This window comes from Osmerus mordax, chromosome 3 (assembly GCF_038355195.1).
Source record: "Osmerus mordax isolate fOsmMor3 chromosome 3, fOsmMor3.pri, whole genome shotgun sequence".
NCBI lineage: Eukaryota > Metazoa > Chordata > Actinopteri > Osmeriformes > Osmeridae > Osmerus > Osmerus mordax.
Window position 1 is genome coordinate 8,541,996 of NC_090052.1, and position 72,089 is coordinate 8,614,084.

Sequence of the window (72,089 nt, forward strand, 5' to 3'; positions counted from 1 at the left end):
CCTTTGTAAAAAGTAATAGAAAGGAGAGTAGACTATAATAGTAGAAAGGAGGGTAGTAGACTGCAGTCTATGTTGGTAGGCCTAGACTATGTAGTCTGCTGGAATCACACACAAGGAAGCAAACCCACTGTAGCCAAGCCTTGACACTGTTCAGTCTGTCTGCATCTGTCTATGTCTTTGCATGTGGGACATTCTTGAACGGGCAACTATGCCAGGAAATATGAAGGGTATACCTTGCTTCAAAGCAGTACCTGAATATTATCATCAGTTTTTCAGGTAATCTTGAAACACAAAGAATCAAGGAGGAATTTGTATTCAATTGTATAAAGTATTTTCATTGTTTAAAGTAGCCTATATGTTGACAAGCCTGTATATTACCTCTCCTCTGGCTTCCACAATATTATAGGTGCAATATACTGTCCCCATGGGTATATCCAGGCCCATTGGAAGACTCAGGGGGTGACTGCCTGGTGCCCCCATGGTTGAAAGTGTTTCTAAAATGCCCAGAGTGGCAAAAATTAGACCAAGTGCCCTACTGTCTGCCATTCACATTGTGAAATATGCTTGAGTGCACAGGATGCCCCATGCAATAAATGACAGTGTGCCCTCTATAAATGTAAAAAGAGTTCCTTTATAGTATAGAAAATGTGATGCAGTACCCTATAAGGTGCCCTTACAATGGCCTAACTTGGACTGTTCCCATGCCCTTACTTCCAATGGAAAAAGGTGCTGTTATGAAGTGCCCTTTATGCTGCCCCTACATGACAGTGTCCCAAATGTTGCCCTTTCCAAAGAAGACAATTAGATTCTGTGCCCAACAGTCTCCCCTAATGTTCCCAGTAGGGCATGCTTTCCCAAAGTGAGGCTGTGACAACACTTGGCACAGCCACAGTCTGTCACTGTCCAAGCCCCCTCTGGATCTGTGGAGGCAGACTATGTTAATTGGAAATACTCGTAATATAATAATGATAGTCATGCTGAGCAATTTTAAATGACTGTTCTGCCAAACAAAGTGTGCAGTTTGGGTCACCTTCTGATCTAAAAAGTCAGTGCTGGATCTGTGCAATACTAGTCATTTCAGTGAATCCCCATTTAAGTCATGGTTATCTTTCCCTTTTATCTTAAAGCTCAGCATTTAGCCTATCAGTTAATAAATGTGTGTGGCAAAGTTATTTTGAAGTAAATTTTGATTTTGTTCAAGATGTGAAGACAAAAACATTATTAGCCCACATCAAGTGCAATTAACCATGGCCTTCTTCAGTGTTTTGAATTTTATCCTACAATTTTCAATTGCTGCCACGTTCTTTTTTGGGCTATTATTCTCAATCTCCTGTTGAGAATATCGACCATAGGCTAGCCTGCCAGAACGGTTTCAGACAGCTCATCAAATTACGCTAATTATCAGTAGGCCTAAATGCATATATATATATATATATATATATATATATATATGTTAAGTAGATTTGGTAGGTCTACAATTTACGCATTTTAACGGTCGTAATGGTTTGACAAGTGGTCTCCCTTGCCATGTTAATTGCGGCAACATTGCCCTTTTAAGGAACAAAAAAACTAAAAAAATCAATTTACACTGCTGAAACAACACACCTCTGCTGCTTTACGCTATACCTTTTGCGACATAACTCCTCTTTTCGACGATCGCCTGATCTGGGCTGCACAGTCTAAGCTTATTGAGGTCTAGCTTGAATTAGCGTTGCCTGTTAGTGGAACGGGACGTTAGTGGAACGGCTTGAGGCTTAAGTCTAAGTTGACGTTTACCCAAGTGAGACTTATTCGTGTTAGCGCGACTTGCGTTAGCGACGTTGATGGAACACCCCCCAGGTCTCTCCCCCGCTCCGAAAGCCGGAGGACCATCTTTTATAGGGCACAAGAATGTAAACATAGATTGTGACAGTTAGACAGGAATGACGTTACAACAGTCTCAGAGAAAAGGATTCACTGCTCCCAACACATAACAGCTCTCACACTAGAGAGTTCATAGTTGGAGCTCTCCTTGTAGTCATGACAAGGACCGTTTAGCCAGTACTTTCTCCTGACCCCGAACATCTATTAACCTGACACATAGACACAATATACTGTTATTAATAGCAAGCTGACATGATAAACGTACTAACTAGTATCCAATGACTAGTTCTATTGATTAGTGATTAATGTAAGCACACAGGAAATCCCAATTTCTTCCACAGTTCCCAAGAGCGCTGACGCTGATTATCTAGCTGTGCTCCGACTGCGTGATATGACGAGATGCTAGTGGCGCGCTGAGGTCTCAGAGTCTCCTGCCCGAGTTCAAGTTCTGCCCGATTAGCAAGCTATTTTTACTAATGTTTTGTTAGCAATTGAATGGTAATGCAAGCTAGCTAAAAACAATGTTAGTTAGCTTGGCTAAACTGGTTTTCATAGCAACAGAAATCAACAAATCAGATCAGTCGAACTTTATTCAGAAATGGGGGGATGGCGGGAACATTAAAGGTGTAGGTACAGTAAAAGTGAAATGGAACGCGTTTTTCTGCCTTGAAGCTGCGTGCGCATCAACAAGACCCCATCTATAGACAAGTTTACGCGCCAAATCCCAGGGGGCCGCCATAACTCTACACAAATGCATTTCATTTCCGCCGGAAGTGGTTTGCAAAGCGTCTGCCGGTGTAAACACAGCGATGTTGATGCTAGCTTGGGATCACGGTTCTACTACTTTGACATACTTGTCGTTTGACATTTACTACGGGATAAGTTGCCAACGTCGTCGCCATACTTTTAAGTACATTTTAGAGTAGATTTATAGTTATAAAGCTTTTGCCAGTCCATCATTTTGTAGCTTTTAACGTGGAGAAAAGGCAATGTCAGAAGATGACTTTAGTCGGTGATTCATTAGAACATTTGTTGTGTAGCTCTTCAATCTCTCAGCAAAATGTAGGCTAATTATTTGGCTAAAGGATGCCACACGTATCAGACAGAAGTTGTTCTATAAATTCGTAGCCCGGCATTAAAAACATTTATAGTCGGTTGACTGATCGCGTTGTTGTACCCAGTCAAAGGAATAAACACACAGGAACATCATGAACATTCAATGGTCTTGCCAGTTATCCTGGCAAAACATGTAGCATAATGTTCTTTATTTATTGCCAGGACACGGTCCAAGTAGCCTAGGTATACATAACATTGAAAGCTAATTCGTTTGGAATTTCTAGGCTATTGATGTTACATGTTGATGTTCAGCCTATTAACAACTTCAGAAGGACAAGACAGGCAGTACACTGTTATCCTTATTTAAGTGGCTTGTCACTGCCTGAAGTGCCTACTTATCTATCTATTCTTCCTATGAACCCGGTTATGACTGCTTTAAACAAGCACCGGTTGGCTACACACCTCATGCCGGGCTTTTACAGATGTGTGTATTGGCACTTTGAAAGGTTTGAATTATTATATCCACATATCAATGTATAATTATTAAATCCACTACAAAGGAACACCAACAAAATGTGAATAGCCTACAAACAATAACCATACTACTGTAGTATAACTGTAACAGGCTAGAGGCGATTCTAGGTTTTAAAACTGGTGGTCGTAGCACTCTATCTAACCACTCGTTCAGGGGCTTTCTCGAGTGTTTGCAAACAACTACCGCACACGTCGTTCCCGAACCACTTTTCTTCATGTTGTAAATTGTATATCCTCTTTGTCACTGCGATATCAGTGCTTTGTCGGCACAACGGAGCTAGCTAGCAAAACAAACCCAGCTCGCCAGAACGGAGGTGAATTGCATCGAAGGGAGGAGTTTAGGAAGTAGAGCGGAAACGGCTCATAAACTTGTCTATATGTAAAGATAACATCCAAGCTAACAATTTCGCCAAATCTGACTGCAGCTTTGTATACCATATGTACCGTGTTATGGTTGTTTGAGTTAAACAACTCGCTAAATGAATTAAATGTCTGTTAAATGTCAAATCCAACTATAAATGTATAAAAGAGAGAGTTCCAATCAAATCTGAATTTGTTTTAAACCTAGAGGTTTAAAAGGCTACCTTTGCCTAAACTGACATGCACCAACTCAGAGAACTGAGTTTCAACAGCTATTTACACATTTAGTCTCTATTTGTTACTCTACTCTTAAGGCATGTTTAACTTAATGTCTGCACCTCTCTGTCACCAACTGTCTCTGGAGTGGGGGGTGGGGGCTTCACAGGGTGTCTACAGGTATAAACAAGTTAAATGTAAGACCTTTTAATACCACTTCCAAATGAAATTAAAGACCAAACTTACGATGGAAATACAAATCAAAAGTGGAAATATACAGTCATCTTTCCAAGTAAACACTGATGTCTGTTCAATATGAACAGTATGGTAAAATGACAATAATCGGTTGAGTTTAAGAACATTGACTAAATGTGTGTAATGCGAAAGGATAACACAAAAATGTAATTGCTGTCCTAAATTATACTTATTATTACACTAGGGTGGAAATGGTGGAGCAGAAACTAACAATTCCATGAATCCCATGGAAACAAAGGCAAATGTGTGAGATGTACTGATGTGGAGCACAAATGATCCAAGAAGCAGTACTTCCCTTGAGTGGTTTCTATTCAGATGAATAATCATTGGATTCAGGTCAAAAGTCTATCACTTGAACTAGTTTCATCACTTAAGACACAAAGTCAGCAGCTTGGCATACTGGCACATGGAAAGGATTAAACATTTAGACTTTCATCAAAGTAATGCTGGCTTGTCCTTTTTCATCAATGTCCTCAAAAAAGCAGGCTGCAGAGCTACTGTGTCTGTGGGGTGACTGTCTCTGGAGGGCTGGCAGGCAGGGGCAAGCAGGGCCTGCAGGCAGGCAGGCCAGCTGGATGAAGCTGTCCTGGGGTCAGGGCTGAAGAGAAGCTGTCCAGCTAGAGAGGGGTAGTCCAGCAAGGGGTCTGTGTGGATCTCACCATCCTCGAGTCTGTTGCATCCTCTGTTGAACTCTGTTGAGCAGGCCTCTGCATGACCCTCCAGACCTGTCAAAGTGAAGAAAGGGTCCATGTCAGTTGTGAAAAATGAAGCTTTTCCCATCTACACTTGATACAGACTTCAGTTTTGACTGTGAAATGCAGTGTCATTACTTGAACTTGAATCCAAATGTGTTGACCTCATGGAGACCCATGCAGTCACTCAAAACACGGGTTCGATTCCAGGCTCTTGCAGGGGTATTTACCTCTAAACTGGTCAATATATACACATCTGACAAAAGACCAGCTCGACCTTTGCTTGTAAACAGTGATTCTGACTGTCAGAGACCTTTAAATAGCCTGACTTACCGAAATTGGCAAAACTAGCCTGGCTAACGTAGGTCGCTTTCTCAGGGCATATGACGAATGAAACAGGCTCGCCTTGAAAAATCAGATATACTGACTATCTTTAGCAGGCCCTTGTCTACAAAAAGCAGTCCTCCCTGACGTTTTTGGAGTAGAATTGAGTGAAATACAAAATTGTTTACACACTGCCAGTGGGCGAGCCAAGCCTGACTCTGAGGCTAACGTCTATGCGGTCTCCCTGCCGCATAGGCTTATTACAAAGACTTTCACACCCCAAATCACAATTATGAGCCGACAGGTCTGTGGGGAATTGCTTTTTCTCCTAAAGGCTGCTCTCCTCGATCTTTTTGATGAACAATTCGCCGAGATGAAAAATGACTCACTAATTAAAAACAGAGAGGAAAAAAGCTAGAGCTACAGTAGCTACTTTTCGAGTTCGGTTTTCCGTCACTTCAGAATCACGATCTAAAAGGTCTAAAAGTGCTAAACCTTCACCATAATTCAAGAGTAGTGTACTTTCACAAACCCAATCATTAATTCTAGCTTAAAATGTGTAAAAACAGGACTTACCGAAAGTGGCTGCCTCCAACACGGCTATTACGGGACTCCAGTTGAAAACAACAATGGCCACCGAAAAAGAATTGATATTCGTAACGGCGAGCTGCGATTGGAAGCGAAATGAAACAGGGGCTAAAAAACGAGGGTGGGGGCTTGGTCAGCACACAATTTCAAGAAAGCATGTGTGTGTCAAGGGAAGGCTGAGTGTGTGAGAATTTGGAGCAGGCGAGGGGAGCAATTAGCCAAGCATGCATGTTTCAAATATTCACTAAAAATCGACTTTTCATCTTACAGTCAACTTTTTCTCAGATTTGTATACTAAACATTCTCAAGAGTCTTCATATGAACTTGTGATTGGATCAGAGTATACGTTTTTGGCCGGCGGATGTGTAATGCATTATTTTAGCGTTAGCGATAAATTCGATTTGCTTTATATCAATCATTTTTAGAGGTATGAAGTTGCCTTTGCACATGGTAACATGTTGTAGTGTCTTCCACGTGACATACCAAGTTTGGTGTTGATATCTCAAAGATTTGCTTAGATTTGACCAAACGTCCTGTTTGGTTGCTTTGTTGCAGATTTTGATTGGCTCTACCGGACAAACGGTTTTGAAAATCAGAAATCCCTACGATAAATTTTGTGAGGCTCAGTCTGGAGATCATCTATGGCAATTTTGAAGAAAATTCGACCAGAAATGTAGGAGGAGTAGCGTAAAAACGTGTTTCCTTAATCTTTATTGTACAGAAAAATCCAATATGGCGGCCGTTATAGCTTCCAGAGGCTTTTTTGTTCCTCATGAGAAATAAGGCATATGTAATGAATTTCAGAATTTTGGGACTTATGGCCTGCAAATGGCATCAGTTTGAAAATTGACATATTGGGGCGTGGCCTGTAGCGCCACCTATTGTCTCACATGGCCCATGTTTGGTATGGTAGTTAGTAATGGTCTGCAGCTTCAACATGCCAAATTTCACAACTTTTTACGGTACTGGTCTAGGGGCTGCCATTGACTCCCATGGGTAAGACATAATAATAATAATAATACCACCAATAACAATAGGTTTCCTCCTACCGGAGGAACCCTAATAAAACTAACAATAACAATAGGTTTCCTCCTTACGGAGGAATCCTAAATATAACTGCAAGCAGCAATGGCGGATTCCTCCAAACATTGCAAACCACTGAAAAATGTATATTCTTTACAAATTGTCACTGTAAAATTCCATGCTGCAGACTTACCAATGGGATACCAAATCTGAAATGCAATACCATCAAGATCCACAAGGGCTTTTATTTCAAGCCAAGGAGTGAAGGGAGGGGGCTTGGTGAGCCTACCCATTCCAGAAAGCCTTGTATCTTTGTGTATCAGTGCGTGGCCTGTAGCGTCACTTATGGGTGATATTGGGCCATTTGTGGTGTGGTAGTTACTCTTGGCCTATACTATCAATGTTTCAGGACTTTGAGAACTTTTTACCATTGCATACAAAATCGGAAATGCAATACCATCAAGATCCACATGGGCCTTTGCTAAAGACCAAGCAATGAGTGGGGGCTTGGTCAGCCCACAATTGCCTGAAATGTTGTGTATGCGTCTCGTCAAGCTTGCGCGTGTGTCAAGGGAAAGGCTGAGTGTGTGAGAATGAGGGTCAGGGGAGACATTTCATTGGAAATTTCCTTAACAATTAGCCAAGCATGCATTTTTCAAATATTCACCAAAAATCAACTTTTCATCTTAGAGTCAACTTTTTCTGAGATTTGTGTACTAAACATTCTCAAGAGTCTTCATGAACTTGTGATTGAATTAGAGTATCAGTTTTTGACTGGCGGATGTGTAAAGCATTATTTTAGCATTAGAAATAAATTAGATTTCCTTTATTTCAATCATTTTTTAAGATATTAATTTGCCTTCTCACATAGGAACATGATGTAGTGTCTTTCACCTGACACACCAAGTTTGGTGTTGATAGTTCAAAGATTTGCTGAGATTTGATCCAACTTCCTGTTTGGTTGCTTTGTTGACGATTTTGATTGGCTGTACCGGACAAACGGTTTTGAAATTCAAAAATCTGTTGAAGAATTCAGTGAGGGTTGCTCTGACGATGATACTTGCCAATTCTGGGGAAGATTGGACAAAAATTGTAAGAGAAGTAGCGAAGAAACGTGTTTCCTAAATCTTTATTGTACAAAAAAATCCAATATGGCGGCCGTTATAGGTTATTGAGGCTTTTTCGTTCCTCATGAGAAATAAGGCATATCTAATGAATTTCAGAATTTTGGGACAAATGGGATGCGAATGGCTTCACTTTGTAAATGGACAATTGGGGCTTGGCCGTAGCGCCACCTATGGATAATGGTGCGTCATTTGTGGTGTGGTAGTTACTCCTGGCCTATACTATCAATGTTTCAGGATTTTGAGAACTTTTTCTAAAATGCATTACCATCAAGATCCACAAGGGCCTTCACTTCAAGCCAAGGAATGAGTGGGGGCTTGGTCAGCCCACAATTGCCTGAAATGTTGTGTATGCGTCTCGCCAAGCTCACGCGTGTCAAGGGAAAGGCTGTGTGTGTGAGAATGTGGAGCACGCGTGCGCTGAGGAGCAGAGGGAGACATTACATTGGAAATGTCATTAGCATTTAGCCAAGCAGGCATGTTTCAAATATTCACCACAAATCTACTTTTCATCTCACAGTCAACTTTTCCTCAGATTTTTGTACTAAACATTCTCAAGAGTCTTCATATGAACTTGTGATTGAATCAAAGCATCAGTTTTGGACCGGCGGATGTGTAAAGCATTATTTTAGCGTGAGCGATAAATTCGATTTGCTTTATATCAACCATTTTTGGAGATATGAAATAGCCTTTGCACATGGTAACATGTTGTAGTGTCTTCCTTGTGACATACCAAGTTACGTGCTGATATCTCAAAGATTTGCTGAGATTTGACCCAACTTCCTGTTTGGTTGCTTTTTTGCTGATTTTGATTGGCTGTGCCGGACAAACGGTTTAGAAAATCAAAACGCCATGGGATAAATTTTGTGAGGCTTGGTCTGAAGATCATCTCTGGTCATTTTGAAGAAGATATGACAAACATTGTAGGAGGAGTAGGCTTTCAAAGGTTTTTGATAAAACCGGAAATGGCGTAAAATCTATATAACCGGAAATGGACGTCATTGAACTCGTCTTGATCCAGGGAATCCAATCGTCGCTTTTGAAAATCAGTCATACGGTTCAAAAGTTGTGTGTGTAAACACAAGTCCAACTTTGACCCATTGGTGGCGCTAGAGTGGTCTAATGGGATACATGAAACTTTCACAAATTGTCGAGTAGAGAAAAATCCATGCTGTTGACATTATGGGTTCTTGAGACTTTTTTCTTCCCCATGAGCAATAAGGCATGCGTACCAACTTTCAGACATGTTGGTCTGACAGGGTCAAAATGCCACCAAGTGTGTTCTGTGCTCTGGTCAGGCACACCATGCAGAGATCCATCCTTTAAAAGCTTTGACTACAACAATAACTTAATGAAAGTGAGGATACACTTTACAAAAAACATACCACACGCGGCAATACGGTTTTCAAAGTTCCCTGGGACTGGTTTGAAAACCATGGATATTGGAACTCATCCTGAATTGACCTCTCTCTAGAATCTCAGTTAAACACAACTGACAAGAGTCATGCGGGCAACTGGACCACGGTAGAGCTAATGTCTATCTATATGTAAAGATAACATCAACTCTGGAGTTGGGGGTGGGGGCTTCTTATCCAACAAATTACACCCCTGAACATATTAATGGCCTTCTACAATTGTAAATATCCTTTGGACCTCTTTTGCAATTGGGCCTTGATACAATCTAATGTAAAATCTAATATTTTCTGGCCATTCTGCAGTTTGTGGGGACTTTCCACACCAGCACACTTTTCCCATTTCCTGTATTCTGTATTATTACACTTTTTCTTTGAAACTTTCATGTAGGCCCATACTATAGCAGTTACGGATATACATAGAGGAAACTCAGGAGAGTGAATTTGAGATAATGGTAGTGGGAGGATGTTGTACCTTTGTGCTTCTCTTTTTCGCCAGTCCTATGAAACATATCTGGGCACCACTGCTTTTGCCTGTTAGTGTTTGCAATGCTGGGAAGAAAACTACAGTTTTTGTTTGATTATAAGTTGCCCTGGAATAAACGCTGCACCAAAAATGAACATTGTGTAATAAATGGCACCCCCGATTAAACGCCTCCCCCCAAAAATCAGAAAACGGTTATTTAATTGGTTTAAATTAAAACACAGTATTTATTACACAAGTAATTCACATGTGTAGCATACTATAATTCCCATGAAGCACTGGCAGGCACAAGTGTCTTACTTGCTACAGGTTTATTTGAAGCTTCTTCTCCAAATCCAACGTTAAAACTAAACTCACGCTGTAATGAGAAAATAAAGACCACGTTAGCTTAATATGAACATACAATGACATGTGCAGCATGTAAATAACGTTCACCAAAGTAAAATACAGACACAAAACAACATACTTTGTTTGCTGGATGCTGTAGTGTACACAAGGGAATAGAGGTTTCCTTAGATTGCTAACAACCTCTATAACAACCTTAAACTTATCACTTAAGAGTGAATGTGCATAAAGCTCCAGGAACTGACAACATCCCTGGCTGTGTTCTCAAGGCCTGTGCTCCTGATCTGGCAGGGGTGTTCACTGACATCTTTAACCTCTCCCTGTCGCAGTATGTCGTCCCCAATAGCTTCAAGGGGGCCACCATCATCCCAGTCCCTAAGAAACCATCAGTGAGCTGTCTCAATGATTACCGCCCTGTTGTACTCACTTCTGTTGTTATGAAATGCTTTGAGAGGTTAGTCAAAGACCACATTACATCCTGCCTGTCACCTGCATTAGACCTACTCCAGTTTGCATATAGGCCGAACAGGTCTACAGATGATGCTGTAGCTTTGGCCTTAAACACTGCTCTCTTTCACCTGGATCAGAACAACATATACGTGCGGATGCTCTTCATCGACTTCAGCTCCGCCTTCAACACCATAGTACCATCCAGGCTCATCATGAAACTACAGGACCTGAACATCAGTCCTTCCATGCGCAGCTGGATATTGAACTTCCTGACAGACAGACAGACAGACAGACAGGCCACAGGCAGTACGGCTAGGTAACATCACCTCAACCAGTCTAACACTAGTCTAGCACTGGTGCCCCACAGGGTTGTGTGTTAAGCCCACTGTTGTACTCTCTGTTCACCTATGATTGTGCAGCCACCAACAGCTCCAACACCATCATTAAGTTTGCTGATGACACCACCATTATCGGCTGCATCAAGAATGGTGATGAGTCTGCCTACAGAGCAGAGGTGGCAACAATGACATCCTGGTGTCAGCATAACAGCCTGTTGCTTAATGTAGCAAAAACCAAGGAGTTGATCGTGGACTACAGGCGGCTGCAGGGAGAACATGCACCCATTCACATCGAGGGCACAGCTGTAGAGAGTCAAAAGTTTCGGATTTTTTGGTATCAACTTCAGCGAGGATCTGAGCTGGACCACCATATTGGTGTGGTTACAAGGACAGCGAAACAGAGGCTCTTTTTTCTGCGGTGACAGCGGAAATTTGGCACGGACTGCACTATACTGACCAATTTTTACCGCCGGACCATTGAGAGCATACTGACTGGTGGCATTACAACATGGTTTTGCAACAGCACTGCCCAGGACAGGAAGACACTACAAGAGTGGTCAAATCTGCACAGCGTATTACAAGGACTGCATTCAGGACCTTTACAGCCAGCACTGCAGGAGAAAGGCCAAATGAATCATTTTTTGACCCTAGTCATCCCTGCCACTCCCTCCTGCCTTCTGGAAGGCGATAGAAGAGCATAAATACTTGTACCAGCAGATACAGGGATCGTTTTTACCCACATGCCATCTGAATGCTGAACTGTCCTTGAAATATCTTTTTGCGCTACAATTTTTCTTATTTTTTCTACCCTTTTTCTCCATTCTCCAGTATTTATTAATTTTTTATTCTCTAAGTTGAACGGACATTGAGCACAAAGAATTTCATTACTTATAAATGATGTTTATGAGTATATGATAATAAACTTGAACTTGAAACTTTTATCAGAGCATTAAATTGTCTGTGCTTCGCTTGCTGTTAGGTTGTCGACTCTCTCACTCATGAGCGTCCCAAAAGGCCTTCAAAATAAAGTCACGTAATAATACTGAATACAATGATATAATTCAAAATTAAGACATTACTTGAAAAAAAAATCTACATTATTGTAATGCAATTGCGACAATTGCTTTCAGGCCTATAGATATAGTTAAACATATTGTGTACAATATAGCGAGGTAGCTGACTTAACCATTCCTGAATGTGCATTTCATCAACACCAAGTTTGCGTGCTACAGATCTGTTGCTGGTGGTGAGTGCTTTCTGCACAGCTTTCTGTTTAAAAGCTAAAGTGTAAGAATGTTTCGGCATGCTGCATCAGATGTGTACACAAAGTAGACACACGCATACATTTTACACTGGGCTTTTGTTGGACCTCCTTGTCTATTCTGTGTTTGTCTATGGCCGCACTGCAGCTACAATTCACTGAATCTCTCTTACTAATTAAACGTGCCCTTGAATAAACGCCACCCTCGAATAAACGCTGAACCACAAATGATCATTGCGTAATAAACACTGCAGCGTTTAATCAAAGGAACATGGTATATGACAATAATAATGTTTAATGTAACTGGCCTTTCTAACATTACAAGTGGCCCCAGAATTGCCCCTTATGGTCTAGGTGCATTGCAAATGAAGACAAGAGCCTTTTCTTGAGGTTGTCAAATGTCCCATGCAAAGTCACTCAAAACACGGGTTCGATTCCAGGCTCTGGAAAGAGTATTTACCTCTAAACTGGTCAATATATACACATCTGACAAAAGACCAGCTCGACCTTTGCCTGTAAACAGTGATTCTGACTGTCAGAGACCTTTATATAGCCTGACTTACTGAAATTGGCAAAACTAGCCTGGCTAACGTAGGTCGCTTTCTCAGGGCATATGACGAATGAAACAGGCTCGCCTTGAAAAATCAGATGTACTGGCTATCTTTAGCAGGCCCTTGTCTACAAAAAGCAGTCCTCCCTGACGTTTTTGGAGTAGAATTGAGTGAAATACAAAATTGTTTACACACTGCCAGTGGGCGAGCAGATCCTGACTCTGAGGCTAACGTCAAAACAATGTACCCCAGGGACGCAGTATAACTCCAATTGCAAGTCCACAAATCACAAAAATAATCGGAGCATCTGGCTAAAAGCACAATTCCCACATCTCCTAAAGGCTTCCCTCCTCGACCTTTTTCGTGTTGACGTAACTGTAAAAATGTTGAATTTATGAACATGACGCGCCCAAGGAATGGCTGCCGCCTAAGCGCCTATGCGGTCTCCCTGCCGCATAGGCTTATTACAAAGACTTTCACGCCCCAAATCAAAATTATGAGCCGACAGGTCTGTGGGGAATTGCTTTTTCTCCTAAAGGCTGCTCTCCTCGACGTTTTTGATGAACAATTCGCCGAGATTCAAAATGACTCTCTAATTAAAAACACAGAGGAAAAAAGCTAGAGCTACAGTAGCTACTTTTCGAGTTCGGTTTTCCGTCACTTCAGAATCACGATCTAAAAGGTATAAAAGTGCTAAAACGTTCACCATAATTCATGAGTAGTGTACTTTCACAAACCCAATCATTAATTCTAGCTTAAAATGTGTATAAATAGGACTTACCGAAAGTGGCTGCCTCTAACAGGGCTATCACCTGATTCCAGTTGAAAACAACAATGGCCGCCGAAAAAGAATTTATATTCGTAACGGCGAGCTGCGATTGGAAGCGAAATGAAACAGGGGTTAAAAAACGAGGGTGGGGGCTTGGTCAGCACACATTTTCAAGAAAGCATGTGTGTGTCAAGGGAAGGCTGAGCCTGAGTGTGTGAGAATTTGGGGCACGCGTGGGGAGCAATTAGCCAAGCATGCATGTTTCAAATATTCACTAAAAATCGACTTTTCATCTTACAGTCAACTTTTTCTCAGATTTGTATACTAAACATTCTCAAGAGTCTTCATATGAACTTGTGATTGGATCAGAGTATCAGTTTTTGGCCGGCGGATGTGTAAAGCATTATTTTAGCGTGAGCGATAAATTCGATTTGCTTTATATCAATCATTTTTTGAAATATGAAGTTGCCTTTGCACATGGTAACATGTTGTAGTGTCGTCCACCGATATACCAAGTTTGGTGTTGATATCTCAAAGATTTGCTGATATTTGACCCAACTTCCTGTTTGGTTGCTTTTTTGCTGATTTTGATTGGCTGTGCCGGACAAACGGTTTAGAAAATCAAAACGCCATGGGATAACTTTTGAGAGGCTTGGTCTGAAGATCATCTCTGGTCATTTTGAAGAAGATATGACAAAAATTGTAGGAGGAGTAGGCTTTCAAAGGTTTTTGATATAACCGGAAATTGACGTCATTGAACTCGTCTTGATCCAGGGAATCCAATGGTACCTCATGTTTGAAAATCAGTCATACGGTTCAAAAGTTTAGTTCCTAATGGACTAAAAATGTCTTATGCAGTTAGGTCCATAATTAATTGGACACTGACACAAGTTTCGTTATTTTGGCTGTTTACCAAAACATATTCAAGTTACAGTTAAATAATAAATATGGGTTAAAGTACAGTCTCTCAGCTTCAATCTGAGGCAATCCAAATTGCAGGGAGAGTTTAGGGACTACAGCTCTATAATATGTAGCCCACTTTTTTTCAAGGGACCAAAGGTTATTGGACAATTGACTCAAAAGCTGTTTCATGGACACGTGTGGGCTATTTGTTATTTCTTCATCATTAAGCAGGTAAAAGGTCTGGAGATGGTTCCAGATGTGGCATTTGCATGTGGAAGCTGTTTCTGTGAAGTCGAAACATTCAGTCGAAGGAACTGTCAATGCATCTTTTTAAAAGATTCCCCAGTGATTGTCTGGTTGATAATGGGCAACGTAGGTTAGAGCTCCGCATCCACGTTTACCGATAAAAGTGAAATCAACCTCGAATCTCTTGCCACTCACTCACTTGTTCTCGAAGTTATTGTATATCGGTCTTTTGTGGAGGGCTTTTGACGAATAGTAAAGTGTAGCATTGGTGTTTAATGTTAGACCCTGGAATTTCATTCTTCTGTTTCAATTGTAATCTTTGTTTGTTTTCATAGAAGATACACAGGTTAAAGACGTTAACAGTAGTCTTTTAGCTTTGTTAGCCATCGATTGTTCTTTGCGTGCGTGTTTGTACCTACAAAGAAAAACCTTTTATCATGCATCCATTTCTGATTCCCAAACCATCTACTACTGCCCATGCGACAAGGGATATTAAACTCATACTCCAGAGCAGGCAGAGCATGCTGGTTCTAGTGGAAGCACTTCCCTGTCTCTCGGTACCAACATTACCGCTGCTGTGTGTGAAGGCGAGCATGGTTTGAATGACAGCAATCCAATGCAGCCTGTTCTGCAAACGTACCCCATGCGCATTTTCAGCCAAGGTCCTAGGCATCGCTCTCAAACTTGGTTAGAGAACTCAGCCAAGCTACATGCATGTTTCTGCTTCCCCTGTCGACAATTTGGAGCCAGAAATGATAAAGCCATCACCTTCATAGACAAGGTTTTTACCAATTGGAAAACGGCGGCGGTTTATTTTACATAGAGCTCAAAAAACTATTTTGCGCTCAATGTTTTTTTGTCTTTTCTGTGAGTTTCAAGATGGCGCCGATGAAGGCTGCCTCAGTCGTTAGGTGTGCTCTTTTTTGTATTGTTTTGTCTGTTAATTCAGTGTTCTGCCAAGATTTCCGAGGTTCTCTAACAAGAGAAGTACTTCTAAACATCAGGACTACAACTCCTGTGGATTTATTTCCCACTTTTATGCTTCCAGCGGCAGAATTAGTGGGAATTATAGTCAAAGCCACCCTCGGCTTTGTCCTAGCAGCGAAGTGAACGCACGTCTCCAACGTGCGTTCACTGAGCAACAAACTGGATGAACTTCAGCTTCTGGTGTGGAAAAACAGAGACTTTCATTCATCTTCCGTTTTGTGCTTTACGGAGACATGGCTGAGTGAACTGATCCCAGACTCTGCGCTACAGCTAGCAGGTTTCAAACTGCTGAGAGCGGATCGTGACCCTGTGCTCTCTGGCAAAACGAAAGGCGGTGGTATTTGTTTTTACATTAACAGTGGCTGGTGTGAAGATGTGACAGTGATTCTGCAGCACTGTTCTCCTGATCTGGAGTCATTTTTTATTAACTGTAGATCTTTTTACTCGCCACGAGAGTTTGCATCATTCATTCTGGTTGGCGTCTACATGCCTCCGCAGGCTAGCGTCAACGAGGCTCAACGTGTGCTCGCCAGCCAGATACTGAGTGTGGAGCATGAAAATCCGGATTCCTTGGTTATTGTGCTAGGCGACTTTAACAAAGGCAATCTCACTCAAGAACTCCCAAAATATAGACAATTCATCAAATGCCCTACCAGAGAAGGAAACACCTTGGATCACTGCTACTCTACAATCAGCAAAGTATACCATGCGGTCCCCCGAGCAGCACTGGTCACTCTGACCACGCCATGGTCCACCTGATTCCTGCATACAGGCAGAAGCTAAAGCGCTGTAAGCCTGCTGTGAGGACATCAAAACAGTGGACCAGTGAAGCTATGGAGGATCTGCGGGCGTGCTTGGACTGCACTGACTGGGACATGTTCACGACTGCTACCAATAGTCTGGATGAGCTCACAGAGGCTGTGACATCATACATCAGCTTATGTGAGGACTGCTGTATACCAACACGCACCAGGGTGAGCTACAACAACGACAAACCCTGGTTTACAGCTAAACTCAGAAGGTTGAGGTCAGCGAAAGAGGCCGCGTTCAGGAGTGGGGACAAAGACAGTTTCAAGGAGTCGAAGAACAGGTTTAGCAAGGCGGTGAGGGAGGCTAAACGACTGTACTCGGAGAGACTAAAGGCCGATTTATACTTCTCCGTTTTTATGGAGACGGACACAGGGAACGCCCTCTCCGACGAGGAATTCCCTCTCCGTGCCCTCTCCGAGCCCCTCAGAGAGCTCTACGTGCACCTCCTGATTTTCCTGACTATCCGTCTGTCCGTCCGTCATTTTACGGATACCCCTTGGCTATGATTGGTCCGTATTAAGAACCGCTTGCGTCAGGGGCGGGGTTGCCGTGATAAACAGGACGAACAGAATCCTTTGACCGCCATTGCTGTAAGTTTTTACAATTAATATTTCAGCTAAACAGTACATGTAAATCAGCATCTGAATTAAAATGTGACGAGAAATGGGCAGTGTAGTTGCTGAAAATGGGCGTATTTTATTGATGAAATGGCTCATTTGTACATTTGCTCCGACTTCTCGATAACCTAGGTAAATAAACACTCGACGACGACTTACAAAAAACCGTTGCGCCACCTACTCTTCTGGCGGTGAATTGTTTTCAGCACCCACAGCCTTCGGAGTACTATAAATTCAACCAATCCGTCCGACTCTGTCCGTCCGTAACGGAGTCGGAGAAGTATAATTCGGCCTTTAAACACCAATTCTCTGCTAACGACTCTGCTTCTGTCTGGAGAGGGCTCAGGCAGATTACCAACTACAACGACTAACGACTCCCGCCTGGCCAACGACCTGAATGAGTTCAACTGCAGATTTGAAAGAGAATTGGACAGTCCTGAACTACCCCTTCCCACCCAGGAGGCCTCCCACATCCCCCCCTCTACAGTGACGACTCTCTCCATTCAGGAGGGTGAAGTTAACAGAATTTTCAAGAGGCAGAATTCCCGCAAAGCAGCTGGGCCGGACTCTGTCTCTCCAGCCACCCTCAAGCACTGCGCTGACCAGCTGTCTCCGGTGTTTACCTACATCTTTAACACCTCCCTTGAGACATGCCATGTGCCAGCCTGTCTCAAGTCCTCCACCATCATCCCTGTGCCCAAAAAGCCAAGGCCAACAGGACATAATGACTACAGACCCGTCGCCCTGACCTCTGTGGTAATGAAGTCTTTCCAGCGCCTGGTGCTGGCACACCTTAAATCTATCACAGACCCTCTACTGGATCCCCTGCAGTTTGCCTACAGAGCCAACAGGTCTGTGGACGATGCAGTTAACATGGCCCTCCACTTCACCCTACAGCACCTGGACTCCCCAGCATCCTATGCCAGGATCCTGTTTGTGGACTTCAGCTCTGCCTTCAATACCATCATCCCCGCCCTGCTTCAGGACAAGCTCTCCCAGCTGAACGTGCCTGATTCCACCTGCAGGTGGATCACAGACTTCCTGTCTGACAGGAAGCAGCGCGTTAAGCTGGGAACACAAGTCTCTGAATCCCGGTCCATCAGCATCGGATCACCTCAGGGCTGCGTCCTTTCTCCTCTGCTCTTCTCCCTGTACACCAACAGCTGCACCTCCAGTCATCCGTCCGTCAAACTCCTGAAGTTTGTGGACGACACCACCCTTATTGGGCTCATCTCTGGTGGAGACAAGTCTGATTATAGGTGGGAAGCGGCCAACCTGGTGACCTGGTGCAGCCAGAACAACTTAGAGCTCAACGCTCTTAAGACAGTGGAGATGGTTGTGGACTTCAGGAGGAACATTGTAATATTTGCATTTTTATATTGTAAATTACAGCAACTTATATTTTATTTTATTGTATATTTTATTTAATTCTAATTCCACTTAGTACTGCTAATTTATGTACCCTTAGTATAGATAGTCCACATATTTAAATTTTAGGTCCCTATATGTTTATTGTATGCACCTTCCTTCCAAAGCAAATTCCTTGTCTGTGCAAACTTTCATGGCGAATAAATCCCATTCTGATTCTGATGAATGCCCAAAAATTTCGCTCGCGCGCTCGCACTGTGGAGGATCCTATCCAGCATCACATCAAACCCAGGATATGTCATGGGTTTGGGTTAAGCCCCGAATGTGTATAACGGCTGGCTCTGTGCCTGATTAACACTCGGATCGTTAAGCACACTCAAAAATTATAACATAATGGTTATATAAAAAATGATACGACCCCGTCCGTAATCATGATGCCCCCCCAGAAATATTCACTGCCCCCCCAGTCAAAGCAGGCTGCATCCGGCCCTGGATAGCCTACTGTAGCAGACCTTTCTATGTGACAACGGACATGGGTGTGTTGTCCCTCGGGAGTAGCCGTAGGCTTGATGCTGAAAGCATTACGTGAAATCAGTGAGGGCTGTTCGAATGGCGATGTCAAGAAGAGCAGTGGTAAAGTACAAGTTATGAAAAGAGACTGTGTCTTATTGTCCACACGATCATATACAATTATATCTAAAACGAAATTACAAAGAGCTTGGTTACACTACCAAAGTTGAATTAGTAATGTTGTTAGCGATGCTAGCGTTATTTTGCTAGCTAGCCTATAACATTTCACTGGGTCTTGCAGCTGTTTGATTAACGAAATTATTAAGAAATGTAATGTTCTACTAGCCGTAAATAATTCCTCTTTCAAGTAATTAGCCCCCGTTCAAGTGTTGAGCATGAAATTAGCTGTACGGTCTGTAGAGATCTTGAGACGGTGACGAAGCCACTTTTTTGTTCTAAAACCGGACTATAAGCCGCTTCGAAATATAAGACGCACAAGAAACTGTAAAAAAGCCGAAGTACAAGCCGCAGCTTATTTTCCTTAAATACGGTAGTTGGTGTTGAAGTGGCTGTTTGTCTGCTGCTGCTAGCAATAGCTAAACTTGGCCCAGCAGCACTTGAAATATTATCAGAAATGTCTTCATCTTCCACGGACGCATTCTTTGATTGGAAAAACGGCGTTAGTTTAGGTAATTTCTCCCTTAACTTCTCCCTCCTTTTCTTATTTCTTTTTTCACTGCCACTTTGAAATCGTCTCATGTTTCCGCGATCATACACACTCCACCCAAGCCCTCGCCCCTCGGCTTGAAGCAACATGAAGTGGATGTAGGTGGTATTGCATTTCTTGTTAGACTTCCGGCTCTTCCGGTCGTTTTTATTCTATTAACTCCAGTCAACATTTACAAAACTATCTCCCCCAATATTTTTTGTTTGATTCTCGAACCTGGCTCATACTACTAGCTTTTTCATATAATAATTTTTCCTGATTTTTGCTAAGTTTGAAACCAATCCGAAATGGGTAAACTAGCACCCCATGTATTTGCTTACTTCAATAAAAGTTGCCTGCAAATGTGCTCACGGATACTAACAGGGCACGAGCACAAAAGTTCACATTGGCCGATAGCCGATTTACCTGGAGCTGAAAGAAATGGCTTGAGTTGCCTGCCCTGTTGTAGGGTCCGTGTACCTTGTGGCCATTGGTTTTTCTATTTTGCAACCCGTGTTGTTAAACGCAAAATAGGGCCGTAATATCGTTTTGTCACTTTAGTAAGTCGAACACACATTTAAGTATAACGGCTTGTTTTTGGTTGTTTCGTTTTTTTTGGAATGATGAAATAACCATATAACACAAATGGTATAACGAGCCATTAATCGTTGTTTTGATTATTCCATATCCTTTATGCTGATATCTGCAAAAGATGAAAAATAGGCTCGTAATATCGATTTGTCCATTTCGGAAGTCAGAACCAGATGATGGGGAAATGCGTGGTATCCGTTGTTTTGTTTTATTTTGGAATAACGAAATAACCATATAACACAAATGGTATTACGAGCCATTTACTCGTTTGTTTGATTATTCCATATCCTTTATGCTGGTATCTGCAAAAAATGAAAAATAGCCTCGTAATATCGTTTTGTCCATTTTGGATGTCAGAACCAGATTATGTGGAAAGGCTTGGTTTCCGTTGTTTTGTTTCATTTTGGAATTACGGAATATCCATAAAACACAAACGGTATAAGGAGCCATTTACTCATTTGTTTGATCGGCCGTATTATGCATACTGGCACAAGTGAAAAAGAGAGAGAGGGGGAAAAATGTGAAACTATTGGGGGTGTTATAAAAAAAATGTTCCTGTGATCTGCAGGCCTACAATCTTGACGACATGGCAGCAGGTTCTTTAGTAGAAGACACACACACCAAACTGAAGGCACATGTTGACCACGTTTGCTAGTTGCTACTTAGTTAATAAATCTTTGATGAACCCAAGTTTCTTTAATATATATTAAGTTTCTTTAATATATATTAGAAACATTACAAGACGGGGCTCCAGTGTGTGTTCAAACAAGGCCAAAAGTGCCAGACGGTATCAATCACACCCGTGCGAGTAACACTCCACGCCCCAACCCTCCCTCCCCCCACCTAAATGACGCTTTCAGTTCTGTTGTACGTCTTAATGAAGTGCATTGAGGCAATCATAGTGAGCAAGTTGAGGTCATGTGGGCTACCTTTGCAGTTTACATAGACACACAACTGACACTGTTGTGGATACTTTTCTGTTCTGATCATATTCTATGTCCAAATTCAACTTCTTAAAAATCCAAAAACAGCTTAATAAAGAACTTTAATGAAGTGCATCGAGGCAATCATTGAGCAAATCTTCCCTTTTTATTTATAAAAAAACATAATTTTCTCATGTAACTTTTATTCAGTTTGGATTAAATGTAGAGTTAACTTGACCCAAAACATTACATTTAAATCTATTCAGTTTTGCAAAAGGCCATTGTAGGGACAATACAATTGTCCTTACATCCATCAATGTACAACACGTTTTAGCCTACATCAATGCATTCATACCCTGTGACACACAATTTAAAAATGTCCTTTGAAAGAAATTTTCTGTTCTGCTTGTGATGATTTGTATATCAGCCTACACTTCTGTGCTTAAAGTTAGTATACTAGCTTTAGGGGGGGAGGGGGGGGGCAGCAGTTACATTGGGGCCAGAGGTTCTGTTAGAGGGGCCAGTTACATTAAACATTATTGTTGTCATATAGTTTTCTTCACTGCAGTGCAGGCATTAACAGGCAAATGCAGTGGCACCCCCAGAAATGTTTTATAGGAGTGGCCAGATGGGGCCACTGAAATCCTGGGGTGGCTTTCCAAAATCACAAGTCATAACTGAATTTCAGCAATTGTATTATGCTGTTGTAGTATTTAGGTTAGTTGAAAACAGCAGCGGACTGGGGAACGGTGACAGGATCTGAGTGTGGAGATACGTGGATTTATATGCCGGAATGTTTTATATACAGTACACAGTGATCTTTTGTGCAGGATACAGAGAGAATAGAGTATAGAGACTTGTTTAAACAATTGGAAAGCATGAGAAGGTAAAGAAGTGAGTGGAGAAAAGAGAAGCAGAAAAGTGCAACACCCTCCCATTACCATTATCTCTAATTCACTCTCCTGAGTCTCATCTGTGTTGTATGTCTGCAAACTGCTATAGTATGGGCCTACACGAAAGTTATTACGTCATTGGACTTGTGTGGGGAGGGTTTGACAAATGTGATGACTGTATTCCTCCACAGATACCATGGGCTTGGACATGGAGTTGGACCAGTTACTTTTCACTTTGACTTGATGGGTGTGACCTGTGAAGAATGAATGGCACCATGCAATGGTGAAGGGCTATAACCCAGGGTTGATTGCAACTGGTGTTGGAAAACACATGTAGTAGGGCAGAATAGAGGAACTGGGCACAAGGTACTGGTTTGGTCCCTGGTTAGTCCCCAAAAACGTGGCAGAAACAGCAGAAACTATTCGATGGCATTGCATCAAGACCCAATTGGAGCAGAAGTCATAGGATATTTACAATTGTAGTAGGCCAATAGATCTGTTTTAAAAGTTCAGGGGTGTAATTAGTTGGATATAAAAGGTGAAGCACAGACAAAAGGGAAATCAGATTTTCCTGGGAACCCTCTCGTTGCTGCTCCGTGCTGTTGTTGGACTTTGAAGAAGTTGAATCTGGAATATGATCAGAACTTTGAAAAAAGTATCCACAACAGTGCCTCTGTCAGTTGTGTGTCTATGTAAACTGCAAAGGTAGCCCACATGACCTCAACTTGCTTACTATGATTGCCTCAATGCACTTCATTAAGACGTACAACAGAACTGAAAGCGTCATTTAGGTGGGGGGAGGGAGGGTTGGGGCGTGGAGTGTTACTTGCACGGGTGTGATTGATACCGTCTGGCACTTTTGGCCTTGTTTGAACACACACTGGAGCCCCGTCTTGTAATGTTTCTAATATATATTAAAGAAACTTAATATATATTAAAGAAACTTGGGTTCATCAAAATTGTATTAACTAAGTAGCAACTAGCAAACGCGGTCAACATGTGCCTTCAGTTTGGTGTGTGTGTCTTCTACTAAAGAACATGCTGCCATGTCGTCAAGATTGTAGGCCTGCAGATCACAGGAACATTTTTTTTAAAGCTAGTCGTTGCTGCCCTCTGGTGTTCTTAAGTAATAACACCCCCAATAGTTTCAAATTTTTCCCCCTCTCTCTCTTTTTCACTTGTGCCAGTATGCATAATACGGCCGATCAAACAAATGAGTAAATGGCTCCTTATACCGTTTGTGTTTTATGGATATTCCGTAATTCCAAAATGAAACAAAACAACGGAAACCAAGCCTTTCCCCATAATCTGGTTCTGACATCCAAAATGGACAAAACGATATTACGAGGCTATTTTTCATTTTTTGCAGATACCAGCATAAAGGATATGGAATAATCAAACAAACGAGTAAATGGCTCGTAATACCATTTGTGTTATATGGTTATTTCGTTATTCCAAAATAAAACAAAACAACGGATACCACGCATTTCCCCATCATCTGGTTCTGACTTCCGAAATGGACAAATCGATATTACGAGCCTATTTTTCATCTTTTGCAGATATCAGCATAAAGGATATGGAATAATCAAAACAACGATTAATGGCTCGTTATACCATTTGTGTTATATGGTTATTTCATCATTCCAAAAAAAACGAAACAACCAAAAACAAGCCGTTATACTTAAATGTGTGGTTCGATTTACTAAAGTGACAAAACGATATTACGGCCCTATTTTGCGTTTGTCAACACGGGTTGCAAATTAGAAAAACCAATGGCCACAAGGTACACGGACCTTGTAGCAAGTTTAGCAAATGGTTGTCACACATACATGAAATGTTGTTCATATAGTTTATTCCCATTATTTTAAAACAGATTTGATTTTTCGTAAAAACGTTCATGACATGATGGCAAATATTATATTATGTTAAGCGTGAGCATAGGTTGTTGACATGTCTATCTGGAGCAAAGACGAAGATTAATACTTTAACTGATAACCACAATAGGAAATGATATATATTTAAATAATATTAGTCTTGCCTTCAGAAGCTTTTGTTAAACACACTCATTATTCTTTTTTTGATCGTGTCATCAAGCCAGACTGCTATTGTGGGACAATGAAGGTCCTCAGTGACTGTTTCACCCCCACTTATATCTGATGTAAACGTCTTGTATATAGTTCTGTTAATATGCCCCTTTCAAAGGCACATGTTCAATAAAGTAGACTATATTTTAGACACACTTCTAAATTTCTTACATTATTACCAAGTCTTGTTAGATCACGTTATATCCATTAATAGGCGTTTTGTTTTGTAGGTTGAACATATAAACACAGGCCACATTTCTACACTGATGTTAAATTGAAGGCAGTGTGAATTTCGTGGCATTTCGTTGGAATATAAAGTTGACAGTAAGCTATGGTAAGTCTGCATTATGGAAGATTTCTGTTACAAAAATAACTATTAAGATTTCTTTGCCTGGCGAGAACAACAACGGAGCTAAGTGTTCATGTTAACAGTTTATTTAATCCGATACAATGCGTTGGAAATCATACTCATATCACAAAGAAAAAAAGCAACATATGTCATGAGTTCCATCTAGAATAGCCCTATAGCCTATTTAGCCCTAGCCTATTTCTAAAAACCAAGTGAAAGGAATACTATACAGTGACAGCATACATTTCCGTAAAGTTTGCATCATGTCTCTGATTCTTATCGGACTTGTACCCCATTCTGCCACTGCAATGCCTTAGCTCACACGCTCGCAACCATATAAATCTATGCCAGCGACTGGTTGTCGCAAAGTATACGTGTACAGCCTAGAGTTAATCAGAGCCTGTTTAAGGAGAGCCTGGCCACTCCCTATTAAGCCCCATTGTACCGAATTTTGTTGCAGTTCCACCAGAGTTCCACTGGGAGTGATCGTGGTCGAGTGCAGAATGAATGGGAGTCTATGGAGTTAAACGGCTAAATTAGTCTCTTTCACCCGATTGTCGTTGAGAAATCTCAGATTTGATTGTAGTTTTTGCATGTTCAACATGGATTACATGTCGAAAGTTGAATGAACGAGTACTTATGTCCTGGGTACTTGACCAGCTCACGAGAATTAGGTGCTTGGTACTTTTGTCAGAAACTGTAGTGGCTGAGCCTTGACGCAAGACAGTAATACCCCTTTAAAATGGAGCAACTTAGCTAACTAAGTAACGTTATTTTGAAACTAATATTTGGCTAAATGTATGTATTACCTAAAACTATTGTCAACCATCACGAATTTCAGGAACCGAGTGTGTGAAGTCACTGAATGAATCAATCCTAATTGACAGTAAATTTACAATATAGCCTACAAAGATATTTTTAATTTCTAAAACCTGCTAAATGTTATTCATCCCTCAGTGTATGCGAGCACACGTGACAGGCTACGGTTTATTCCAACCCACACAGACATACACTTGGCTTGTAGAAGTCTGATTTTCAATTCCATTTCTCGAAGTGGCAAGACTCCCATATCGATGATCGAATTTCGTTAAAAGATGAATTTTGTTACTGCGACTAGGTTTTTCGCAGTATTTGCTATTCTTTCAGTCACTGTGTCGCATGAAGAGGTCATTGATGACATCCTCAGCAATCTAGCCAAGGGCGCATTGTTCCTGGAGATTGAGCACCAAAATATAAATCTCGACGGAGTGGTTGGTTATTTGATATTACAGGGTAAGTTAAATATTGTTGAGAAGGTATATTTCAATGCTTACTCAATCGTATTATAACATACGCCTATCTCTCTCATTTCATTATGGGATTGCTTGACTATTGTTGGCTCTGCGCTAGCCAACGACGCATATTTGCTTGTATCCTGTCCGATTTACAGATGTTTACCTTAATGGCTATGTTAATTAATTAGAAGGAACAGTTTTGTTTATTTTAATGTTGCGTCAACTTGTCCGCATAAAAAAAATGCAGAAAAAAAAAATTAAGGGTAATATTAAATAATTTGTATGATATACATTATATCAATATAGTCTATATGCCCTATTATTATATGAATTTCGCAGTCTATTTTTAACAGTGTTGCATATTTTGGTAATACTCCCTTCTCTTTTACGGTAAATCCATGTTGTCTTGTCCCGCTGTAGCTGAATTTAAGGAGGCAATCCGGACATGGCCGCACACAGACCCGGTCAGCTGGGCTCAGCGCACCTCAGCGGTAGCACTGGTTAGGCGGCTGGATCAGAGTCTCGAGAAGGCAGTCTCGGCACTAGCAGAAAACGATCCAAAATACTACCGAGGTAATAATAGGCCTACACATGACAACCTTCTTCTTCGATTATGCTGAAATAGGTTTTGACTTTTACATTAGGGAGCTGGAACTGTTTTTGTCAATCTCTTAAAATAACTTTTCAGATAAATGTATCATAAACTACGTAATTTCTCTCACACTGAATATTCAATAGTTATTTCATTTGGCTAGGAGTGTTTCTCAAAAGTGGGTCCTGAGGTTAGACCAGTTGAGAAACACTGGGCTAGGTTATAGTTGTCCATTCTCTTGGTTCCCTATGCAGAGTTTCAGCCCTTGCTGACCTGGACCTTCTGGGGAGTGCCACATGAGTGGAGCTCCACAGACGCCTCCTTGGCCTACTACTCCACCAGGGCCATGGAGTGTTATGATGAGCAGCTCAGCGACAAATGCATGACACTGCTCCTTGGCACATGGTAAACACACACACAGCACTCCCATATATGTCTTGCACTTCTCTTTTACATTTAAACACTTCTCTCCTACACATTTACAAACACACTTACACACACAAGCCTGTACACACATAGCATCAACTGACTAAGTTCGACATGTTGCTTCATGCCAAGAACATTGTACAAATGGAGCTTCAGACAGCTATATGTCATCAAATGCCATCCACTTTCACAAGGGCCAAGAAAGAGTGGAACATTATCCCAAGAAGACTTATCTCAGACTGATTTGCATCTTGTTTTTTGTGGACAGGAAAAACAACGGGACTCCCTGCATTGTGACAAAGTCTTGCCGAGATACAATGACACGCTTTGGTTGCCCTCACTACTCCCTCTCCCACCAGCTCCTCTATTTCATGATTGGGTCCATGGTGAGATGCACACACTAGAATCTTGAATCTACTAGAATCTTGCAAACTTTAGAATTTGTTCCAAATTATAATTTCCCACACAGTAGAATGTCAGACAGACTGTGTGGTTGAGATTCATGATGATGTGTTAAGATGATACATTTTTCCCAGCCCATATCAAGTTATTCAGCTTCAGTAGTCCTGCTGAAGGACTTGTTCCAGCTACATGTTTTATTTGAACTCACAGTCCTCTCGCTCCCTCAGAAAGGCTGCTCAAACATGTTGAAGGGAGATATGCGAGCGTCACGTGCCAACCTGACAGAGCAAGACTACCAGAGGATCTTCTGCTCCAACATGATGAAGAGCAATCAGGACATTATCAAGAATGGCTTCACCGGCCAAAGCCAGGACATCTTTATCGAAAACAGTGAGTGTTTTGAAAATGCTAAAAAGGGAAGAGAATAGTTTGTGTTTAAATGCCAACACTGCAAAAAAGGTCTGCTAAAATACAAGAAATTAACACTAAATTTGAAGAGGAGGTCAGGAGTCAGATGGCTGAGCGGTTAGGGTTTCGGGCTGGTAATCAGAAGGACGTGTCTTTGGGCAAGGCACTTCACCCTACTTGCCTTAGGGGGAATGTCCCTGTACTTACTGTAAGTCGCTCTGGATAAGAGTGTCTGCTAAATGACTAAATGTAAGAGAAAATGACTTAATACTAGTGAAATTATCTTGCTGCATGGACAGATCATTTTAATCGACAAGATATCTTAAAATAAGTTGGTTCCAGTCTAGAAATAAGTAGGCTTAAGAATATACCACAAATTAAAAGATGGAAAACTAGTAAATAATTTTTTTAACAAAATGATAAATATTATATTTCCAGAACTAAGATTTTAAATCTTGGCAAGCAGAACAATTTGCAGCGAAGGAAAAACTGTGGTTCTACTTCTTTTCAGGAAGATAACCTATTCTGCGGAAATAGTTGTGTTGCATGTGTATTTCCCATGCTTAAAAGTGTGTTATCTTTTATCTTTATTCCCAGTACTTCTGTGTGGATTGGCTGGCTTCTCTGACTTCTACAAACCTGATTGGCTGAAGCATATTTTGAGTTTCCAAGACCAGGAAATGGGATGCTTTGGGAAAGATGGTAAATGCAGCTTGACAAATGTGAAATTTAATTGTAATTTTTAGGACATACGTTAGTATGTTAGTTCGGCTTTGTATAGATTTGACTGATGTATTTAGCACAATATTGTACGTAGACTTTAGCTTGCCTTCTGATTGGGTTAGGGCAGTGGTTCTCAAACCTTTCAGCCCACGACCCCTAAAATAATGGTGCCAGTGACTTTACTATCAAACTCCTGAACTAGCATCACATCAAGCATTGCATGCATTAACAGGTTAGCTGTGGTGGTGGCGTATATGGTGGGCCGGTCTGGATCAGATCCAGGGCCCACCATATATGCCACCACCACAGCTAACCTGAAACAGGTTAGCTGTTTTTCAATTGGTAAAACCTTATCTAGTGAAAGTGGTGTATTTTTGTGTCTTAATTTTTCAGCCCCACCCTTTCTTAGCCTGGTTTTCCATCGTTATTCTTCTCCCGGTGCTCCCGATGGCCAGTCCGCTACTGCAGGGCTGTGCCGTGGTGGTGGATTTTCAAGTCATATTATTTTAAATTCTCGTGCTATCAAGGGGTGCTGCAGTACCCTCATCGCCCCTAGTTCCCACGGCCATGGGTATTCCCTCTCCACTGAAATCCAAAACTCAGCCAGTGTCTTGGCTGAGAACGCTGTCTTTAACGTTCGGTCGCTTGACAGTTCAACTAATGTGTCCTCCTGCTTGGATGTCAGATGGTTTGCTGTACTTACAGTGAATGGAAAATCAAAAGGCTGATGGCTTTTTTATTTGCATGCATTAATTTAACTACTGTTTTTAACTTGTAAAAATTTTGGCTAAAACATGCTATTTCCAATTGTTTTACGATGTTCCTTGATTTCTGGACATCATCTCGCGACCCCCCCCTTGTTGTCTCGCGACCCCCCGGGGGACCCACACTTTGAGAACCACTGGGTTAGGGGACCATATTGCCTTCATAATTAACAGCCATCAACAGTCCTTGTGCCATAGTATCATATTAGTGCGTGTGGTAGGGGAAATGTGTCAAAAGCCATATATATACTTTTACATAATATCCAACAGACATCTTAAATAACAGTGTTCAAGCAAAATACAAATATTGCATAGGTTTCAGATGTGTGTGTGTTTTATTAAGTGTTCCTCTGGATTTATCTCCAGAAAGAGTGACCTCCCAGATAATTGAAGAGGAGTTGCTGGTGGCATTGCAACCACAACTAAGAGTGAAGAGGAGAGAGAAAACACTGAGAGGTGCGTGTTGAATGAAGATCTTAAAACTTTCACATAAAAACTACTGATAAATAAAGTGTTTTGTCCATCTCTTTATTAACGGAGTGACAAAGTTCAGTTGAGTTCTGGATGTTTATAATTATTATCAATCTGCAGATTTGGAGATAAAACAGACCTCTGACAATAAATGGCAACACAACAACAGGCTTAGGTGTCAATCATGTCTCTCTCTGCTCTAAAGGCCGGAGGACCATCTATTATAGGGCACAAGAAAGTAAACATAGATAGTGACAGTCAGGCAGTAATGGTGTTACAAGAGTCACAGAGAAAGAGTTTCACAGCTCCCAGCCCATGACCACTCAGAGCAGAAAGAAATCATAGGTGGAGCTCTCCCCGTTGTCATCACAAGAGACGTTTACCCAGTACTTTCTTCTGACCCTGAACATCTATTCAACCTGACAAATATATACAATCTACTCTTATCAATAGAAAACTCACATGAGAACATAGTAACTAGTATCCAATGACTAGTTCGATTGATTACTGAAATTCATGAATGCACAGGAAATCCCAGTTACCTCCACACTACTACTTATCAGTATTCAGAGTAACAGTTATTTGAGGCCTCCTCTATCCCCCTGCAGACGGCTGCTCGAGTCACATGACTGGCGTGGCGGTGGGTGCACTGGGAGGGTACCTCAACTTCTACCTGACGGAGCAGGACATCACGAAGAGACCACTCAGTTGAACTTCAGACGCCACACCACACCTGGCCAAAGTAGAGTTTAAATGAGCTTGACAACTTCACTGATTTAGTTGTCATGCCTGGGCAATGGAAAGCAATACAAAATCCAGATAAAAGTCATTGTGTGATTGTTACTTTGCCCAGGTGTGATGAGCTGAGCGCAGGGTATATAGAAGGGTAAACAGTAGACTGTTGCAGATGAAATGTATAGAGGTAACAAAGACGACCCGAATGCTGATCAATACACTGCACGTCTTAGAAACAAGACTGTTCTACTCAACATGTCGTTGTTGGAAATGTTAATTAGCGTAAAATTAACTACCGGTAGTTATTTTCTAGTTGAAAGGTTGATAATCAGAAAATGTTCAGCAAAAAAAGGTTACAGAATTTGTCATGTAGCATGTGTTGTTTTCACATTTGCACCTACTGCAACCCTCTCACATTTCAGTAACTTGGAGAAATTTAGAATGGAACATTATATTCTGAAAATACTGGTGCTAGCATTCCTTGCCAGCAGAGAACCCTCTCCCCACATGACCTATAGATGACACTAGGCTTACGTAAACAAACTGACCTAGGTTGACCATTATCATACTAGAGGTGCAATAAACCTTATCTGTGTTGAGTGAATCATATGGTCAAGCCTAGGGTCGGAGAACTCTGTAAGTTTCCACATGCACGCGCACTCTGTCTCTGGGATCGATCATATTGACAGCTGATATGCAGGGGAGGAGACTTCTCACCAATAAATGGTCTTACCTGAAGACTTGTGAACCAGACAAACTTTGTAGCACAATGGCGTGTGATGTTTTTGTCTCCTTGTGGGCCGGCCACAAGCAATAAAGCTTTCTTAAACTTGTTCACCGACTGACTGTGCAATGCTTGATAGATTAATATTTCTGACAACTTGAGAGTAGATTTTAAAACTCGTCTCTGTAAGGTTGAACCCCAGTCTCTCCTCGATTGTGAGTGTGTCTGCTTTGGCGATGACTGGTACAATGCTCACTATCTTTCCCAACCTCTTCATGAACTCCACGTCTATGGGGCGTAACCTAGACAAACAGATAATAACATTTATTATTATTATAATATAAAATGTATGTAGTTTCACCTGCTGGTGAAAGGGTGTTACATAACTAAACCTTCCATCATAAACCTTTTCACAAGCATAATGCTACATAATGCATTATTTCTTGTGTGTGTGTGTGTGTGGGGGTAACAATTCTTCCTCCCTCAGGTGTCATCAACCAGACTGCACCGGGGTCCAGAGTTCAATGGCTGAGATGTTGGTACTAACTAGTTGGTACTATACTATCAGATTTGATTCAGATGTCAGTCTAGATATCTGACATCGTATATACGTTCCGGTCGGTATCCACTCTGGTCACAGTTCAGTTATAGACAGTATTTGTCCATTTTACAGCTGTTAAAGTGTGTTTCTGTGTGTAGCACCAAGTGCCTGTGCGGCATGACATTTTATTACTCTGTATAGATGTATTGTACTTTATACAGCTATATGACAGAAATAAAAATAAAACAACAACAAAGGTACGGATTATTACCAGTTTGAACATGTTTTAAATAACTGTTTGCCAAAACTATCCCAATTAAACTAACAAGTAGGCCTACCTAAACTATACAAGTGCATGAGAGAAGTGAAAGCAACTATCAGAACCTCCCTAGACATTTACTGATATGGACTGTGTTGTAGAAAACATCCGTCCGTAGAAGGTAGTAGAAAAAGGTAGTCAAAGGCAAAATATCTTTCAACGGCTCAAGGCAGCTTGATGGTTTATTTCGGCAAGGCAGATGTGTGTTCACAAAGACATACAGGAAAAGACCACTCTTGCTGCCCCAACATTCATGTTTTATAGACTAAATGAGAATAATCCCCCCGCCCTGTACAATATAATGACGGCATCATATCGGAAAGTTGTATTCTGTCCCTTAACCTGACTTCCTCACACTCCACCCTGCGTGCACATTGTATTGGCTGATAAGGTTGTTGATGAACTTCTCTACAGCTGAAAAGCCCATCTTCTACTTACTCCCCCTCCGATGTCCTGGGCTAATGTCCTTGGAGCTCAACATAACAGGACTTTCCTTCTCTCTTATCACTCTTAATTATGGCCTTGATCAGCAACAACCTATCACTATTGGTACAATGACTATAATCCCTTAAGACTGAGTTCATAGATGATTTGATCCCACCTGCAACCTGTCTCACCCCCCCCCCCCCCCTTCCTTTCTGACAGGGCCTATCCAATTGATTGAGTCTACCATACACTGTTGAGCAACAACAGATTCCACTCAGGATACAAATTCCTTTCCTATACTTAGTTTGCCAAACCAATTCCCTCACCACACTTTCTCATATTCTGGGGAAAACCAGTTTGGAGTGGAGTTTATCAACTGCGCATGGTTTCCTAACTACGCAGATAGAATTCCCAAAACCTGACCTGGTGTAACCTTCCCTGGTTTGCCTCGCTGTCCCATAATCAATTTCCCACGACATACCCTCCTCTGGGGGTTTACCAACCCCCACACAACCACAGGGAATGATAATGTGCAAAGATAAACATAATACAAATACAAAAATGTATTATAAGAAAAATATAGTTGAATATAGAAAATAAAAACCCCTTAACTAAAACGTACCTTTAAAGAAGTACCAAAGAAAATGGTGATATAGAAAAATAGTACTGAAATATAGCCAGTACTAGACACTTAATATACTGTGTCGTGCTTTTTAACAAATAAAATGTTGCGTGTGTGAATAACCCTAACTTGGTTGGTCCAAATATGTGTAGTGTAACAGCGCATCATTGTTTGAAACAATGCTCAGGTGCTAACTAAGAGCCAAATAAGAGCAAAATAAAAGCAAAATAACTTTCTGAAAATCCCTTCGGATGTAATACAATCAGACAATTTCCAAGTTCCCAGGTTCAGTCGTATCTTACTGACAGAACCTTAAACAAAACAGTTAATGAATAAGGTAAGTCAACTAAGGTCATCATGCACATAATACTCCAATAGCATCACATACACGATCAACACAGATTGACTTAAACCCACAGTTCTTGATGAACTGAACATATCTTGCACAAGATTTCTGGACTAAAACCCCATGGATTCAAACCACTTTGTTTGGGCAAAACCGTGAAATCCTGTCACATTCTACGAGAAGGGCAGTCCTTCTCGTACACTTCATGTACACTACAAATGAATATAATCAAATGTAGCAGAAATCAAAACACATGAATGTAGTGAGGTGCATCAGAAATCAAAGAAATAATAAAACAATCAAAACAGGACATCATGCATAACCTGACTCTCGCAACGTCGGTGGACGAAGCCTCACCCCCCTCAGGGGCTTGATGCAGTTCTTCAGCCTAAGACCTGACCCTCCCCTGCTTTACTCCATTCGCCATGCTGGGGAGGTCATAGAAACTCAGATACAACTGGGCGTCCAGGTCTGCGAGAAAGTCAGAGTTAGTTTTGTAATTCTATGGCGTGGATCACAGCTATGGTGGAGGGGGTTGTGAGACCACCAGGGTTCGGAATATAGGAATGCAATAACTTGAACAGAATTATCATTATCAGTATACCTAAACAGATCAACACAGCTACCCCAATTCTGGAAAACTGAAATCCAAATTTTCCCCAATTTTTCTCCAGCCTGGAAGAAACAATGTTTCCCATGGCTGGCATTCTCTTTAACCCTTGTGTTATCTTCGGGTCATTCTGACCCATCAGTCATTGTGACCCACCGTCGTATTGCGACAACTTTACCGCATACAAAAACAAAGTGAAGCATTTTCTTTTAACTGTTGGGCTGTCTCAGACCCCCAACATTGCGAAGGTTAAAAGAAAATAATTTTTATTTGTTTTTGTATTGGGTAAAATTGGGTAAACACAACGATGGTTCGTTATGAACCTTTGGGTCACATGACAAATAAACAAACAAATTATGACAAATAAACAAATAAAAATAATTTTCTTTTAACCATTCCAATGTGGGGGGTCTGAGACAGCCCGACAGTTAGAATAAAATGCTTCACTTTGTTTTTGTATGAGGTAAATTTGTCGCAATACGACGGTGGGTCACAATGACTGATGGGTCAGAATGAGCCGAAGATAACACAAGGGTTAACCTCCTGTCCTAATGACTTCAGTTTGATCATGGCCAGTGTGAAACTTTCACCTGGGGCAGTGTGATCAGGTATATAGGTGCAGCGTACTCCCCGAGTGCCAGTAGTGTATTCATCTGTGTAGGGTATAACCCTCTACTGTATAACCCTCTACTGGTTGTAGTAGATGTAGTTAACCCTTTCAGCGTTCTTTGTTTATGACGATCCATGGAAGAATGGATTCCCAACCTAATGCTATCTCATTAGCTTAAACTCTTCAGGGTTCCCTCAGGGCTGGCTTATTGCATCAGTCACTATGCCCGACATGTTAGGCTTGTTTTAAAGGCCATATGGCAGGTTTATTTTTCCAACGAATTTGCGTTAGCAAAGCTAGCATGATGTCTTCTTTCTAGATCTAGATAAGTTTACCGGTAGTACTAGTCTACTTATTTGAACTACAGCTAACGACATGATTGTCCGGGACAAGTGGATTTTTTTGTAGGGCAGAGAAATGTACCTGCCCCACTGGACAAGTTTAAACTCAAACAAAATAAAATACCATGTTACTGTACTTGCACTAGCCAGCTTGCAAATACTGAGGATAGCCTACCGAAGTTGAGTTAGCCAATGTCGTTAGCAATGCTAGCTAACGTTAGTTTGCTAGCTGTATATAAAATTTCACTGGGTCTTGCAGCTGTTTGATTGACTGAAATGATTATGAAATGTTATGTTCTACTAGAATCCGTGTATCATTCGTTCTTTCATTTTTCAATTGATAAACCAAAAAACAAAAAAAAAATGTTTTTCCGTTATTCAATTGAGAAACCAAAAACGAGAAACCAAAAACGATTGTTTTTCTTGTTATTCAATTGAGAAACCAAAATCCAAAAACCAAATCCAAAAACGGGGCACTGACCGAAAATGATTTCGAATTTTTTTTTGGGTGACCCGGAAGTTGTGACCCAAATGACTTCTTCGTGTATTCCACTAATGTCTCTTAATCTAGATAGCCTACTCAAACAATCATGGAGAGTTTTATATTGTTTAGAGGAAGAAAACGTGCGCCCATGGTGTCGACACCACTGTTACTCAAAGTGGCTCTTATCGCAGCGCTGGGTTTATAGGCAAAATAGATAGGCTAACCTGGAAGGTCCTGCCGATTTTTTCGGTTGTCATCAGGGTTGTAAATTAACTTTTTTGATCACCAGCCAATGTGGCTATGTTAACAATCAGAATTTCCACTAACCACATTTTTTCGGTGAAAATAAGAGAAATTATGAGTGCCACTGAATGCATTTGATCATTTTATTAACATTGTTGGCATGAAAAACACAAGTACAATACATTCAACAAAATATACACTGAAAGTGCAAACATTCCATTTCAAGTTTGGGATCTATCTACATTCTTCCTTGTGTTTTCAAGTGGGCGCTCGTTTCCATGGTTTCTCGCGCTGGTTACACTGCAAACTGCGTGCAGCCAATGGGCGTATACAACTTCCGGGTCACCAAAAACACAATTTCTAAATCATTTTCGGTCAGTGCCCCGTTTTTGGATTTGGTTTTTGGTTTCTCAATTGAATAACAAGAAAAACTAGAGAGGGTACAATTTCTGGGGAAATTGTAGGGTGTGCTTGCTTGCGTCGGTTGCACAGGGGTCCGTTTTTGAATGACAATTTTAAAACTGATATTTCTGTATATTTTATATAAAAATGCATACTTATTATTTATAAAGATTACATAGATTTAAAAGCATTTTTTTTTTGCTGCTCATTTACAACTGAAAATACGAGTGAAGTGTAGAATGAAATAGATCTTCTCATTTCCCCTGCAAAAGGCATCCTCATCGTTGAATCAAAACGAATAAATTTGCCAGACCGGTGTAAAAATTGACCTAATCTCTATGACGTAAACGTCCTTTTAAGTTTTTCCCTTCTCGTGATATTTTAAGGCATTTAGCCTACTCATATTGCATTCATTCATGAATAAAGAACCCCCTTTGAAGATTATTCTACAACGTTACCGGCAGTAGAAGATTGAATCGCGATTCAAACAGTACCATCTGCTAACTGAAAATATGCCCCCAAAAACGTAAATAAGCTTGACATTTATTTAGTGGAAAATCGCTTTCATAAAAAGCTCACTGGTAGCGATCATTAAGTAACAACAGTAACAACGCAACGTGCGCTATCCCTGTGTGGAGAAGCTGCCCCGGTAAATTGTACTACTACAGTACAGTACTAGTAGACTACTGCTGTGTTCGTCTTGGTAGCGATTGCGTTGGTTGAATTGGATTTAACGTTCCGTTGTACGGTTTAGGCTGAAATTAATTATTTTCATGAACAGATTGACACAAAGTTTAGGCTGTGGCAATGAAGTTCAGGTTAGTAGTCAGATAGTTTCACCTATTGAAAGACTTTTGATTTAAGTATGGGGTTTGCCGAACATGTTCTGTCGCCGTTTGTTTCCTAAACAGCTGTGAAGATGTTTTGTAGTGTGTCTCGCGTAGGCTACAGCGTTGCAGTGAGCAACACTGGTTTGTAACCACAGGTAATGATAATTTCACCAACAAATCGTTTACTTGTAATGTAATGTCATAATAAATCCTACAACGAAAAGGTATTTGTGAGGAATGTTTATTTTAACGATTGAACAGATGCATCATAGACCACTGTAGTATGTGTTGCCCGGGCAACAGACGCTAATGTCATGATGCTAATACTTCAGTGAAATAGTAGACTACTGTTTCCGAAAGTAGATGTACTTCCTTAATAATATCAGCTAATATTGTACATTACACGTCACAATTGTGTGTCATATCACAAAGTAAAATGAGTAAATAGTTATCACCCTGGCCTCTTTGCTTGTGGCGTTTCAACGCCGTTAGCTTAGCTATCTCCCAGAAGTTAACGAGCTGCTAAACTAATGTTCTGCTAGAGGTAGTCACGCGAGTTTTCGTGACGTTAGTGACGTAAGTAGCGTCATTGACTGTGGCTAGCAAGTTAGCCACCGTTAGCTTCACTTTTCGCCACAACAACTTAATTTCCACTTAAACCATGCAACGGAACGTAAATCCCAATAGAAGCAACTCAATTGCTACCAAGACGAAACTTTTGACACCTAGGTTGTCTATGTAGGCCAAATATTTACTGAGTTTTAGGGGGGCAAAAAGAAATAAAAATAATAATATATATGTGAGAGAACAAAGGTTGTGCCCTTGCCGAAGGCAAAGCACACCCAATAATCGTTTTTGGTTTCTCGTTTTTGGTTTCTCAATTGAATAACGGAAAAACGAATAATATTTGTTTTTTGGTTTATCAATTGAAAAATGAAAGAAGGAATGATACACGGATTTACTAGCCATTTACCTACTTTTGCAAGTCAAAGTATTTCCAAGCCCTGATAGTGTAACTGAGAAGACGCAGTAATTCCTCTTTCAAGTAATAAGCCCCCGTTCAAGTGTTGAGCATTAAATTAGCTGCACGGTCTGTAGAGATATTGGGACGAAGCTGCAATACAGTACATAACAGGAAGTGTTTCATTCTGCAGAAATTGTGTAAATGTTTAATTTAACAAATACGTTTTATATAACACCTCAATTGTTACCATTTGTATAATATTACAGCTCATCTTCGTTGGTCAAAGGCACAATCTTTACCCGGACGTGACTTTTGTGCATGGAAAAGTGAAACTTAAATGTAGGGCTGTAGTGCCTCAAAAATTTAATGTCAGGCCCTGAATGATCACTGTCACTAGATATAAAGAAAACGTTGACTTTCACTCGGTGCTAGTCACTGACAGTAAAAAAAATATATTATATGTGCACTGCTGTTCGTAGACTAGCTCAAGAGATCGTTGCTGCGTTGCTAAATGATAGCAACTCACCAGGACACTTCACCAACTCTCCACTCATTCTCCTTGGACCATCCATTTAATTGGCTTTGACGGCCATCAGGTCTCGGCAATTCCTCATTTGCCCTCTCATGTCTACTTGGTTCGAAATTATATGGCCGCGGGCCATCATACACATTAGTGTTTTTTGCCACCTCTTCTTCATCCCAGTCAGTCGCCATAGTTCTAGTACTAGGCTGAGGCTTCTCTCCTTCACGACTCCCCAACATGGCAATTTGCGCTAATATGCTAATGCTAACACCAAAAACGACAAAAACTGGTCTTTAACACCATTTGGAGACACCATTTGGAGATATTTTAAATGATATACATATCTTGAGTGCTTCATGTACCCATTAATCAACAGTAGTGTTTAACCTGCCATATGGCCTTTAAGCAGCTGGGCCCTTGGAATGGTTGTCAGGGGTTAATTCAAACTTTAAAACATCTAGTTACAACTTTCACACCTCCATTGTCAGGTTTTAAAGTTACATTCAATTACTTTTACTGGTTGGCATTAGAAATTACTTTGGTTCTACATTCTGCATAAAACATTGCTGTGCATTCCTTCTTCTCACTAACCTCCACTTCCTCCTCCAGTCACAACGTGGTTGGAGAAGAGTCAAGCTGTGTGGAAGTTGATGGCCAGGAACTCAGAGGTTGAGTCGCAGTTGTTTCTTTAGCCCGCATGGCTTCCAGCAGTTGCGTTGCCTGGTCTGCTGGCAGAGACTGATGGCAGAGGTGGGACCAATCATTTTTTTGCAAGTCCCAAGTAAGTCTCAAGTCTTTGCCCTCAAGTCCCGAGTCAAGTCCCAAGTCAACACAGGCAAGTCCAGAGTCAAGTCCAAAGTCAAGACTGACAAGTCTCAAGTCAAGTCCAAGTCCTGCAGTTTGAGTTTCGAGTCCTTTGAGTCCTTTTGAGTTTATCTTTAATGTTGTATTCATCACATATTGCCTCAAATTGGTCACAGATTCTTTCAGCTGTGTGTGAGCCTTTGAAGCGCTCACAGGCCAAGAGATTGGACTTTAGCTGTATCCTCTCTGCCTCTTTCTCTATCCAGTGCACAGTGACACCAAGGAATCCCCTCATCTTTCGGTCAGACCAAATGTCCACAGTGACTGAAACATGGTCAGTGTTGCTCAATTGAGTTTTTAATTTTGAACGTTTCTCTTCAGCGAGGTTCTCTGTTTTTGATGTCAGTGTTTTGCGACATACTGGGCTATACTTAGAAAGTGCCGAAAACTCTTGTTTTCCACAATAGACAGGGGCAAGTTGCAATCAATAATCAAGTCGGACATTATTGCATTGGTGATAGCTTTCTGCTTTGGATGGCTCATGCTGTAATGCCCTACACGATTGTCCAGGAATTGCGAAATTGAGGGCTGCTGTGGTTCATTTGGGATGCTTTTGTTCATCTGGTATTCTTCAAATCTGTAAGAGATAAGCATATTAAAACGGATGTCAGAAAATCCCTTATAGCCACAAATGAATTGTATTGAAACTACTCTTTATTACTCATATTATTAATATCAATCTTAACATTGTGCAGTGATGGGCAAGCTACTTTATATGTGTAGTGAGCTAAGCTACTAGCTACTCTACAATAAATTCAGCTTCACTACACAGAAGCTACCACTCATAAAAATGTAGCAAGCTAAGTTACAAAAATCTGTCAAAAGTAGCTTGATACATTAGTAGCTACTTTCAGTAAAAAAAAACTGCATACATAGTCAATGCAATTTTAGTGATCAACACAATTGTCAGTCAGATAAAGGCTAAAATATGTTTTAGATGTATTTATTGAACAATAGCCTAATCCACAATGCTAATACACAATTGCTGTTATCTAGTCAGACTGGCCGCGCAGGCGCTGTGTGAGTGGAGATGAGACGATGACAGCCCTCGCTATACTCGGCTCTCGTGAAATCGGTTGTAACGTGAACTGCAGAACGGGATATGTGAGATGCTTTTTCAGTGCTTTGTCAACACAATAATCCACTAACCTTATGTATGAACATCTGAAATGTCCAGGGGGGTGTTCCATCAACGTCGCTAACGCAAGTCGCGCTAACACGAATAAGTCTCACTTGGGTAAACGTCAACTTAGACTTAAGCCTCAAGCCGTTCCACTAACGTTCCGTTCCACTAACAGGCAACGCTAATTCAAGCTAGACCTCAATAAGCTTAGACTGTGCAGCCCAGATCAGGCGATCGTCGAAAAGAGGAGTTATGTCGCAAAAAGTATAGCGTAAAGCAGCAGAGGTGTGTTGTTTCAGCAGCGTAAATTTATTTTTTGAGTTTTTTTGTTCCCTAAAAGGACAATGTTGCCGCAATTAACATGGCAAGGGAGACAACTTGTCAAACCATTACGACCGTTAAAATGCGTAAATTGTAGACCTACCAAATACTTAACATATATATATGCATTTAGGCCTACTGATAATTAGCGTAATTTGATGAGCTGTCTGAAACCGTTCTGGCAGGCTAGCCTATGGTCGATATTCTCAACAGGAGATTGAGAATAATAGCCCAAAAAAGAACGTGGCAGTAATTGAAAATTGTAGGATAAAATTCAAAACACTGAAGAAAGCCATGGTTAATTGCACTTGATGTGGGCTAATAATGTTTTTGTCTTCACATCTTGAACAAAAAATTACTTCAAAATAACTTTGTCACACACATTTATTAACTGATAGGCTAAATGCTGAGTTTTAAGATAAAAGGGAAAGATAACCATGACTTAAATGGGGATTCACTGAAATGACTAGTATTGCACAGATCCAGCACTGACTTTTTAGATCAGGAGGTGACCCAAACTGCACACTTTGTGTCATTTAAAATTGCTCAGCATGACTATCATTATTATATTACGAGTATTTCCAATTAACATAGTCTGCCTCCACAGATCCAGAGGGGGCTTGGACAGTGACAGACTGTGGCTGTGCCAAGTGTTGTCACAGCCTCACTTTGGGAAAGCATGCCCTACTGGGAACATTAGGGGAGACTGTTGGGCACAGAATCTAATTGTCTTCTTTGGAAAGGGCAACATTTGGGACACTGTCATGTAGGGGCAGCATAAAGGGCACTTCATAACAGCACCTTTTTCCATTGGAAGTAAGGGCATGGGAACAGTCCAATTTAGGCCATTGTAAGGGCACCTTATAGGGTACTGCATCACATTTTCTATACTATAAAGGAACTCTTTTTACATTTATAGAGGGCACACTGTCATTTATTGCATGGGGCATCCTGTGCACTCAAGCATATTTCACAATGTGAATGGCAGACAGTAGGGCACTTGGTCTAATTTTTGCCACTCTGGGCATTTTAGAAACGCTTTCAACCATGGGGGCACCAGGCAGTCACCCCCTGAGTCTTCCAATGGGCCTGGATATACCCATGGGGACAGTATATTGCACCTATAATATTGGGGAAGCCAGAGGAGAGGTAATATACAGGCTTGTCAACATATAGGCTACTTTAAACAATGAAAATACTTTATACAATTGAATAAAAAGTCCTCCTTGATTCTTTGTGTTTCAAGATTACCTGAAAAACTGATGATAATATTCAGGTACTACTTTGAAGCAAGGTATACCCTTCATATTTCCTGGCATAGTTGCCCGTTCAAGAATGTCCCACATGCAAAGACATAGACAGATGCAGACAGACTGAACAGTGTCAAGGCTTGGCTACAGTGGGTTTGCTTCCTTGTGTGTGATTCCAGCAGACTACATAGTCTAGGCCTACCTACATAGACTGCAGTCTACTACCCTCCTTTCTAGTATTATAGTCTACTCTCCTTTCTATTACTTTTTACAAAGGATGGTAGGCTGCTCTTATGTGTTCATTGCCATCCTTAAGAGTTGCTAAAGTGTTATTTCATATATATATATATATATATATATATATACTTATTTATTTTTTTAAGAATGACAATTACATTTATCTAGATAAACTATGCTGGGCCTGCTGAACCTATACTTCTTCCACAGATACTGGTCAGGGAACCATTACTTCTGTCTCTGAAGACCCTTGGGGCTGGTGGGATAAACGCTCTTTGTATAATCTGAGCACCTTCATCCACCACAGGGTTGTCAAAGAACGGATACGCCATAATTGATTGTAACTTGTCTAGACGCTCTGCTTAGTTTCTAAGTCCTTATTTTAAGTCAATTAACCAATGGCTTTTGAAAACAAAAGTGACATTATTTCTTAACTTGTTTATTTAAATTTATTTATTTTTTGGAGATTAAGTAAACATGTAGCTAAATCATTAATGTCTGCACTTCAAAAAGTCTGAATTTACGTTTCCGAACACGGACTAAAGTGGTTTGCGCGCAGGAATTTACTCGACGGAACTGTCTTTTTCTGTTTCCGCCTGTTTGAAATTATTGGCAACACATTTTAGTTTAGCTTGACTTTTAGCCTGACACGGATCAGGCTAGTTCCGAAGTATAAGTTACCTTGGTTACGTAGCTAGAACTAAAATAAGCCACCTTAATGGAACGGAACTCTCGCTAAAGTAAGTGAGACTTGGCGAGATAAGTCTAGCTTTTCCTTAATCGACGTTGATGGAACACCCCCCAGGAGAAATTAGCTTTCGAGGACGCTACTTGATCAATAAAAGAGCTTATAGCTACTGAAAAGTTAATTGGTTTTGTAAATACAAGTAGCGACACTACTGCCCATCACTCACATTATGTTAATATGAATTGTATTGTGTGTGTGTGTGGTAAACATCACGTTAGAGTTGCTGCTGTAGCAGATTACAGCACTGGTCATGTATTGTAAAACGTATTTCGGGATTTGTGAAGTTGGGTTGTATGAGGGACTACCGTTCTTTGTGCAACTTCAAAATGTCGAACGAAGTTGGAAGTTGTTGCGTCTCCGTCTGAAATCTTCGACCCGCATGTTTTGCAGACTGCACTTCGTTTTTTGTTGACCACCTCGTAGTTTTTATACCCGAACAAAACTATCTTTGGTATAATTTTTTCCCTAACTGGCGCGTTGTTTGACAGTTGCTCTTCATTGGTTGACCTGCAGTTTGATTGGATGGATGCTGTCGCTTCAAAACAACGTGGATCTAATTTGATTGGATGTTGTGCCGACAACACGTACACACACACACACACGCACACACAGACGCACACATACACAATGAAAGATACAGAGCGTTCCTTAATAACATACTTTTTAATATTTGGGTTTTGGGGAAAGGAGCAAGTCTTATCAAGTCAAAAGGCTCAAGTCCAAGTGAAGTCACGAGTCATTGATGTTTAAGTCCAAGTCGAGTTGCAAGTCTCTTTACATTTTGTCAAGTCGAGTCTAAAGTCATCGAATTCATGACTCGAGTCTGACTCGAGTCCAAGTCATGTGACTCGAGTCCACACCTCTGACTGATGGTGTCTCTGACTTTAACTGTGCCTCAGCCCTCCAGCACAGAGATTTTCCAGATTCAGTGCAGATCTGGTTCCTCCAACTTGGTCCTCCTATCAATTTATAAGTCTGGGATTTTTTAAACACTTGGAATAAACAGTCATATTGTTTTTCCATTCCCCAATAGTGTCTTCTTTTGACTTATTATTGTTTAAATTCATTTATTACTTAACAAATCATAATTTTATTTTCCTTACCTCTTATACTACCTCAAGGACATAGGAAGAGAGCAGTCACATTCACGGAGAAGTGCTCTGAAGTTTCAATCATTTGGATATTTTTTGATGATCTTACTCAGAATCAAGTACTTCTGATAGAGGCAAAGTGGATCGACCACAACCACAAAAAGGTACAACCTGAGGGACTGAAGACCAAGGAGAACAGAAGTATTTTGGCCACTCTCCCAGACTGACCACAGGCAAGCAAGCTAAAGCTTGTTCCCTGTAGAACTATGGCTTGCAACGACTGCAAAAAACTTACTCAGAGGATAGCCGAACTGGATCTGAGAGTCAGAACCCTCTTAGATATCAGAGAGAACGAAGACTTTATAAATTCCATGCTACCTAACCCAGAGGCTAAGCTATCGACTAATGAGCCACCCTTGGAACCGGCTTTCTCTCCACCGGCCGGTGGACCAGATGAGTCATGGCCTGCTCTCTGCGCCAAACCAAAGAGTTCTAGCGCCGCTTCTACCTTCATCGGAGAGGGGACTGGCACCAAGCCAAAAAAGCAAGGCAGAAACTCTTCCCGCATCACCTCTCCTGTCCCACTCAGAAATAGATTTGACCACTGGGAACTCTCTCTCCCTTGTGTGTGGAATCCAAGGCGAAGAGGTACAGGAGTGCTAGCCACGCAGCTAACAAACATGAAGGGCCCAGATCGCCGACACACCATGATAGTAGCTACCACACAAATGCAAATCCAAAACCGACACATCATCGTCTGCTGCGACCGGGAGTCCCCCATTTCACTCCAAGCCCCTCTCGGACCACTCGGGACGCTATTCGACCCCCCATCAAGCCTAATCAGACAACAATATCACAGGATTATCAAGAACTAAGGTATGCTAAGAATAGCCCATTAGCACTTAGAGGAGCTAACACTGCTAGCACTAGCCCTATAGAATCTACTGCTAGCACTGACACAGTGGCTAACCTTGGTCCAGTACAACGTGCTATCAGTGCTAACCCAAATAACCTAAGAACTGGCTCTGTAGCTACTGATAAGGCAAACTTTGGAAATGCAAACACAACACCACAGATGGCCACTATCTTGATCGGAGATGCCATGACAGCACATGTTAAACTGGCAAAGACATCAAATATTTGTCTTAGCAACACATCTGTCGAAGAGGTACAAACAATCCTCAGCAATAAACCAAACAACCCCAAGAGTATCATCCACACTGGCTCGTTTGATATCCTGCACAAAAAAAACTGGCACTGAGATACTTAAACATTTCACCCAGCTACTGAGCACACTCAACAGATATCAAGATTTATTCATCAGTGGACCGATTGCATGTTTTCACAGAGGAAAAGAAGCCTTCAGTCGACTCCTATCTTTCAACACATGGTTGGCATCAGTCTGTTTGGCACACAAACTGAGATTTATCGACAATTTCAATGTGTTGTGGAACTGTGCAGACCGTTTAAGTTGACGGACTTCACCCAAACCATAGAGGGTCTCGACTACTAACAGCAAACATCAGTCACGTGCTCCTGACCACAAATCAAGTTTCTTTCCCTATCCCTGTTGTGTCTAAACTGACTGACGCATCCCAAACAACCTCCCATGGAACAGAACAGAACATTCAAACAGCCTCCTGCAAGGACATGGGCCCTGCACAGATCTCCCCCCCGATGAACTCCCTTGTGATGGAACAGCTCAGTGATATAGACTTTGCCAAAGAAAAGCTACGCTAGGACAGCCACCATGCTATTTCATTAGACATACCGGTCATCATCACAAACAGCAAATGGCATGGTAAAATGCATGGTTACAAACCTGAAACTCGTGTTAGAAGTCTCAGAACTATCCATATTCTTCCTACAAATGTATCAACCCCTGTTTTATCTATTAATACCCCACAGATGAAACTGGTTCCTTCTAAATGTTAGATCACTAAATAACAAAACATTTCTAGTTAATGATCTGGTCAAAGAAAACAACTTAGACTGCATCTGTCTAACAGAAACCTGGCTAAACAATGACACGGCAACAGCCGTGAAACTGACATCAGTAGATTCTGCAACATAACCATGAGCACATTTACATGTATCACACTAAGTGAACTTTCCAAAATAGTCAGCGAATTTAACTCTACAACCTCTGATATTGATCCTATACCCACAACATTCTTTAAGCAAGTCAGAGTTTCAGTTAAGCACAGTCAGGTTTCAGGAAATATCACAGTACTGAAACTGCTCTCACCAAAATAATTAGCGACCTCAGACTAAACTCTGATGCAAATAAAGTCTCTATCCTTATCCTGTTAGATCTCAGTGCAGCATTTGATACCATTGATCACGACATCCTAATCAATAGACTGGAAAAGCTTATTGGGTTCACGGATAGTGTATTGAACTGGATGAAATCATATATCACAGGAAGGAAGTTTTATGTTTAGGAGACCATAGGTCTAAGATACATGAGAACGGCTACAGGGTTGCTCAAGGAAGCTGCTTAGGTCCATTACTTTTTTCTCTTTATATGTTACCATTCGGTGACATAATCAGTGAACATCATAGATTTCCATAGCTATGCGGTTGACACACAACTATATATATCCACTGAACCCAACGATGCAACGGCCATCAATTCCATTACCAACTGCCTGTCGGCAATAAACAAATGGATGAATGATAACTTTCTTAAATTAAATGAAGACAAAACTGAAGTCCTACTATGTGGCCCCAAATCCAAAAGAGAGATGCTTACTAAGAATCTAGGAGGTTTAACCCCCTGGCTTAAACCAGAGGTGACAAGACTGTAATCCTGGACTCAGATTTTAATTTCAACTCTCACATTAATAAAGTAACCAAAACAGCGTTCCTTCACCTGAGGAATATAGCAAAGGTACGACCATTCATAAACCAAAATGATGCAGAGAAGTTAATTCATGCTTTTATATCCAGCCGGCTGGACTACTGCAACGCACTTTTCACTGGTCTTCCCAAGAAAACCACTGAAAGACTACAGATCATTCAAAATTCTGCAGCCAGATTATTAACCAAAACTAAAAGGAGAGAACACATTAGTCCTGTCCTAGCTACTTTACACTGGCTCCTTGTTACCTTCAGAATTTGTCACGGCTCACGCACAGAGGTAGACCCAGATGCAAACTCAGACACAGTAGGTAGCTTCCATGAACAATAGGGTTTATTTAGGCAGAGTAGTCGGGGACAGGCAGGCGATCGGTACACAGGCTGGCGGCGAAGGTACAATCCGGTATCAGGTAGAGTAGTCGTGGACAGGCGATCGGTGCACAGGCAGGCGGCGAAGGTAGAATCCGGTATCAGGTAGAGTAGTCGTGGACAGTCCAATCGAGGTCTAAGCACGGGAAATTTGAGCACAAGGCAGGAACAGAACAGGTAACAGGTACGCGGGAACGCTCGGTAAAAACACACAAGACGAACTGGCACAGGAAAAACATAACCCAACGGACTAAATACCCCACTAACGAGCAGACAAGACGAGACACACCTGGAGGGGGCGGGGCCAAACAAAACAGCGGAACACACACACACACAGACGTGACAGAATTGACTTTAATGTCCTTTTCCTCACATACAAAGCTCTACACGGACAAGGACCAAGCTACATTGCTAACTCTCTTAAAAACTACACACCAGCTAGAACACTGCGATCATCAAATGTTGAGCTTTTTATGAATGAGCGATTTTCCACTAAATAAATATCAAGCTTATTTACGTGTTTGGTGTCATATTTTCAGTCAGAGGATGGTACTGTTTGAATCGCGATTCCATCTGAAAAATACTGCCGATGACAACGTTGTTAGGATGGCTTGTTTCAAAGGTGGTTCAGCTTGTTTATTAAATGGACCCATCTGCAACCGACGCAAGCAAGCACACCCTACAATTTCCACAGAAATAGTATCTTCTCTAGTTGGGTGTGCTTTGCCTTCGGCAAGGGCACAACCTTTGTTCTCTCACATATATATTATTATTATTTATTTATTGTTTATTTTTTCCCCCCTAAGGATCAGTCAATATTTGGACTACATAGACAACCTAGGTGTCAAAAGTTTCGTATTGGTAGCGATTGCGTTTGTTGTATTTTTATTTACGTTCCGTTGCATGGTTTAAAGATCCTGTAAAGTAAATTCCATGTTTTGCTTCTAAGTACATTATATACGTGTGAAATGAGTTCCTGAAAGCATGTGCAAAGCGCTGAAACTTTGTCACACTGAAATGTGGAGTTAAACCGAAGAACAGTTTCTCTTCCGTTTTCAGATCAGGTTTTAATGGGCGGAGCCAAAACATGCCCTATCTACTCATTTCGCCCTATCTACGTCAGATCACTTAATGGCTCCTCCTGCTGTACTGTTATTGTAGCCTACATCAGCTAGCTAGCTAGCTTCAGGATGTCTCCCACCACCCGCAACTGCATCTTCCCTGGATGCAAGAACTCCAGCTGCGCTGCAACGCCATTTAAGTTCCCTATTGATAATGAAGGGAAAAATAGGTGGATAGATTTTGTAAAGAGCCACGCTCATGGAAATCTTCGGATAAACTCCAACTGCCGCCTCTGCACTGACCATTTCACGGCGAACAGTTTTAACATGGACCAGAGACAGACGGGGTTCACCAACACACGGCTTCTCTTGCAGCGCGCAGCCGTACCGAGCATCGCCCCTCCGGTCACGCCTGGACCATCCACCGCCGCCAGAAGTTCATCACTCAGTTCTGTGCGCTTGTTATAATTATACTAGATAACTTTTCCAGAGGTATCTCTGCTATGAGTTAGTGCAAACCGCTAAATTGATATTAGGCTTCTCGGTGTAGAATGATGGTATTTTGGTGAAATGGTAGCTAATGTGTTAGAAGTAGCCTAGTTGGAGAGCTCACTGTCTGTTGTCTCTGGTGTCCATTTTTACTGTTACAGCTCAGGGGAACATTTCATTTATATGCATCTGTATGTTTCACTCATTGAACAAATAAATTCTAAATCTATACGGTTTTGTTTGGCTTGACATAGCGTCCATTATCTGGGTCGGAGATAGGCACTAGGCAGCGAGGGGCGGAGCTTCAGCTCCTTCAGTTGACACGCTCCCCCAGTCTCAAGCAGAAAAGACTGCTGATTTTTTCACGATTTCAAAGCCTAATTTAACATACTTGTTGGTGTTATTTTTTCATGCGAATTTGGATGGGTAGTTAATAACACATTATTCTGTGGTGTGGCGAACTTAAAACTCGTTTCCAGGTCCACTTTACAGGATCTTTATGTAGAAATTGCGTTTTTGTGGTGAAAAGTGAAGCTAACGGTGGCTAATTTGCTAGCCACCGTTACTACCTAACCACTACGTCACTAACGTCACGAAAACGCGTGACTACCTGTAGCAGAACATTCGTTTCGCATCTGTTAACTTGGGGGATAGCTAGGCTAACTATAGCTTTACTGCAAGGCAGCTGCAGAAACGCCACAAGCAAAGAGGCCAGGGTGATAACTATATACTCATTTTACTTTGTGATGAATCAGGGGAATCAGGTGGCTGAGCGGTGAGGAAATCGGGCTAGTAATCTGAAGGTTGCCAGTTCGATTCCCGGCCGTGCCAAATGACGTTGTGTCCTTGGGAAAGGCACTTCACCCCACTTGCTTCGGGGGGGAATGTCCCTGTACTTACTGTAAGTCCAGAGCGTCTGCTAAATGACTAAATGTAAATGTGATGTGAAACACAATTGTGAAATGTAATGTACAATATTAGCTGATATTATTAAGGAAGTAGGCCCACATCTACTTTCGGAAACGGTAGTCTACTATTTCACTGAAGTATTAGCATCATGACATTAGCGTCTGTTGCCCGGGCAACACATACTACAGTGGTCTATGATGCATCTGTTCAATCGTTAAAATAAACATTCCTCACAAATACCTTTTCGTTGTAGGATTTATTATGACATTACATTACAAGTAAACGATTTGTTGGTGAAATTATCATTACCTGTGGTTACAAACCAGTGTTGCTCACTGCAACGCTGTAGCCTACGCGAGACACACTACAAAACATCTTCACAGCTGTTTAGGAAACAAACGGCGACAGAACATGTTCGGCAAACCCCATACTTAAATCAAAAGTCTTTCAATAGGTGAAACTATCTGACTACTAACCTGAACTTCATTGCCACAGCCTAAACTTTGTGTCAATCTGTTCATGAAAATAATTAATTTCAGCCTAAACCGTACAACGGAACGTTAAATCGAATTCAACCAACGCAATCGTTACCAAGACGAACACAGCATTAGTCTAGTACTGTACTGTACTAGTACAATTTACCGGGGCAGCTTCTTTGCGTTGTTACTGACAATGTCCGCTACAAGTGAGCTTTTTATGAATGAGCGATTTTCCACTAAATAAATGTCAAGCTTATTTACGTTTTTGGGGGCATATTTTCAGTTAGCAGATGGTACTGTTTGAATCGCGATTCCATCTTCTACTGCTGGTAACGTCGTAGAATAATCTTCAAAGGGGGTTCTTTATTAATGAATGAATGCAATATGAGTAGGCTAAATGCCTGAAAATATCACGAGAAGGGAAAACTTAAAAGGACGTTTAAGTCATAGAGATTAGGTCAATTTTTACACCGGTTTGCCAAATGTATTCGTTTTGATTCAGCTATGAGGCTGCCTCTTGCAGGGGAAATGAGAAGACATCATATTTCATTCTACACTTCACTCGAATTTTGAGTTGTAAATGAGCAGCAAAAAAAAGATGCTTTTAAATCTATGTAATCTTTATAAATAATAAGTAGGCCCTATGCATTTTTATATAAAATATACAGAAATATCAGTTGTAAAAATGTCATTAAAAAACGGACCCCTGTGCAACCGACGCAAGCAAGCACACTCTACAATTTCCCCAGAAATTGTACCCTCTCTAATTATGTTTGAGGTATAACTTGTCCAGTAGGGCAAGTACATTTCTCTTACACTTGCCCTACAAAAAAAACACTTGTCCCGGACAAGCGGATGAGATGTGTCGAGCCCTCAGATGTGTTAATACTCATTGGAAGAACATGAAGGGAAGGGAAACGAGGCCTACAGAAGGTTTTACAGAAGATCTACGACTCAAACTATTATTATGCTATCCATTATAACAATAGTAGGACAATTAGCCTTTAGTCTTTTGGTATAGAATGAAGTACCAGTCCAGGGTTCCTCTTTCTGCTGTTGTTACAGCCAACTGCACGACATATTGCAGGCATCACTGAGACCAAGTCGGTCGATAAGATGGCAGAGCAAAGCTAACAACATTTTACTGCTGGATCTCACCTGTGCTCCTCTGACATTGCATACTGAATTATAGTGCTAGAACTTTGATGTCTCGGTTTGTCTAGGGACACGGTTCTGGCTCCTCCACTCTATTCTACCCCTTCACCTTCCCTCTCAGATTCCTAGCCTCACACACTGATCACAAGCTACCCGGAGGAGTCTGACCACTGCACCCTCTCATGTCCCTCTTTCATCACTCAGTCCTTCATTTGTGGTTGGTGTTACTAAATCTGTCTGTCCCTATAAATATCCCTCCACCCTCCTCATACTTCCAAGTAGTAATATTCCTTCTGGCACAGCCAAAGACAGTAGAGGGAATGGGCATGCTGGGAAACAGGGCGGAGCCATGGGCAGACGGTTTTAATTAGTGAGCATCAGCACTGTGGGGAATACTGTGATCAGACTTCCAAAGGGAGGAGCGTTACTACGTCAACGGAGGCAGGGGTGCCAAGAATTCCATAACCGTATGGCAACTTGTGCACACACATACAAGCACACACGGACACACATCCAAAGACAAAGGCACAGACACAAACACACACATATAAAAACAGACAATAGCACAGGATGGAAAGACCTTTCCCAAGAAAGATTTAAACCACTATGTACTCACTTGACTATTCATCAAAATATTCTGTACATGGCCAGGATCATACTAATGAAACCCTACATGTAGAGGTGTGGTTATACTGCGTTTATCTACTCTAAAGTACTGCCATTAGTCAGTATCCTTAAATATACATTCCAGAATCATTGATTAGTGTGTAATACGCTGGTTGTTAAAGTCCCATCCTTTTAGTAGCAAGATGAGCTGTATTCGTTCATGTTAAAAGACCTTAAACATTACTTAATTGGAACAGGCACTGACGTGGCCACCTAAATGTGGTCCTCCTCACTCCCTTCATACTTGCTCAGTTCAGACACTTCTTTGTGAGTGTAAATCTGGAAGCTTCCAGAACTCTTCATTTTTGTAGATAGTTCTTTTACACTTTACTCCATCTTCCCCTCATCATTCCTCCACATCTTTCATCATTATATCTTTCATTTTCCCTCCACCACACCCTGTGATTTATTTACATTTACATTTAGTCATTTAGCAGACGCTCTTATCCAGAGCGACTTACAGTAAGTACAGGGACATTCCCCCGAGGCAAGTAGGGTGAAGTGCCTTGCTTAAGGACACAACGTCAGTTGGCATGACCGGGAATCGAACTGGCAACCTTCGGATTACTAGCCCGATTCCCTAACCACTCAGCCAACTGACTCCCCATATTTACTGGTTACATACTGTTTAAGATCTCTCCTCTTTTCTCCCATTTTACCCTTTCCTCCTGAGCTCATTTCCTCATGGACACGCACTTTTGAAAATTCAAATATTTGTCAACTATTGATGTTAAGTTAATGTTAATGTAAGATGTTAATTTTCACCAGCAATTTTACTGTTGAGGCCCATTTCTCCCAAAGGTGCTCTCCTAAGCATAAACGTTATTACACTACCATACCCACCTTCTAAGGGGCAGTAGCGGAGGACCTTCTCAGGCATCAGCATTCTATCCTTGTGTCTGCAGTAGACGTCTACGATCTGCTGCCGACACTCTCTGGTCTTGGCCCTGGACAGAGCCGAAATCACCTCCTTCCCATTGATCTCACACTTGGGCTGGTCCTTCCTCAGCTCCAAAACTGGAATCAGCATGACTGAGTCCCTGGGAGGATTCCGACGGCTGTCTTGATTGGATGCCTTTTGTGCAGGGGTTGGGCGTGTGGGAACCTGGGGGTGGGGCCTGCGTCTCTGGGTCCGGTTGTGACTGTGCGCAGTCCCATCGGTTTGGGAATTAGGGTGCTGGATGACCTCATTGGGGCACTTTCCCAGAATGCCTGGCGCCTGGGCATTGTCCAGTTTGCTTTTGGCATTGCCTGCCACTTTCTGGTGTTGTGATTCGGAACGTGCCCCCAGGTTGCTGTTGCTGTCGACGGTGTCAAAGTCTTTGGAGTTCTCGTTGTTATTGCTGTCCAGGCCGACTTTCTCCTTGGGATGGTCGGAGTGGTAGCCATCCTGACAGAAGACAAAACAAACAGTCTTACTTCTGTCAGTATTATTTAAATGAATGACCTACAACACTTAGCAGTTATAATATGCACCACAACATAATAGAATGTTTGGGCATTGTGTAACAGACGTGGCCGCGCCCCCGTCGGAGGAACACTCGGTTGATGTTCACCCGCCATCTCCGACATCCCAAGCGTGAGCACTACCAGCTACGCCAACAAAAAGTTGGTGCAGGTGGCCTGTATACATACCTGAGGAAGGAGTACACTGGCTGCACTTCCATGGATGGACATACGGACGGAATACAAGTCATGAGGTTGAATATAGTGACAGAATAAGCTAATTTCTATGATCAAATCTTGTCTTAAAGATCCTGTAAAGTGGACCTGGAAACGAGTTTTAAGTTCGCCACACCACAGAATAATGTGTTATTAACTACCCATCCAAATTCGAATGAAAAAATAACACCGACAAGTATGTTAAATTAGGCTTTGAAATAGTGAAAAAATCAGCAGTCTTCTCTGCTTGAGACTGGGGGGGCGTGTCGCCTGACGCAGCTGAAGCTCCGCCCCTCGCTGCCTAGTGCCTACCTCTGACCCAGATAATGGACGCTATGTCAAGCCAAACAAAACCGTATAGAATTAGAATGTATTTGTTCAATGAGTGAAACATACAGATGCATATAAATGAAATGTTCCCCTGAGCTGTAACAGTAAAAATGGACACCAGAGACAGCAGACAGTGAGCTCTCGAACTAGGCTACTTCCAACACATTAGATACCATATCACCAAAATACAATCATTCTACACCGAGTAGCCTAATATCAATTTAGCGGTTTGCACTAACTCATAGCAGAGATACCTCTGGAAAAGTTATCTAGTATAATTATAACAAGCACACAGAACTGAGTGATGAACTGCTGAAGGCGGTGGATGATCCAGGTGCGACCGGAGGATGAACGGCCGGAGGGGCGATGCTCGGTACGGCTCCGCGCTGCAAGAGAAGCCGTGTGTTGGTGAACCCCGTCTGTCTCTGGTCCATGTTAAAACTGTTCGCCGTGAAATGGTCAGTGCAGAGGCGGCTGTTGGAGTTTATCCGAAGCTTTCAATCTATCCACCTATTTTTCCTTTTATTATCAACAGGGAACTTAAATGGCGTTGCAGCGCAGCTGGATTTCTTGCATCCAGGGAAGATGCAGTTGTAGGTGGTGGGAGACATCCTGAAGCTAGCTAGCTAGCTGATGTAGGCTACAATAACAGTACAGCAGGAGGAGCCATTCAGTGATCTGGCGTAGATAGGGCGAAATGACGTAGATAGGGCATTTTTTGGCTCCGCCCATTAAAACCTGATCTGAAAACGGAAGAGAAACTGTTTTTCGGTTTAACTCCACATTTCAGTGTGACAGAGTCTTAGCGCTTTGCACATGCTTTCAGGAACTAATTTCACACGTATATAATGTACGTAGAAGCAAAACATGGAATTTACTTTACAGGATCTTTAAGATCATTTGAGCTCCCAAGATTAGGTCAGAAAAATGTCAAGTGATATTAGAGAAGTAGTGAGGTAGCAAAAAATGAAAGCTGGAGAGGTAGAGCAGGAGTAATGACAAAAGACAGAGAGAGAAACAGAGAGAGAACTATTGATTGTCTGCTCAAAATGTGTCATCACCTAGATGATTAGAAGTGACAGGTCTGCACTCAGATGCCCCACGGCAACGCAAAGCGGCTGTTACATCATCAATTACTGAGGGCAGGGATCTTCCATACATCATCCCCAACCCCCTTTCCCTACCACTACTGCCCCATCGTACTCACACACGGTGCACTGAAGGCCTAACACCCCATTTACACCGGGTGTTTCTGCGGTTCCGATGAGGTTCTGTTTTGTCCTTCACACCATTTCAGAATTGGCAAGTTGGTGAAATCAACAAACAACTACAGTGAGGGAAACAAATATTTGATCCTTTTCTTATTATTTCTACCTTTTCTTCTTCTTATTATTATTACACATCTTCTTCTGCCATGGGAGTCTATGGCAGCCCCTAGAACCACATGGTCAGAAGTTGTTAAATTTGGCACACTCTTTGGGACCAGTCCCCTCATCAATTTCACCAAGTTTCATGTCTCCCATTCCAACCATCTAGCTACCAATGGGTCAAAGTTGAAGGTGTGTTTAAACACGTTACCTTTGAACCATATGCCTCATTTTCCAAAATGAGGTATTATTGGATTCCCTGGATCAAGACAAGTCCAACCCAGTCATATAGATTCTCCGCCATTTTGAATATTAAGGAGAATAGTTTTTTCGCTACTCCTCCTACAATTCTTTTCGAATCTTCTTCATAATTGCCACAGATGATCTTCAGACCAAGCCTCACAAAAGTTACCCCCTGGAGCTTTGATTTTCGCAACCGTTTTTTAGTTACAGCCAATCAAATTCAGCCAATCAGGGAAATGTACAGCCAAAATTACAGCCAATCAGGGAAGTGAGGTCATATCTTAGCGAATCTTTGATGCATTGACTCCAAACTTGGTGTATGGATTTATGACCCTGTTATTGAGAGGACCGAAAAAAGGTAGTGTCATTTGAGATAGGGGGCGCTACAATAGGACAAAATTGTGTTTTGACCAATAACTGTTGATTTGTTTGCCGTATTTAAGTGATTCCTATGTCTCGTAAGATCTTAGGAGATCCCGTGTCTGACGCATGTTAACTCTTGATACCAGACGAATTGATGAGGCCACCATTTTTAATGAATGAATACAACTTTTTTCCCTACTCCTACACAATGTATCCAATATTCACCAGATTTGGCACAGATTATCTTCAGACCACAATCACCTTGATATGTCAAAATATGACTGAATTTCAGCTTTTTATACTTGGGTCAAATCTGACAACGCTTCCCACAGGAGAAACGGCTTACTTTTTTTTATACAGTAACTGAACACAGTAACTCCCAGCACTGAGAATAGCTCACTGGGATAAGATGGGTGCCTCTGAAGTGCATGGTCTTAAGTTCAAATCCAGCCACAGTCATCAAGCATGTCATGATACTGGTTTATCTGTTTAGTGAAGCCAGGTATGCCACAGTAGCTGTCTAGCAGTATAATCATAATGGTCACGATAATGTTTAATTCTCAGGGGATTTATACTCAAGAAGAGTCAGATTTATTGTGCTTTGTAGATATGTGTCCTCTAACCTCTAGGGGGGCGATAACGTGTGTGACACATGTTAACTTGTGATACCAGCCGAATTGATGCCGCCATTTTGAATGAATTAATAAAACGTTTTTGTCCTACCCCTCCTACAAAATGTATCAAATATTCACCAAATTTGGGACAGATTATCTTCAGACCACAATCACCTTGACATGTCAAAATAGGACTGAATTACAGCTGTTTAAACTTGGGCCAAATCTGACAACCCCTTGCCATAGGAAAAACTGCTTATATTTTTAACCAGTAACTGAACTCTGTGATTTCCAGCACTGAGAATAGCTCACTAGGATAAGTTGGTGTCCTGGCAACGGCAACGTCAGAGGTTAGAATCCACCCAAAGCCGACGAGCTTGTCATGTCTCTGATTCTCTGTTTAGCGAGACTGTAAGCCACTGCAAAGGAAGCCAGGTACACCGCAGTCACTAGCTACCTGTAGTCAAGCTGTATATAGTCAATGCAATCCTCACACAAACTATCAAATGATTTTAGATTTTCTAAACCGTTTGTCCGGTACAGCTAATCGAAATCAGCAGCAAACAGAAAGTTGTGTCGTATCTCAGCAAATCTTTGATGGATTCACGCCAAACTTGCTGCTTGTACTTGGAACCCTCTTCTGAGGATCTCGAAAGTTTGTTCTGGGTCATCTGACCTGCTTGGCCACCCCATTGCTGCTTGCAGCTATATTTTTAATTGTAGGTTTATTTGAACAGTGAGAGACAGAATAACAACAAAAAAATCCTGAAAAAAAGGATTTTAATGACTGAAATAAGTATTTGACCTCTCTGCACTTAGTGGCAAAATCCTTTTTGGCAATCACAGAGGTCAGATATTTCTTGTAGTTGGCCACCAGGTTTTCACACATCTCAGGAGGGATTTTGTCCCATTTTGATCTTCTCCAAGTCATTAAGGTTTTGAGGCTGACGTTTGTCAACTATAAACGATTTTCTATGGGATTAAGGTCTGGAGACTGACTAGGCCACTCCAGGAGCGGGTTGCACCAACAGGATTTAGGACCAGTCTTAAGCTAAGACTGGCGTAACTCAACGTTCTATGTCTAAAATGATGTTGCGCCTGTTGCACCACACTAACGTAGGCTGCTCTCTCTCTAAGTCTAGTCCTAAATTTTACTCCCTGTGGAGAGGCGACTTATGTTAAGACAGAACATTTTCTGTGTTGGTTTCTATAGTCCCCTCCCTGAGTCACCACCATACCACGGTTGGGGGGTTTGCGTGTCCTAGTGATCCTGGAAGCTATGTTGTCAGGGGCTTTATGCCCCTGGTAGGGTCACCCAAGGCAAACAGGTTCCAGGCGAAGGATCAGACAAAGCGTGGCTCAAAAACCTACCATGAAGAAAACAAACAATGGTTCTCAGTTGCCCCTGCCCGGAAGTGGGTCACCGGGGCCCCCCCCTGGAGCCAGACCCGGGGGTGGGGCTCGATGGCGAGCGCCTGGTGGCAGGGCCTTTTCCCGTGGGGCCCGGTCGGGCACACCCCGAAGAGACAACGTGGGACCCCCTTCCAGTGGGCTCACCATCCGCAGGAGGGGTCATGGGGGTCGGGTGCAGTGTGAGACGGGCGGCGGCCGAAGGCGGGGGCCTTGGCGGTCCGATCCTCGGCTGCAGAAGCTAGCTCTAGGGACGTGGAACGTCACCTCGCTGGCGGGAAAGGAGCCGGAGCTGGTGCACGAGGTAGAGAAGTTCCGGCTAGATATAGTCGGCCTCGCATCAACGCACAGCATCGGCTCCGGAACCAGTCTCCTTGAGAGGGGCTGGACTCTCTTCCACTCTGGAGTTGCCCTCGGTGAGAAGCGTCGAGCTGGGGTGGGAATACTTGTTTCCCCTCGGTTCGGGGCCTGTACGTTGGGGTTCACCCCGGTGGACTAGAGGGTAGCCTTCCTCCGCCTTCGGGTGGGGGGACGGGTCCTCACTGTTGTTTGTGCTTACGCACCAAATGGCAGCGCAGAGTACCCACCCTTTTTGGAGTCTCTGGGAGGGGTGCTGGAAAGCGCTCCTCCCGGAGATGCCCTCGTCCTCCTGGGGGACTTCAATGCTCATGTGGGCAATGACAGTGAGACCTGGAGGGGCGTGATTGGGAGGAACGGCCCCCCCGATCTGAACCCGAACGGTGTTTTGTTGTTGGACTTCTGTGCTAGACACGGCTTGTCCATAACGAACACCATGTTCAAGCATAAGGGTATCCATATGTGCACTTGGCACCAGGACACCCAAGGTCTCAGTTCGATGATAGACTTTGTAGTCGTGTCGTCGGATCTGAGGCCGAATGTCTTGGACACTCGGGTGAGGAGAGGGGCGGAGCTGTCAACTGATCACCGGTGAGGCCTGGCAGGCCCAAACGTAATGTGAGGGTCTGCTGGGAACGGCTGGCAGAATCCCCTGTCAGAAGGAGCTTCAACTCCCACCTCCGGGAGAGCTTCGATCATGTCTCGGGGGAGGCCGGGGACATTGAGTCCAAATGGGCCATGTTCCGGGCCTCCATTGTTGAGGCGGCTGACCAGAGCTGCGGATGCAAGGCGGTCGGTGCATGTCGCGGCGGTAACCCTCGAACCCGGTGGTGGACGCCGGAGGTGAGGGAAGCCGTCAAGCTGAAGAAAGAGGCCTATCGGACTTTGTTGGCTGGTAGGACTCCAGAGGCAGCTGATGTGTAGCGGCAGGCCAAGCGGAATGCGGCTTTGGCAGTCGCGGAGGCAAAAACCCAGGCATGGGAGGAGTTCGGCGAGGCCATGGAGAATGACTTCCGAACGGCTTCGAAAAGGTTCTGGACCACCATCCGGCGACTCAGGAGGGGGAAGCAGTGCACTGTCAATGCTGTATATGGTGGGGATGGTGCGCTGCTGACCTCGATGGGGGACGTCCTGGATCGGTAGAAGGAATACTTTGAAGACCTCCTTAATCCCACCAACATGCGTTCCGACGTGGAGGCAGAGTCTGGGGACATTGGGGGGGGCCCTTCTATCTCTGGGGCTGAGGTCGCCGAGGTGATTGAAAAGCTCCGCGGTGGCAGGGCCCCTGGGGTGGATGAGGTCTGCCCTTCCTTAAGGCTCTGGATGTTGTAGGGCTGTCTTGGTTGTCACGACTCTGCAACATCGCGTGGACATCGGGGACAGTGCCTCTGGACTGGCAGACCGGGGTGGTGGTTCCCCTCTTTAAAAAGGGGGACCGAGGGTGTGCTCCAACTTTAGGGGGATCACACTCCTCAGCCTCCCTGGGAAAGTCTATTCAGGGGTTCTGGAGAGGATTCGGATTCAGGATTGTCGAACCTCGGATTCAGGAGGAGCAATGTGGTTTTCGTCCTGGCCGTGGAACTGTGGACCAGCTCTATATCCTCGGCAGGGTTCTGGAGGGTGCATGGGAGTTCGCCCAACCAGTCTACACATGTTTTGTGGATTTGGAAAAGGCGTTCGACCGTGTCCCTCGGGGGCTCATGTGGGGGGTACCGGACTCCCTGATCGGGGCTGTTTGGTCCCTGTACGACCGGTGCCAGAGTTTGGTCCGCATTGCCGTTAGTAAGTCGAACTTATTCCCGGTGAGGGTTGGACTCCGCCAGGGCTGCCCTTTGTCACCGATTCTGTTCATAACTTATATGGACAGAATTTCTAGGCGCAGCCAGGGCGTTGAGGGGGTCCGGTTTGGTGGCCTCAGGATCGGGTCGCAGCTTTTTGCAGATGATGTGGTCCTGTTGGCTTCATCGGGCCGTGACCTTCAGCTCTCACTGGAGCAGTTCGCAACCGAATGTGAAGCGGCTGGGATGGGAATCAGCACCTCCAAATCTGAGGCCATGGTTATCGACCGGAAAAGGGTGGAGTGCAACCTCAGGGTCGGGGAGGAGATCTTGTTCCAAGCGGAGGAGTTCAAGTATCTCGGGGTCTTGTTCACGAGTGAAGGAAGGATGGAGCACAAGATCGACAGGCGGATCGGTGCGGCGTCCGCAGTGATGCGGGCTCTGCATCGGTCCGTCGTGGTGAAGAAGGAGCTGAGTCGAAAGGCGAAGCTCTCTATTTACCAGTCGATCTACGTTCCTACCCTCACCTATGGTCACGAACTGTGGGTAGTGACCGAAAAAACGAGATCGCGAATACAAGTGGGCGAAATGAGTTTTCTCCGCAGGGTGTCCGGGCTCTCCCTTAGAGATAGGGTGAGAAGCTCGGTCATCCGGGAGGGGCTCAGAGTAGAACCGCTGCTCCTCCGCGTCGAGAGGGGCCAGTTGAGGTGGCTCGGGCATCTGATAAGGATGCCTCCTGGACGCCTCCCTGGTGAGGTGTTCTGGGCACGTCCCACTGGGAAGAGGCCCCGGGGAAGACCCAGGACACGCTGGAGGGACTATGTCTCTCGGCTGGCCTGGGAACGCCTCGGGGTCCCCCAGGAAGAGCTGGTGGAAGTGGCCGGGGAGAGGAAAGTCTGGGCCTCCCTGCTTAGGTTGCTGCCCCCGCGACCCGACCCCCGGATAAGCGGAAGATGATGGATGGATGGTTTCTATAGTAATTTTCACAATACCGTTGAGTGCAGCTAAAACGGCGATGTATAACGTATAACGATGGCGCGTCTAATTTATAGACTGTATTATGAACGTGCTTTAAGGCGTGAGAGAGTAGTGCGAGACAGAACTAACCCGCTGGATATATACAATGATGAGGAGTTAATTCAAAGGTTTCGTTTCAGTAGGGTTGAGATTTTTTCTCTAGTCGACGAACTGTCCGACGATTTGCAATTTCAGTCAGACCGAAATGCTGCCCTGACGCCAACGTTACAGCTTTTAATCGCACTGAGGTTTTATGCAAACGGTGCATTTAAAAACACCATGGGGGACATGATCGGCGTGCATAAATCTACAGCTTGTAGTGTTATTCGTAGGGTCTCGCTGGCACTGAGTAGCTGCCTACCGCGGTCATAAGCAGGGTTCTAAATTCACTTTTTTGATCACCAGCCAATGTGGCTGGTAACTTTAGAAAGTTACCAATCAGAATTTCTACTAGCCAAATTTGTTCCGGTAAAAATAAGAATAATTATGAGTTTCACTCGATGCATTTGATCATTGTATTCACATTGTTGGAATGAAAAACACATATAAAATGAAGCACAGAAGTATGATGCCAGGGTATGTGAAATCACCAACACGTGACTAAGTAAGGACACGATTTATTGTAAATGGCTAATAACAACAATATGCCATTTAGGCAACAATCATTAGCTTGTCCCAACAAACGTGTCAACCGTTTCTGCTGACATTCCATCACAACAATAATTTCTATGACGTGTCCTGTTTGCCACTGATGATCCATGGTATCAATCTCCTGAATGTGATCAGGTTAATGTCATCATACAACATGCAGGATGCAACAATCCTGCATTTCCTGTGTGGATGGTTCAATGTTATTTTGAGCTTGTACTGAAATGGGTAAAGTCACTAGCAGGTAAAAACATACAAACAAAAAGAAGGAAAAAAATCAAAAGGAAAAAAATCAAAAAGAAGGAAAAAAATCAAAAAGAGCTCTTCTTCTTCAGAGGTGCTATCAGAACCTGAGCCACTTTCTGTTGCTTTTGTTTCATGTTTGCGCAGAAAGTCAGGCCTGCGTTAGCGCAAACTGTCAGCATGCCAGATGTCAATGGCTTTGGTTGGATCAAAGTCTTTGATGTCAGGTGAGCACAACTGGGTTTTAAGGAGGTCAGAGAGGGTCTCACCTTTGAGGCGTGAGCGCCAGTCACTCTTTACCTGCTTCATTATACTGAACCCTCTTTCACAGTCAGCTGTAGTTGCAGGGATGGTGAGGAGAGCATCAAAAAGATCAAGGACATCCGGACACCGATGGCGCAGCATTCTGTTTACAGTAGGCCAGGTCTTCTCAAAGGTTCCTGTAGCAGGGTGAGACAGACAATATGCATTATGCACTGGCAAACCATTATACATTTTCAAATGCGTCTTAAGTTATTAAAAGATGGCATCAAATTTGGATTGTTCCTTTAACAAATGACATTTACTCTGATTCTTGATAAACAAAATGCTGTTGATAAGCTATATCAGTATGAGATTTTTTTTCTCAGACTTCATTCTCCAAGTACCTTGGCTGAATCCTGCTGTGTACAGTTCAGTCTTGAGAATTGTCCATTGATCAGGGATCAACTCCACATTTACATTTAGTCATTTAGCAGACGCTCTTATCCAGAGCGACTTACAGTAAGTACAGGGACATTCTCCCCGAGGCAAGTAGGGTGAAGTGCCTTGCCCAAGGACACAACGTCATTTGGCACGGCCGGGAATCGAACTGGCAACCTTCAGATGACTAGCCCGATTCCCTAACCGCTCAGCCACCTGACTCCCACATCCACTCCAGCAGACAGTAAAATAGGTTGGAAGTGACTAATGAGTTTGTTTACCTCTTCATCACCAAATTCTGAAAACAAAAGGGAAAACAATAAAAGGTTAAGCAGTTGTCTTAAAACATAAAATGCGTAAAGATTTGTTCATTACATTTAAATTGCCAACCTGAACTTGTGTCTGCCTCTGGCCAGCACTGGAAACTGGTCAGTCGCATAGCCTGCAGGACACCACTGTTCACGTCACTAAATCTAGCAGTGATGCACCGGCACAGAGAATCGATTAGCTCATTCTTTGCCTTGTCATGTTGGTCGGCATCAGTAGGCTTATGAGGACTCCCTCATAGGTGTCTGTGTCCAGCACTGCTCTCAGCTTAGGCCCAGGTCTACAGTTGTGCAGAGATAGATGGATGGGCGTCTTTTTGTTTATACTGAGGTGAAAACACACCAACACAACCTAAAATCAAATCCTAAATTGTAGGACATATCATACATACCTTGACTTGTACTTTTCTATGACAGCCTGAGTGGAGGAAAGGCAGCTCTGAGCTTCAGCCAGGGTTGACACTGACCTCTGCAGTGACTTGGAGAGGCTGCTCAGTTGATAGATGGTGTCATGGAGAAGGCAGCAAAATCAGAGAACTCCACCATCCTTGCCTATTTTGAGGAACCCCTTGGCTTTTGCCCTCAGAACAGCATTGATGTTTGTGGCCTCCTGGGACTACAAACAAAACAACTGAATTATATCAGACAGCATTTAAAACTGATGAAGAGAAAAAGAAAGCAAACATTAAATAATCCATCTACCCTGCTGGTTTTAGTAGGCTATACATTAACATACCTTCTCCTCTAAGTGGCGTACAATGCCAGCATATCCCCTGAGATGTGCTTGTCAAGTGCTTTGAAGAAATATGGTAGCCCCCGGGTTCCACCTACTCTGGTTGGCATTAAAGCCTTCATGTGGAGCTCATTGCAGTGTTGCTTTAGGCTGGCCCTGTTCACTCCACTCTTATGATATAAGGTGTAGAGTCCACTCAACAGGTCCTCAACTTTCCTGACCATCACATTTTTCCTTATTCCGTCTGAAAAGGCAAGCTCTAGCTTGTGGGCCATGCAGTGGATCCCAAGCACATTTGGTCTGTCTGCACGCAGTTTTGTAACCACACCATTGTTTACTCCTGTCATTACATATGCTCCATCTGTGGTGATCGCCACTAGCTTGTTCTTCCAATCAGTGCTGACTCCACTTTCCATTATACTGCATACTGCTTCAGCTATATTTGTAGCATCTGGCTTTGAGACAGCTTTTACCCCGATAAAATCAACTTTGACCTTCCCCTCACTGGCACTCCTGACGTAGACCATTTCTTCTTCCATCACTGCACTGTCCAGGGATCCATCTGACATGACCGAGATGAACTTGCCATCTGATAGTCTTGCCCTCATCTTTCTTCTCTCATCCTCTGCTATTTAGTGTATGAACTCTTTTGCCTGGTAGTCATTTGTATGTCTCTCCTATCTTCAAGCCTTTCTTCCTGTCCACTCTGAAATTATTTTTGTGTAAATGCCACGCGCATGCAACACAGTACATTTCAGTGAGATCTTTTTTTTTTTAAACCCCCAAACGTAAAGTTTCATCTGGGTCTATGGAAGCACTCTGAATCATATTAAATGCACTGTTTCTGAAACATGTAAATAGTAACGTTAATTCACTTACTCACACATCCATGCAAAGTCTGTGAGTCTGCCCTTTTTTCCGATGGCGTGGGCATTTCGAAAAAGTAGCTGCATCTTCTCCAACTCAGAAGTCTTCAATAAAGCGAGGCTTTTCCCAGCAAGGCTATCTTCAACATGACCTGTCTTGGAAGTTTTAATCCTTAGGCTCTCCTGATGACTTCGGGCACTCTCATGGTCCTTTACTGCCTCAACTTTAAAAGTATTTGTTCCCACCACGAAGTTGTTCGTTTAGATTTTTTCTTTAGCGTACATGCGGCAATCCTTACAAAACATGACAAAATGTTCATTGTCAAACACAAGCCATTCCCGACCCGTCAGCCATTTGGCATTACATTTTCTTTTCTTCGTTTCTCTAGAGCTAGTGCTTTCAATATCCTCATCCCCTGCCTCTTTCCTCTTCTCGCCCCCAGAAGATTGTTCTAACCACCGCCGCATTTAGTTAACTTATTTACTTTCCTCTACTACTCTAGTTAGCTCTTATTAACTCCTATATTTTCTGGTGGACGCTCCGTTCGTTTCCATGGTTTCTCGCGTTGGTTTCACTTCAAACTGCGCGCAGCCAATGGGCGTATAAAACGTTATCACGTAGCATTACGGCACAGTGTTCATGGGAAACGTAGGAAGTACTGCCAGGGGATAAATGACCGAGACCATGTCGAGAACAGAGCCTTATGTATCATTCATGTAATGCCTCATCACCGGCCAAACTGGCTAGTGAGTTTTTATCAACACCTGCCAAAATGAATTTTAACCCGCATTTGGCGGGTGTTAATTTTGAACCCTGGTCATAAGTCATACAGATTAGGTCAATGAGTCTGCTTCTTGCAGGGGAAATTAGAAGACTTCATTCTACACTTCACTCGTATTTTGAGTTGTAAATGAGCAGCAAAAAAAAAATGCTTTTAAATCTATGTAATCTTTATAAATAATAAGTTTGCATTTTTATATAAAATATTGAAGGATTCTAATTCTTTGTGTCTATTCCAATATGTAATGATGGTATTCTATGACACAAATCTGTGTTCTAGAAAGAGTGGTCTGGAGTCGCAGAGGTCCGATAATATCAGCTTTAATGCAGCAGTTGGAAATCAACAAGTACAGAGCTCTGGGGTTGTCTACGTTTCCCTACCCGCAACAGAGTTTGGGCTGGTTCACGAAGTCCAACTGGCTATCTTTCCCTGCCCCAGCATATAATATACAGTGCAATTAAAATAAAAGATGAAAAGAGGGTTGAGCTTGTTCTCTCGTGCATCAGGGAGTTGTTCTTGCCTCCGCGTCCCACCTGCTCGGGTGCCATCTCCACCCAGATCCAAGGTTGTTTCTGAAACTGAAAAGATAGAGACACAAAGAACAGCCTGCTTCCCACACTCAGTGTGAGACCCAATGTTTAAGCCTGGGCACACTTCTAAGTTCATAACTTTAATAAGCACAATATATTCTTTAAGACATGCCTCCTTCATAAATCCTGTTGTTATATTCACTCGTGCACAGTGCCCGTGATGCATTCTGTGATTAAAATGCCACACATATTAATAACTGGGATCATAGTTAGTGCCGTGCCTGATATGCAGCTGGTGATTACAGTTCTAGAATATGTGTTGTAATGTATTATACATTCTTTAATCCCTCTTTTGATCTCTGAAAACACCAGAGATCAATCAACATAGCCCGGACCAACCACCGCCTCCTCGTCCTGGTCAGCCAGCCCCAGCAACGGCATTTGGAACCCCTTCGTCGGGTTCTCCACAGCCGAGACAATGATCCTGTTACACAGGGACCTGATACATGGGATACAACAACACCCACACAGAGCAAACATGCACAACATACCAAATATGGAGAGAAAGACAGAGACAATCATAGTCTTCCAACGACCAAAAGTGTTATTTAGCCAATCGTTAAGGGGATTCTGAATTCCCGAATTGTCGTGCATTTCTTTAGATAATGTACGCAAGCCTTCTAAGGCCCTAGTCACCGATCCATCCGGGGCAGTATTATTGGGGATAAATGTACAACAGGCTTCACCAAACATCGCGCAGACCCCCCCTTTCTCAGCTAATAGCATGTCTAGTGCCAAACGGTTTTGAACAGCCATAAGTGAGGTGGCAGAGAGTTGCTCTGCCAGTCCTTCTACCGCATCCCTAGTCAGATTCGCCAGTCGCAAGACATTGTAGTTGACATAATTAATACGGTCTACATTTTTGTTTGGGGTGATGGGAAACAGAGCACTCAACAAAGGTATGTTTTCGAAACCTGCGGCGATTTGGTCAGCCAATTTAAATTCGTCGGGAACCCCCCGGGGAATTCCAATAGAGTCTATGTACGTAAGGCCATCCTTGGTTAGATCGAAATTGGTGCTCCTGCGCTGCCTAGCGGACACTGTATTACTTTGTTTATGACCTAGGAAGAAAACCGGTGTTGCCAGGCGAACGAGTGCACATCGACCCCACCATCCTATTGGTAGCCTGGGCAACAGAGAACTTCCCCCACAGGACCAATATAAATCCGCGCGTGCCCAGGACAGGGTGTATTTAATGATGTTCATGGTATAAGTTTTGTTACACCTGTCTCTAGGGATTGTCCCCACCGCCCGAGTGGCACTAGCAGAACTGTTTCGGGAGAAGCAAATCAGTAGGTGAGGCCCTGGCCTAAATGGTGGAGGACGGGTGTAATTAGATATGGGTGGGAAGATCTTACTGAGCTGACTACAATTGCGAGATTCTATCCCAGACAGTAGTTCTATCATGCATCTAAACCCTGGTTTGTCTGTTTGTGGTAAGAGGGGTGCCGGTTCACTGTATAAAATGGGGCGCCCAACTGAACAAGCCACACAGTCGGCCATGTGGTTTTCTTTTGCCGTTGCCGTCAACCACCCCAGCCACAGGTTCTGCCCCACTCCTCCGGTAGCCAACATGATAACGTCCGAGGTACTAAGTTGGGAGTAGTCGACGGAGTGGATACCAGTCATGTGATGTATTAAAATTGGTTTAGTAGTGGAGTTGTCCGGTCGAATAACGGGATCAAGTATATTAATTTTAATCATGCCCATGGTGTCCCCCCCAGGTTGTTCTACCCCTAAGATCAAGTACACAGTGTCCTTCCCCTTACTCGTGCCCCCTAAGCCGTATGGGCCTTTAGGGAGATGTTTAAGAGTTAACTGCACTGGGTTGGACTCCGTCGTGCCCCCTCCCCCCAAACGACTGAATGTGACGTTTTCCCAATATTTGTCTGCTCCCGGGGTCCAGTGGGGACCCGTATATTTGACCACAAAACCCCACGCCGGGCACCACTGTTCATGGATGAGTCGCCCCTGCGCGCAACGGGTATGGACATATGGTTGTGAGCATAGGTAAAGGTCATACCCCCTCCATAAACTGTTCTGACCGTTACACTTGATGACGCGGCAGAGGTCAAAGGTGAATGTGGTGGCACTCCCCCTGGTGTAGTTCAATTCGATGCCCTGATAGGCAGTCATGCATACCTCCGGTGGATTGTTCTGTCTTGCCCGTCTCTCCAACTGTTGTGGTAAATACAAAAAATAATACACTTGCAAGCCTATGACTAAGCTAAGCAATCCCAGCCAGGCTAACCCTGTAACACACTTCATGTTGATATTGATAAAACACACTCTTAAGCAAAATAGCAAAAACTGTCTTAGTCCAGTACAACTCTAGTGTGATCAAGCAGTATTACTCTTGACCTCGTCGTAACCCTCTTTTCCGGACTCTTACATTCGTAGCAAATAGCAAACAGTTCACTGGCCCCCTTGGCCCTTCTCCACCAACTCCTGCAATGTACGACTGGGTTCTGGAGCAGCAGAACACATGCTCCAGTGGTACCACGTACTCCCTTTCCCCAGCACCCTTAGGGCGTGCGAGGTTCTCTCGATGACCTTGAACGGTCCTGTCCACCGAGGTTCTGTCCACTTTCTCTTAATGGCTTTCACCCACACCCAGTCAGCAGTGAAGGCCTTGACTGGGTCCTGTGCTGTCCCCCGTTTCTCCTGTACCTGTTTGGAGAAGGATGATACCAGAGCAGACAGCTGATCATAGTATGGTTGATGCGCCAACTCACCCTCCGCCTCCAGTAGGTCCAGCCCAGCTCCCGGTCCCGGAAACTGTCGCCCCGTCAGAAGTTCATATGGGGTGAATCCTGTAGAGGTGTTCACTGAACTCCTGATAGCTGCTAGGGCAATAGGGAGAGCATCTACCCAATTCATGTTAGTTGTTGCACAGATTTTGGCCAACTTGCATTTCAGATTTCAATTCATGCGTTCAACCTTTCCCTGTGACTGGGGGTGATACACTGCCACAAACGCGTGCACCAACCCCAGACTTTGTTCTACCAATTGGAGATGTTTGTTTTTGAAGTGTGACCCATTGTCTGACCTGATTCGTTTTGGGAACCCATGGAACGGAATATAATTGTTAGTCAAAAATTTACATACAGATTTTGCATCCTCATGTTTTGTGGGGACAGCCTCAGGCCATTCTGTGTACCCATCCACCGCTACGAGAAGGTAGCGATGACCACGTACCGAGTTTATCATGTCGGTGTAATCAATGACTATTTCCTGACCTGGGGTTTTTGGTAGTGGAAACATTCCTTGATGTGGTTTCAGAGTTGGTCTTACATTATACTCCTGACACACCCGACATTCAGCCACATAGTTAGCCACCATAGCTGGTAGATGAGGGTGCCACCAATGTGTAAGACGCACCATCATCTCTTTATATCCTGCGTGTTCTAACCCATGACTCTGTTTAAATATGCCCTGTCGCATACCTGCCGGCAGAGCTGGGCGCCCGTCCGGGCCCCTCCATAGAAGGGTCTGACCTTCCACCGCCCCTGTCACCGGACAGGGAGCTTTTTGTGCTCCTCTTTGTCTCCACACCTCTTTTTCCTGTGGGGAGACGGCCTCTTGAGCCTCGATTACCTGTGTCATCAAATCCGGTTTCATGTCCTGTGAAACCATTATATACATAGGGAGATAACCAGCAGCTTTCTTGGCCGCTTCGTCTGCTGCTTCATTCCCCAGGGCCACCTTAGTTTTAGACCCGTCATGTCCTTTACATTTCATTACTGCTACTTGAGCTGGTTTTAGGACGGCTTTGGCCAATTGTCTCATTTGTTTTTCATGTCTAATGGGTGTACCCGTGGTTGTCAAGAACCCCGCCCGCAGCCACTGACTCAGTTCCACATGGAGTGCGCCCACTACATATGCTGAGTCGGAGAAAATATTTACAGTTTTGCCCTCGGCTCCTTCGAGAGCCTTAATCATGGCTGTTAGTTCAGCCAGCTGTGCTGAATCCTTACCTACCACCCGTCCTGATTCGACTTCTTCAAACCCTTCTCCTGTCTGTCTGACTACTGCCCATGCAGCTTTTAACCCTTCCTCCGGATGTCTGTAACAACACCCATCTGTGAACAGTACCTCTTCTGCTTCTGCCAATGGTGTTGCACTTAGATCCGGTCGGACCTTGACCTCTTTTTGCACCCTGTGTTCACATACATGACTGTCACCTTCTCCCCCTGTCATTCCCTCTGCCATATTGATCCCTTCATGTGTGTATGTTACATTTGGTGCCCCTAATACATTGTCGATCCTGATGCGGATGTTTGTTGTTAATGTGAACATGTTTGAATTGATGTAGGCCATAACTCCGTGCGACGTCAGTACCGTGATTGGGTGGCCCATGACTATGTGAGCCGATTTTTGAAGTAGTTTTGCTACTCCTGCCGCATGTTTTGTGCATAATGGCTGTCGTTTCTCTGTGTTGTCGAACATTACGCTGAGATATAGCAGTACTCTCCTGCCACCATCTTTTTTCTGAAACAACACCCCATTCGCCGATAGGGTGGTTTCAGAAACATCCAAATAAAAAGGCAATGTGTAGTCCGGAAGCGCCAGTTCAGCCGCGCGGGCGAGATCCTGTTTCAATTTGATAAAAGCTTCCTCGGCCGGAATGTCCTGTGTCAGGACATTGTTTAGGTTGCGCATGCCTTGTGCATTAATGATGGTGCGTAAGGGGGCTGTGCTGTCCACGTACCCGGGGACATACTGTCGACTAAAACCTGTCAACCCCAAAAATGACAGCATGTCCTTGACCGTGCGAGGTTTGTCATGCTGAAGAATCGCCGAACGATGCGCAGCGGACACTCCTGATCCTTCCCCCGATATAACACGTCCCAAGAAAGTGACAGACCGACGGCAACACTGGAGTTTGGACTTTGAGACTTTGAACCCGCAATTGAACAAATGACGCAGAACAGTCTGAGTGGCATTCAGGCAGCTGAGGGGCGTGGTGGCCGCCAATAATAAATCGTCCACATACTGAAGTAAAACCACCCCATCCGGTAGTGGCACATCCTGCAAAAGTTTGAGTAGCTCCTGATTGAACACGCCCGGCGATAAAACGAAACCCTGGGGGAGAACAGTGTACTCGTATTTACGGCCTTGAAATGTAAATGCGAAAATGTGGCGAAGATGCTCTGCCAGGGGGAGACAGAAGAACGCATTGGCCAAATCAATACATGAAAACCACTGATGTTGAGGGCCTACCGCCGCCATACAGGTGTAGGGGTTTGGAACTGAGACTGTTGGGGTAGTAACAATTCGATTGATGCGTCGTAGGTCATGAGCCATCCTGTATTTGTCGGTGCCTGGTTTGGGGACGGGGAGAATGGGTGTATTCCACCGAGAGGCAGATGGAACCAAAACCCCTACTTTTAACAGACCGGATATTGTGTCAGCCACGCCTGCCTCTGCCTCTGGTTTGTGTCGGTATTGGCGATGGTCAATGTAGTATGGAAAGGGGCAGTCAAATGTGAATGTAATAGGTGTTACTGAGTGACAGTGACCAACGTCTGTGGCCCCTGTGGACCACAGGGCCGTTGGCAAGGTAACTAACATGGCGGCGGTGTCCTCGTGATCTGTTTTTTCCCTACCGTGTGAGCGAGACAGCTGGCGGTGTTGCATGATAATATCATCTGAGGCTGCAATGGCGATTCTATACATACTACCGGTTTTAGACCACTGTACTGCCGGAATTTGGGTGTCCTGCCAATCCGGAAGAGACATGCCGTATTTAACCATTGGTCCTAATTCTTTAGCCTGATGGTTAGCTTGCAATGCCAATGAGAGATGTGGAACCGATTCGTCAGACATTTTGTACCACGCGGCCGTTTCCGATGGTAGTGTGACGTCCGCTGCCACTCCCTTGTTGCCTACATAGATATGTTGGAATGTGACTGCTGCGGTGGTGTCTAATAAGGAGTCGAAAAATGCTTGTTTGTATGTCTCATCCCCGACCCTATCATAGAACAGAGTGACATGCCAGGGGTCATTCAATGTATGATAAGCATCAATCAAATCAATCCAA

The 72,089-nt window shown here is 43.0% G+C and overlaps 1 protein-coding gene and 1 long non-coding RNA gene across 3 annotated transcripts; one reads left to right on the forward strand and one right to left on the reverse strand.

The window, feature by feature from the left end:
* The first annotated feature begins 25,641 nt into the window (after positions 1–25,641).
* On the forward strand, positions 25,642–31,241 carry c3h16orf89 (chromosome 3 C16orf89 homolog). Of its 2 annotated transcripts, XM_067233237.1 has the most exons (8): positions 25,642–25,904; positions 26,327–26,479; positions 26,753–26,903; positions 27,193–27,310; positions 27,554–27,716; positions 28,332–28,436; positions 29,588–29,677; positions 30,301–31,241. In XM_067233237.1, the coding sequence occupies exons 1-8, from the start codon at positions 25,727–25,729 to the stop codon at positions 30,402–30,404; spliced, it is 1,062 nt and encodes a 353-aa protein (XP_067089338.1). In that variant the 5' UTR covers positions 25,642–25,726; the 3' UTR covers positions 30,405–31,241. The 2 variants fall into 2 exon arrangements, with proteins under 2 accessions (XP_067089338.1, XP_067089339.1); XM_067233238.1 differs by lacking the exon at positions 30,301–31,241 and having other exon boundaries at positions 29,592–29,616.
* A 31,761-nt stretch (positions 31,242–63,002) lies between these two features.
* Positions 63,003–63,628, reverse strand: LOC136941082 (uncharacterized). The gene is made up of 3 exons (XR_010876439.1): positions 63,468–63,628; positions 63,140–63,356; positions 63,003–63,047 (listed from the first exon to the last, which is right to left on the reverse strand). It is a non-coding gene; the product is annotated as an uncharacterized lncRNA (long non-coding RNA).
* Positions 63,629–72,089: the final 8,461 nt, after the last annotated feature.

What these genes read in the sequence shown, in the direction of transcription:
- c3h16orf89 (XM_067233237.1), top strand. Translation starts at nt 25,727, where the DNA reads ATGAATTTTGTTACTGCGACTAGGTTTTTCGCAGTATTTGCTATTCTT. An exon ending in TGGTTATTTGATATTACAGG is followed by an intron (nt 25,905 to 26,326) that starts GTAAGTTAAATA and finishes GTCCCGCTGTAG; the next exon opens with CTGAATTTAAGGAGGCAATC. An exon ending in GAGAGAGAAAACACTGAGAG is followed by an intron (nt 29,678 to 30,300) that starts GTGCGTGTTGAA and finishes ATCCCCCTGCAG; the next exon opens with ACGGCTGCTCGAGTCACATG.